The following is a 72,089-nucleotide window of genomic DNA, read 5'->3' as shown; positions in this document are numbered from 1 at the left end:
TGGACTCATATGGAATAACTTTGGGGTTTATGGAAGTGGATGCACAAGCAGCATTCCCGCTTAGTACAAGTGAAGGCTAGAAAGAGACTGGGAAGCGACCAACTAGAGAGCGACAACATTCACGAACATGCATTAAGATTAATCAACAATGAGTGCAAGCATGAGTAGGATATAAATCACCATGAACATAAATATCATGGAGGCTATGTTGATTTTGTTTCATCTACATGCGTGAACATGTGCCAAGTCAAGCCACTCGAATCGTTCAAAGGAGGATACCACCCTATCATACCACATCACAACCATCATAATTGCATGTTGGCACACAAGGTAAACCATTATAAACTCTTAGCTAATTAAGCATGGCATGAGCAACTATAATCTCTAATTGTCATTGCAAACACGTTTCATTCATAATAGGCTGAATCAGGAACGATGAACTAATCATATTTCAAAAACAAAATAGGTCAAGTTCATACCAGCTTCTCTCATCTCAATCAGTCCATCATATATCGTCATTATTACCTTTCACTTGCACGACCGAACGGTGTGGATAACAATAATAGTGCATGTGCATTGGACTAAGCTGGAATCTACAAGTATTTAATACAAGGGAGAAGACAAGGTAATATGGGCTCTTGGTTAAATCAACAATAATGCATATGAGAGCCACTCAACATTTTCATCAAGGTCTTCTCCTCTCGACCCCCAAAGGAAAAGAAAAGAAATAAAACTATTTACACGGGAAAGCTCCCAACAAGCAAAAGAAGAACGAGAAATCTTTTTGGGTTTTCTTTTAATTACTACTACTACTACATGCATGGAAAGTAAACTAGTTACAACTAATTTTTTTGGTTTATCTTAAGGTTTTTCAAACACACAAGAAGAATGCTTAGAAAAGAAAATAAACTAGCATGGATAGTACAATGCAAAAGTATGGGCACCGACAACTAGAATGAGTGTGTGAACATGAATGTAATGTCGGTGAGAAATACGTACTCCCCCAAGCTTAGGCTTTTGGCCTAAGTTGGTCTATGCCCATGGATCGAAGCTACTCCCTCCGGTGTACTGAGGAGGGTCCTCAGGGTGCCACTAGTTCGCGATCTCCTCCGGATCCCACTGATAAACAGACTGACGATAAGGGTCAAGTGGTGGCTCAGGATCAGGCTCTGGAACTTGTGTCAGCCTCTAGTACGCATAAATGGCCTCGGGTAAGATGAGGTACGTGCCTGAAAGTATGTTAAACAAAGAGGGTGCAGGCAAGGTAATAATCTCATAGTGAGTTTTATCAAATATCAAATTATACTTAAGCATCTTCTTCTTATCTTTAACAATAAAATCATGTGCTACCATACTCTTATAATCTAGAAAAATAGGGGGCAACAACTTTTCCTCTTTCTCATAATACCTAATAGGTATGCCAAAATGTTCAGCAAGGCATGAAGCAAAGATGCCTCCAAAAATGGGGCCCTTTGTATGGTTCAGATTTAATCGTGTAGCAACAATAGCGCCTAAACTGAAAGTGGTATCACAAAACAACGCATGTGTAGGATCGAAAGTATGTCTAGAGGGGGGGTGATTAGACTACTTGACCAAATAAAAACTTAACCTTTTCCCAATTTTAGTTCTTGGCAGATTTTAGCTATTGTAGGACAAGTCAAGCAATCATCACACAATTCAAGCAAGCATGCAAAGAGTATATTGGCAGCGGAAAGTAAAGAATGCAACTTGCAAGAATGTAAAGGGAAGGGTTTGGAGAATTCAAACGCAATTGGAGACACGGATGTTTTTCCCGTGGTTCGAATAGGTGGTGCTATCTTACATCCACGTTGATGGAGACTTCAACCCACAAAGGGTAACGGTTGCGCGAGTCCACGGAGGGCTCCACCCACAAAGGGTAACAGTTGCGCGAGTCCACGGAGGGCTCCACCCACGAAGGGTCCACGAAGAAGCAACCACCCACAAAGGGTCCACGAAGAAGCAACCTTGTCTATCCCACCATGGCCATCGCCCACGAAGGACTTGCCTCACTAGCGGTAGATCTTCACGAAGTAGGCGATCTCCTTGCCCTTACAAACTCCTTGGTTCAACTCCACAATCTTGTTGGAGGCTCCCAAGTGACACCTAGCCAATCTAGGAGACACCACTCTCCAAGAAGTAACAAATGGTGTGTAGGTAATGAACTCCTTGCTCTTGTGCTTCAAATGATAGTCTCCCCAACACTCAACTCTCTCTCATAGGATTTGGATTTTGTGGAAAGAAGATTTTAGTGGAAAGCAACTTGGGGAAGGCTAGAGATCAAGATTCATATGGTAGGAATGGAATATCTTGGTCTCAACACATGAGTAGGTGGTTCTCTCTCAGAACATATGAGTTGGAATTGTGTATGTGTTCTGATGGCTCTCTCCATGAATGAAGAGGAGGTGGAGGGGTATATATAGCCTCCACACAAAATCCAACCGTTACACACAGTTTTCCAATCTCGGTGGGACCGAATCAACAAACTCGGTCGGACCGAAAAGGTAAACCTAGTGACCGTTAGAGATTTTCGGTGGGACTGACATGCAACTCGGTAGGACTGATATGGTTAGGGTTTGGGCATAACGTAATCTTGGTGTGACCGATTACACAAACTCGGTGAGACCGAATTTGGTAATTAGCTAACCAGAGAGTTGGTCAGGCAAACTCGGTGGGACCGATTTGCTCTTTCGGTGAGACCGAAAAGTTACAGAAAGGAAACACTGAATTTACATTGCAATCTCGGTAGGACCGATCCGCTCTTTCGGTGAGACCGAAAAGTTACGAAAGGGAAACAAAGATTTTGCAATCCCATCTCGGTGAGACCAAGATCCCTATAGGTAGAACCGAATTGCTAGGGTTTGGCAGTGGCTTATGACAAGTGAAACTCGGTGGCGCCGGATAGGAAGAATCGGTAGGACCGAGTTTGGCTTAGGGTTTAGGTCATATGTGGAAGTGGGGAAAGTAGTTGAGGGTTTTGGAGCATATCACTAAGCACATGAAGCAAGAGGCTCATTAAGCAACACCTCATCCCTCCTTGATAGTATTGGCTTTTCCTAAAGACTCAATGTGATCTTGGATCACTAAAATATAAAATGAAGAGTCTTGAGCTTTTGAGCTTGAGCCAATCCTTTGTCCTTAGCATTTTGAGGGTTCCACTTTCACATCCATGCCATGCCAATCATTGAGCTTTCCTGAAATAATCATCTTGGAATAGCATTAGCTCAATGAGCTATATGTTGTTATGAATTACCAAAACCACCTAGGGATAGTTGCACTTTCAATATCCCCCTTTTTGGTAATTGATGACAACATATAGATCAAAGCTTCGACAAATGATAATGAGCATGAAATATATCGTCGCTTTGAGAAGTATGTGATAAGTAAGAGCTCCCCCTAAATTTGTGCATATTTAAAATTTGCTTTGGACTGCAAATGCACAAGGAGTTAGAGTCATGGGTTACTCTTCCATGTCACATACATCTTGGTGGAGCGCTTAAAATGATAAGAATGAAATACATGCACTCATCACCAAGAAAAGTGAATGATCACATAAGATAGATAAGATAATAGCATTAAGCAAGCATTAAGTGTAGCTTATGATCAAACACATGATCATCAATGTCTCACAGATAATGACATAGTATCTCAAGCACTCAAAAGCAAACAAAGTTCGAAAAACCACCAAATAAAGCAAGAGAGAAAAAAGCAACACTCTCTCTCTCTCGAAGCCTATGATCTATACATTTTCTCCCCCTTTGGCAACAAGTTACCAAAAAGTTCCTAGAAAATGCATAGTGCTAGATCGACACTCAGGCTTGATCTTCTGGTGGTGGTGGAGTCCGGAGCACTCCAAGGACGAAGCCTTCTGTAGACGTGGTCGGAGTCGAGACTGAAGTAGATGCTGGAGCTGGTGGAACTGAAGCTGTAGCTGGTGAAGAAGTGGTGGCTCTGGTGTCAGCAACTGGCACTGCAGATGACCTTGGACCTCGTGGCACTCTGGCAAAGGCATCAGTTGTAGTCCTGCCTCTCCTCTCCTGCATGTCATCCTGGAGCTGCCCCACGACAGTCTGAATCTCTGTCACCTTGACATCCAAGTCATATAACTTTTGTTCCATGATCCTCTCTAAGCATGCCTGGTTCTGAGTTAGGGTGGCTAGTCCTTTCTCAATCCGCAGGGTGGATGCAATCAGGTAACCAAGCTGCTCTTGTTTGGTTTTCAAGAAATACTCAGATGCCTCCTCTTGAGTTGGCATCTTGGCAGCTTTCTCCTTCCTTGCCTTCTCCTTCTTGGCTTGTGCTTGGGCAGATGATGGCTCATTCTCAGTCATGACAACTTGATTATCCTCAAAATCTGGACGGATGGGCAAGTGTTCCTTGTCCAACAAGTATATGCCCGTGCCCATCTTGGAGTTAATGAGCTCCTGAATTTGTGGGGCATACCCACAGCTCCTCTTCTGATCTGCTGCAGTCCTCTTGATGGTCTCTACCATGAGGCTCATCACCTTGAACTTCTGTGGCACATCAAAGATATGAAGCAAATTGATTGCATGGCCTCTGATCATCTTGTGATCACCTGACTTGGGCAAGAGAGTGTGCCTCAAAATCCAATTAATAGTTGGCAGCCCTGACAAAAGATAGTGCACTGAGCCAAATTTGAAAGTTTCAAGAGCCTCGTTTGGAATTTCCTTGTACATGTTGGACATAGAGTTGTGGTCCATCTTCTTCTTGGCATAAATGTACAAGTCATCTGCTTGCTCCTCTGGGGCATTAATCAGCTGAGCCCATTCAGCAACTGTGGACTGGTACCTCGTACCCTCTGACATCCAAATTATCCTGCCATCTGGATAAAAATGGGCTGTGGAGTAGAATTGCATGATGAGTTCCTCGTTCCACTTTGTGAGCTTCTGCCCAACAAAGTCTGCTACTCCACAAGCATTGAAGCTGTCATACACTCCAGGGTAGTATTCCTCATTTTCCTTCATGTACTCCCAATCAACCCATCTCATGTCACAAAGTATGGGCTTCTTGTCAAGCAGTACTGTCTCATAGAAATCTTGCTGTTCCTTGGTGTGAAATCTGTAATCCACAGCAGTCCTTCTCCTTGAAGCATACAAATTTGCTTATCTCCAGTTCCTCAGCCCTGAGTCTCTCCTGAGCTTCATATCCTCAGCCACAGGATGAGCATCGTTGTGGTCTGGGATCTTGGGCTTGAGTTTTCTGAGAACTTGCTCTTCATCATCTTCTTCTGCAGCTTCAGGCACTGGGGCCTTGTTCTTCTCAGCAGCTGGGATGCTTCTTGTATTCCTCTTTGGTGCAGACTTGGGCTTGGAGGCAGCTTTGGGTGCTTCTTTGGGCTTAGATGCAGCAGCCCCTGTCCTGATAGCATCACCCATAAGCTTAGGTGCCTTAGGTGCTGGTGCAGCAACCTCTTCTTCTTCCTCTTCTTCCATGATGGAAGCCTTTCCAAGCACTCTGGCTACGGTCTTCTTGACCCTTTCCTTCCTTTTCTTGCCTTCAGCAGCAACTGGCTCTATGAGAGTGGGCTTCTCAGAAATCTTGGTTGAAGCTCTGGCCTTTGGCATAGGCTGCCTGCCTGCTGGCCTTTTGATCTTTAAGCCTGGCTTTGTGCCCTGTGCTGGCTCAACTCTCTTGGAAGTTGCTTCCTCTTTTGCCACATAGTCTTCATCATCAGAATCTGAAGTTCTCTTCTTCCTCTGTCTGGTGGCAGCTTTTGGTAAATTGCTAGGAGTACTTCTGCTGCCATCATCTGAAGAGCTGGAGGGACTAGTGCCCTCACTCATCTGCACTTGCTGCTCTGACAAGTTCTGGCTGTCACTCTGATCAGACATGTTGCAAACTCTGACTGCTGACCCTGTGAATAGTTTATAGATGAGGTAGAGTAGATGAGCATCACAAAATGCAGAGATTTTTGCAAAAGAATGATCCAAAAACTTAGTTTTAGTTTCCCACTGAAATCATCTCGGATCTACCGATTTTTAAACTCGGTGATACCGAAGCAGTTTTGGAACCTAAACTAGTGAACTCGGTCAGACCGAGTCACAATTCGGTGGCACCGAGACTGCTAGGGTTTCACAAAGTTCCAAAATCGGTCACACCGATAAGTAATTCTCGGTCAGACCGAGTCTCACTTGTGCAATGGCATAAGCCAAATCGGTGGGTATTCAACTCGGTGGGTCCGAGATGGTTTCGACGGAAACCTAACCCTAAAATTTTCGAATCAAAACTAATCTACGAACGCATTGACTGGATAGGAGTGTTTCAGTCGTGGCAAGAATCATGATGATCACAATGTGCTAAGAATCAGATTGGAGAATAGCACAAAGATCGAGTCCATACCCTAGTTCAGCGGAGACTCGCTACGGCGGCAACGGCGGGGTAGAATTCCGTTGACGGCAACGGAGACCAGCGACTGGAGGCGGCTGGCGGCGAGGAGACGATCCGGAGACCAAGTTGGCAGAGCAGGCTATCGCGCGGGCGAAGGGGTTCGGAGAAATTTCCAAATTTTTGCCCGTGACTATATATAGCCCGACCCTGTCGGTGTGACCGAGTGGAACAACTCGGTGGCACCGAGATTCATAACTGCAAGTAGTTACTGAAACTCGGTGTGACCGAAAGGTTCAAATCGGTTGCACCGAGATCGAAAACCTAGATCAACTTAATGATCTCGGTAGGACCGAAAGTGGGGTATCGGTCAGACCGAGAATCATAAAGAGGTTTTGGAAGTTTAAGTCTATGACGAATCGGGGACTCCGAGCGCTCCTCACACAGAGTGGTTCGAATCTGACTTGATCAAATTTTGTGACGTAGCATGAATAAAGTTTGAGACGAGAAAATCATAGATAGCTAGAGGAGGTTCTTAGGCATTCTTGTCCATCCACTTGGCAAAAGGAAATAAAGCCAAATAATCAAAACAACAAGTGGATGTCCTCGAATGAGTAAAATATGCAAACAGCATGCTCACACAATAAGATGGCAAATGAAATATGTGACAAGGCATGCACAACCAATTCTAGCATCTATCAAGCAATTTGCGATGACTAGGTCATCTATATATGAGTATATTGACTTAGGAGTCAAGTGAGAACACTTGATCATAGGTCATACTCATCGTTTAAGCTCAAGTGGGGTTACCACTTTTACATAAAGCATTGTTGTGTTCACATCTTTAGAGTTGCTTTAGCTCAAGTCTTAGAGTAAAGCCCCCCTAGATGTGATATCCCCCCTTAGAGGGATAAACTAACCTCTGGTTTTGTCGATGATGACTTCATGTAGATGTTGAAGATGTGGATGCTCAATGTTGATGTAGATCACTTGGAGCTATCCATTTGAGTGAATTGCACTTTCAATACCTACATGGGTTAGTCCCACAAGGAACAAACAAGGATATCCATAGACATAGAGTGATGCACACACAAGATGATGTCCATGAAAACTTTTAGGTTACCTTGTCCCTTGTCTTACCAACAAGAGGGTTTGTGACTCCTTGAACTAGTGCAAGATGTGCAAATTTATTGCACTTGTTCTTGCCAAAATGATAAGAGTGAAGTATGTTGGCGGAGTCACCCTCAAGAACTCTCTAGTTCTTCTTCTTTTGGATCCACACCATCTTGATGGGAATCCTTGGAGTTGTAGTCATACTTGATGAAGTGGAACTTGAAGTAGTCTTGGGAATCCACTTGACTAAGGTCTTAGGAGCTTCTTCAAATGCGTCAATTTCCTCTTGAAGCTTGTCCTTGCCTTTTTGCGTGTAGTCTTGTGGTGGAAGATCATCTTGAGCTTGTGTCCCCTTGAAAGAAGTATCATACTTCTCTTGTTGAGGAACAAACTTTGTCTTGGGGTATTGATCTTCTTCCCACTCAACTCCATTGGCATTGAACTTTCGTTCAAAACCAACACCTTGATTCTTCCGGTGCATTCCTTGCCTGCGCACAATTTCCTCGAATTGCTTACTCCCGGCAAGGCTTTTGTACACTCCTTTCTCTATAATTCCCTTCAATAAGCTATTTTCTTGCTCAAGTGTAACTTGTCTAAGAGAATCATTAGTGGAATCAAGAGAACTACTAGAAGCAACAATATTGGATTTAGCATGATCATTGTTACTGCTGGAGGAAGAATCTTTCTTGTTCTTGTTACTAGACTTGACTTGAGGCATGTAAGTGGATAAGAGTAAACGCTTGGCAATGTAAGAAGAACTTTTCTTGCGGAGATCATCATTGATTGCTTTTAAGAACTCATGCTCTTTCTCAAGATTGAGCTTTTCAAAGCATAATTTCTCATGAGCTCTTAAAAGTTCTCGATGATCTTCGAAGATAGTTTCATGAGCTAACTTAAGAGTGTTTAGTTCTTTAGTTAGAGCCTCAATCTTCTCCTTATCATTGTCATTCGTTTTATCTTGATTAGCATGATTAATTGACGTTTCATCATAGTATTCATCACTAGAGTTGTCAACAAGCAAATCATCACCTAACAAGTTATCTTCATCACTATTGAAATCAACATACTCGGGGTGTGTTACCTTAGGACCTTTGGCCATGAAGCATCTTCCAATTCCTTCATTTGGTGAGTCAAATATGTCGTAGGAGTTGGTTGACACAAGTGCTAGACCGGCAACACCTTCATCTTGAGTATCTTCGGAGTCGGAGTGATAACTTCTCTCGGAGTGGCTGTCGGAGTCGGAGCTGGATACCCATTCACCAACATGAGCTTGATGTCTTCGTTTTGTGTAGCTCCTTGATGATTTTTCCTTCCTTTCCGAATCCTTGCTTCTCCGTGAGTATCTTCGTTCATAACGATCATCTCTACTCCTTCTCTCTCTTGGTGGTGATTCTTTGCTTCTTCTTTTTGGAGAATCTTCTCTTCTCTTGTAGGGAGCCATACACTCATTGGAATAGTGTCCGGGTCTTCCACAACTATAGCAGTTTCGCTCTCGACTAGAAGATCTTTTGTCATTGTAGGACCTTGACTTGAAGCTTCTATCTTTGCTTCTACTCTTGTAGAACTTGTTGAAGTTCTTCACCATTAAGCTCAATTCTTCATTGAAGTTTTGTTTCTCACTTGATGATGTAGGGACTTCACATGAGGCTTTGTAGGCACCACTTGATTTGTTGTGAAGTTCCTCTTTATCCTTAAGTGACATCTCATGAGCAACAATTCTTCCAATCACCTCCGTTGGCTTGAGATCTTTGTAATTGGGCATCATTTGGATCAATGTGCACACGGTATCATATTTTCCATCCAAGGCTCTTAGAATCTTCTTGATGATGAATCTATCGGTCATCTCTTCACTTCCTAAGCCGGCAATCTCATTTGTGATGAGAGCAATCCTAGAGTACATTTCAGCGACACCTTCACCATCCTTCATTTTGAACTTGTCAAGTTGACTTTGAAGCACATCCAACTTGGATTACTTGACGGAGTCGGTACCTTCGTGCATATCAATCAAAGTGTCCCAAATTTCCTTTGCATTCACAAGATGGCTGATTTTGTTGAATTCTTCGGGGCATAATCCGTTGAAGAGAATATCACAAGCTTGAGCATTGTATTGCAACATCTTCAACTCATCCGCGGTAGCTTCACGGTTTGGTTCTTTCCCATCAAAGAAGTCACCTTGCAAACCAACACACACAATAGCCCAAACGGCGGGATTATGTCCAAGAATATGCATTTTCATTTTATGCTTCCAACTAGCAAAATTTGTACCATCAAAGTAAGGACCTCTACGGTGATAATTTCCCTTGCTAGACGCCATACTCTCCTAGGTTGTGAAACCAAGGCTATGACCACCAAAAGCTATGGAGATTAAAGCAAATGGAGACCAAAGCTCTGATACCACTAGTAGGATCAAAAGTATGTCTAGAGGGGGGGTGATTAGACTACTTGACCAAATAAAAACTTAACCTTTTCCCAATTTTAGTTCTTGGCAGATTTTAGCTATTGTAGGACAAGTCAAGCAATCATCACACAATTCAAGCAAGCATGCAAAGAGTATATTGGCAGCGGAAAGTAAAGCACGCAACTTGCAAGAATGTAAAGGGAAGGGTTTGGAGAATTCAAACGCAATTGGAGACACAGATGTTTTTCCCGTGGTTCGAATAGGTGGTGCTATCCTACATCCATGTTGATGGAGACTTCAACCCACAAAGGGTAACGGTTGCGCGAGTCCACGGAGGGCTCCACCCACAAAGGGTAACGGTTGCGCGAGTCCACGAAGGGCTCCACCCACGAAGGGTCCACGAAGAAGCAACCACCCGCAAAGGGTCCACGAAGAAGCAACCACCCGCAAAGGGTCCACGAAGAAGCAACCTTGTCTATCCCACCATGGCTATCGCCCACGAAGGACTTGCCTCACTAGCGGTAGATCTTCACGAAGTAGGCGATCTCCTTGCCCTTACAAACTCCTTGGTTCAACTCCACAATCTTGTCGGAGGCTCCCAAGTGACACCTAGCCAATCTAGGAGACACCACTCTCCAAGAAGTAACAAATGGTGTGTAGGTAATGAACTCCTTGCTCTTGTGCTTCAAATGATACTCTCCCCAACACTCAACTCTCTCTCATAGGATTTGGATTTTGTGGAAAGAAGATTTTAGTGGAAAGCAACTTGGGGAAGGCTAGAGATCAAGATTCATATGGTAGGAATGGAATATCTTGGTCTCAACACATGAGTAGGTGGTTCTCTCTCAGAACATATGAGTTGGAATTGTGTATGTGTTTTGATGGCTCTCTCCACGAATGAAGAGGAGGTGGAGGGGTATATATAGCCTCCACACAAAATCCAACCGTTACATATAGTTTTCCAATCTCGGTGGGACCGAATCAACAAACTCGGTCGGACCGAAAAGGTAAACCTAGTGACCGTTAGAGATTTTCGGTGGGACTGACATGCAACTCGGTAGGACCGATATGGTTAGGGTTTGGGCATAACGTAATCTCGGTGAGACCGATTACACAAACTCGGTGAGACCGAATTTGGTAATTAGCTAACCAGAGAGTTGGTCAGGCAAACTCGGTGGGACCGATTTGCTCTTTCGGTGAGATCGAAAAGTTACAAAAAGGAAAGACTGAATTTACATTGCAATCTCAGTGGGACCGATCCGCTCTTTCGGTGAGACCGAAAAGTTACGAAAGGGAAACAGAGAGTTTGCAATCCCATCTCGGTGAGACCGAGATCCCTATAGGTAGAACCGAATTGCTAGGGTTTGGCAGTGGCTTATGACAAGTGAAACTCGGTGGCGCCGGATAGGAAGAATCGATAGGACCGAGTTTGGCTTAGGGTTTAGGTCATATGTGGAAGTGGGGAAAGTAGTTGAGGGTTTTGGAGCATATCACTAAGCACATGAAGCAAGAGGCTCATTAAGCAACACCTCATCCCTCCTTGATAGTATTGGCTTTTCCTAAAGACTCAACGTGATCTTGGATCACTAAAATATAAAATGAAGAGTCTTGAGCTTTTGAGCTTGAGCCAATCCTTTGTCCTTAGCATTTTGAGGGTTCCACTTTCACATCCATGCCATGCCAATCATTGAGCTTTCCTGAAATAATCATCTTGGAATAGCATTAGCTCAATGAGCTATATGTTGTTATGAATTACCAAAACCACCTAGGGATAGTTGCACTTTCAGCATGGCGCAAAATGACAATATGAGGAGCACTAAGATTTCCACTATTCCCGCGACCAATTAAGCATCTACTAGCAAATATCGCAAAGTAACATAGAACAGGAAAATGTATACTGGTGTCAGCGTTCTGGGAACGGGGGTCCCTAGACTTGCCTGCCTGCGGCCTGCGGCGTGGCTCAAAGGGGGCCCAGCGCGGCCCATCTTCACCAACACAAACCCAAGACCCTTGCGAGGGGCCAAGCCTCGCGGGGAGGACGACGCGGAGCTTCCTCAGGCGCGGCCTCATTAGGCTGGCTCACGAGGAGGCGGAGAGATCAAGGCGGGGTACCTCACGAGGTGCCCGTGACGCAAGCCATGACGACCGGGGGCGCCAGGCGGGTGCCAGCCGACGCAGCGTCCTCCCTTCCTCTTTGGTGCAAAGGGGGCAAGCGTAGCCACGGAGTACCGAGGCATCAGGCAAAGGTTGCCATTTAGGTGCAACGAGACCAAGACCAGGAGGACTACGAGATGGAGGTCACCGTGGAGCCCAAGACGGCGTCATCACCAGAGCTTTGTGCAGGCGAAGACTACTTTTGTCAGGATAGTTGATACTAGCTGTCCCCCTTCAAATTAGCCCGCCATTGTTGGCTCCCTTCCTGCTCGATATTTGGGAAGAGGACTAGGACCTCTATAAATAGGACCAGCCACCCACAGAGCAAGGGGACAAGACGGAGAGTAGGCAGACGCAGGGAAAGAGAGAGAGAGAGAGAAGATCAGAAAGAGAGAGAGAGAAAAAGGTGACTGAGCTCCTCCTAGTAGTTCATCACCCCAGCCAAGAACAGACCCTCGCGAGGCTGTTCTTCCTTGTATTGTTCATCATCACCAGCCCAAGAGGCAATCCACCACATACACACTAGAGTAGGGTATTACACCACAACGGTGGCCCGAACCAGTATAAACCCTGTGTCTCTTGCGTTGTTCTTTCCTTAGTTCAGATCCTAGCAAGGCGAAGGGGTGCAAGTAGGTAGGAGGCGAAATCTCCGCGCGCACCCTAGTGTTCGAACCTCAAGGGTATGCCGGAACCCGAAATCCGACATTTGGCGCGCCAGGTAGGGGTGCACCAAGATTCGTCTTCCACCACCCCGTTCTCCTCCGACCATCACGCCCATGTCTGACGCTCGTCGGGCCCGCGCCGAGCGCCAGGCCGCACTCGCTTCCCGCGTCGCCCAGACGGCCCCTGTCGGCGGGCGTCCTCGCCGTTCCCCGTTACCTGCCGTCAACACCGCCACCGGCCCAGCGGGGGGTGAGCAGCAAGCATCGTCCCATCATCCGTCTATGCGGCAAGACGGTCGCACGCAACTCCCTCGCTCACCCCAGCCGGTTCTTTGTCCCGCGCACTCCGCGCACCCACGGAGCCCCGCAACCTCTCCCCCGCCCATCGCGCTGCACCAACACCCCCGGTCGTCGCGGCCCTCTTGGGCGGCTCGCAGGCACCGCCTACAAGTCACCACGTCAAGCCGTTCATCCGCCGGGTCAGCGCCGCTTCCACGCGGCAGGGGGCTCCCGTGGACCGGGCGGCGCCCGAGACCGGCCTGACCTTCAGCTCAGAGGACCACCCCTCCAAATTGGCCTGCTCGGGTGCGTTCCCCATGCTGTGCACCCCCACCATCTGCCAGGTGGCCGTCACCAGAACCCTCATTGATGGTGGCGTGGGCCTCAGCATGCTCTCGGTCGAGGCCTTCAACCTCCTCTGCATACCCCTGGAACGGCTGCAACCCAGCCGGCCCTTCTCAGGCATTGGGGGCAAGTCGTCCAGCTCCTTAGGACAGATCCGGCTCCCCGTAACCTTCGGAACCTACGACAACTTCCGCACTGAACTGGTCGAATTTGACATCGCCCCCATCGGCCTCCCCTACAACGCCATCCTTGGCTACCCAGCGCTGGCCTAGTTCATGGCCGCGACGCACCCGGCGTACAACCTAATGAAGATGCCTGGGAGTAGAGGCGTCCTCACTGTGCACGGGGACACCGGGGACGCATTGCGGGTGCTCAAGCTCGCCTTCAAGACGGCGGCGTCGGCACAGCCCGCCAACTTGGAGACCCCCGGGCCCAAGGGGGCTGCACCCGCCAAGAAGAAACAGTTGTTCACCCAAGACAAGGCAGAAACCAAGCAGATACCCGTCGATGAGGACGGATCCACCAACGCCACTTTCACCATAGGCGCCCACCTCAAACCCGAGCAGGAGAAGGCCTTGGTCGGGTTCCTACGTGCAAACAAGAAGGTATTCGCTTGGGAGCCTGACCAGTTGGCAGGGATCCCTAGGAGTGTAATCGAGCATCACCTCAACGTGTGCCCCTACGTGCGCCCTGTGAAGCAGAAGGCCAGGCGGCAGTCCACAGAAAAGCAGGCCTTCATCGTCCAAGAGACCCGCAAATTAGAAGCCGCTGGGGTCATTCGCGAGGTCCGATACCCGGATTGGTTGGCCAACCCTGTCGTTGTGCCAAAGAAGGGAGGGAAGGAGCGCATGTGTGTCGACTTCACCAACCTCAACAAAGCATGCCCGCAAGATCCATTCCCGCTCCCCCGCATCGACCAGATCATCGATTCCACTGCGGAATGCGACTTGCTATGCTTCTTGGATGCCTTCTCTGGGTATCACCAGATCAAGATGGCGGTAGAAGACGTCGAGAAGACAGCCTTCCTAACCCCGTGTGGGGTGTACTGCTACACATGCATGCCATTCGGGCTGCGTAACGCAGGGGCGACCTTCCAGCGGCTGATGCACATCACCTTGGGCCCGCAACTCAGGAAGAATGTTGAAGCTTACGTCAATGATATTGTGGTAAAGTCTCGGGAGGCCAGGACCATGATTCAAGACTTGGAGGAAACCTTTGCGAGCCTCAACGCAGTGAACCTACGGCTCAACCCAGAGAAGTGTGTGTTTGGAGTCCCCTCGGGCAAGCTCTTGGGTTTCCTCGTGTCCCACCGAGGCATCGAGGCTAACCCAGAGAAGGTCAAGGCAGTGGAAGACATGAGCCCGCCAAAGACCCTCAGAGAAATGCAGAAGCTCACGGGGCGCGTGACTGTGCTAGGGCGCTTCATCTCCAAGTTGGGGGAATGAGCACTGCCCTTCTTCCAGCTAATGAAGAAAAATGGGCCCTTCGAGTGGACTGAAGAGGCCAACAAGGCGTTCCAGGATCTCAAGAGATACCTGACCAGCCCACCGGTCATGGTGGCTCCGCGCCCTCAAGAGCCCCTGGTGCTTTACCTCGCCGCCACTCCCTAGTCTGCCAGCGCAGCCTTAGTGGCAGTCAGAGAGGAGCGCCGAATCAAAACCACGGCAGCAGCCCGGGACAAGGCAGAACAGGGACAAGGAAGGCCTACAGAAACCGCCACCATGGCTGAGGAGGATGAGCCGCCGCAGAGGGGCGCACCAGAGGCGAAAGAGGCCCCTCTTCCAGATGGCCAGCCTCAGGAGGCCTCATTGCCTCAAGAGGCGCCACGGTCTCCAAAGGAGCCACCAGCACTGACGCACTCCACCTCGTTGAGCACCCAGTGTACTTCGTCGGCATGGTGCTGCGGGATGCAAGGGCACGGTACCCCATGCCTCAGAAACTCCTCCTCGCGCTACTGATGGCCTCGCGCAAGCTGCGGCACTATTTTCAGGGTCACCCCATCAAGGTCGTCTCGTAGTACCCCCTGGAGAGAGTACTCAGGAGCCCTAATTCAGCTGGAAGGGTCGCTGAGTGGAACATAGAACTGCAAGCGTTTCAGCTCGAATTCAGCACGACCAGAGTCATCAAGGGAGCAGCGTTGGCGGATTTTGTGGCAGAATGGACGGAGGCGCCAGGCCTCAAGGCTGACAAGGATCGGTCCCTGTCCCCAGGAAGCGAGGCGCCAGAAGGCTGGGTCATGTACTTCGATGGGGCGTTCTCCAGGCATGGCGCTGGGGCTGGGGCGGTGCTTATATCGCCCGCTCAGGACAAGCTCTATTACGCCGTGCAGCTCTGTTTCCAGCAAGGTGAAAAGGTCTCCAACAACATAGCAGAGTATGAAGGTTAAATAGCGGGCTTGAAGGCCGCGGCTGCCCTGGGGATGAAACGTCTCACCATCAAGGGTGATTCGCAGCTCCTTGTCAATTTCTCCAACAAAGTGTACGAGCCGAAGGATGAGCACATGGAAGCCTACCTAGCGGAGGTGCAAGATGGATAAGCAGTTCTGGGGGTTAGAGTTGCAGCATGTGCCCCGTGGCACCAATCAGGAGGCCGACGACATCGCCAAACGGGCGTCCAGGCGGTTACCTCAGGAGCCTGGCGTTTTTGAAGAGCGGCTCTTCAAGCCATCAGCCCTGCCGTCATAATCGAACACGGCTCAGCCCCAAGAGGAGCTCCCCCAGCCACCTGCCTCAGGGGCTCCGGCCTGTGGCCCGGCTTCAGGAGCACGTCTGCTCCTGACGATGGAACCTCAGGAGGGATGTTGGATCGCGGAGCTCCGGAGTTACCTAACGCAAGGGACCCTGCCGGAGAAGGAGGAGGAAGCGGAGCGGGTGGCACGCCAGGCCACGGCATACTGCATCAAGGATGGAGAGCTCTACCGGAAGCGGCCAAACGATGTATCCCTGTGTTGCATCTCCAGGGAGCAAGGGAAGGAACTGCTGGAAGATATACACGGCGGAGATTGTGGACATCATTCATCATCACGGACCCTCGTCGGCAAGGCGTTCCGCAGTGGGTTTTATTGGCCCACCGCGCTCAATGACGCCATCGAACTAGTGAAAGCTTGTGAGGCCTGCCAGTTCCACGCCAAGCAGATCCATCAGCTAACAGGAGGCTTGCAGACTATACCCCTTTCGTGGCCATTCGTGGTCTGGGGGCTGGATATCTTGGGCCCGTTTCCTCGGGCGCCTGGGGGCTACCGCTACCTCTACGTCGCCGTGGACAAGTTCACTAAGTGGGCTGAAGTAGAGGCTATCCACACCATTCCTGCGGGTTCCGCGGTCAAGTTCATCAAGGGCATCGTGAGCCGGTTCGGGGTGCCGAATCGCATCATCACGGACAACGATATGCTACGCTTCGGTGGCGCACCCCTGAAGCAACGGCCAGGCCGAGCGAGCCAACACGGAGGTCCTGAGGGGCCTCAAGACCAGGACGTTCAAGAAGAAGCTGGAGGCCTGCGGCAGAGGTTGGTACGACGAGCTTCAGTCCGTGTTGTGGTCCATCCGCACAACCGCGACCAAGCCGACTGGAGAGTCCCCGTTCTTCTTGGTCTACGGAGCCGAAGCGGTCCTCCCTCACGAGGTCAGACGTCGCTCCGCGCGGGTCTTGGCGTTTGACGAGGCGCAGCAGCACGCCACGCGGGGGATGGACCTCGTGCTGGGGAAGGAACATCGCCGAGAAGCCGCGCTACGAGCGGCAAGGTACCAACAAGCAGTGCGGCGATATCACTGCCGCAACATCTGCCCCAGAACTCTCAAGGTAGGAGACCTCATCCTCAGGCGGGTTCTCTCCAGGGAGGGGCTGCACAAGCTCTCTCCCATGTGGGAGGGCCCGTTCAAAGTTGTTCATGTTTCCAGGCCCGGCTCCGCGCGCTTGGAGACTCAGGAGGGGGTGCCAGTCCAGAATGCATGGAACATCCAGCACCTCCGGAGGTTCTACCCCTAAAAAGGCCTAGAGCCTGTGAAGAAGGCGAATGCCTGTGAAGCTATCGCGTTTTGGAAAAGGCCCAGAGCCTGTGAAGAAGGCGAATGCCTGTGAAGCTATCGCGTTTTGGAAAAGGCCCGGAGCCTGTGAAGAAGGCGAATGCCTGTGAAGCTATTGTGTTTTGGAAAAGGCCCGGAGCCTGTGAAGAAGGCGAATGCCTGTGAAGCTATCGCGTTTTGGAAAAGGCCCGGAGCCTATGAAGAAGGCGAATGCCTGTGAAGCTATCGCGTTTTGGAAAAGCCCGGAGCCTGTGAAGAAGGCGAATGCCTGTGAAGCTATCGCGTTTTGGAAAAGGCCCAGAGCCTGTGAAGAAGGCGAATGCCTGTGAAGCTATCGCGTTTTGCAAAAGGCCCGGAGCCTATGAAGAAGGCCAACGCCTGTGAAGCTCGCCGCCCGTGACACTCTCACGTAATAATGAGTTGGGGCTGTACACGCCCCGGAGTCTCAGGAGCGCCGGCCTCAGGCCCTGGGGCTCCCTCCCACGCCTAGTGGCAGCACTTAGCTCCGCGCTGGTGAGAAGACGTCGAAGACTAGATTAGGTGCCGGACGCGGCTTTTCATTTGCTTTCTGCAGTTGCTTGTTCCTTCTCATTCGAAGTTTTATTGAAGTTGTTGCCGTCTTTGGCTTGTGGTTCTTCGACTTTTCACTCTCTTGCCTCGATTTCTCTTGTGCAAGGCCTCGTGAGGGGGCAGCTGAGTGCCTTCGCGAGTGTTCCTATCCTATTCATTCAAGGAGCTCGCGACCTGGGCCCCTTACAGGAGCACCCCTCTAGTCCATGCCCCACGAGCACCGCGACACAAACAAAGGGCCTGGGTCAGTCGCCCCCCACGACCGGGGCCGGGAACTATCCATGCTCGGGCACGTAGCCGGAAGGAACGTAACAAAGGCAAAACGATGATTAACAGCAATAACCCAAACACGCCCCCGCGGGGCTCCATACTATTGTCTTTGTTACGTAGGGAAAAGGAAAAAGAAAGAACAAATCTGGTGCAGCTCGCCTCACACCGGCCCGCAGGGAAGGCCCGAGCTGCCTCCGGAGCTCAGGCGGACTCCCTCTCGCGCTTCACCAGGGCGCGACGGCGGGCGAACATGTTTCCACCTCCCAAGCAGATACGGCGGTGCGGAGGCTGACCGCGGCCACCGCTAGAAGAGTCGCCGCCTGAAGAAGAACCAGAGAAGCTTGGAGAACCCTGAGCGTCGCCGGTCGCGCGAGCACTGCCCTCTCCATCATCGCTGGAGCTGGGTTCCCAGCCGCGGTCGTCACCCTCGGGGCAACACCCTGCGCAGCGACCATCTTCCCCAAACACCCTCACGTAGAGGGTGGCATCGCCGTCGAACTTGAAGTATAGGGTGCACCGACGGCTTAGGTCACGCGCCCGGGCAAACGTCTGCCAACCGCGGGCCAGGAACAGGCTCCTGGCTGTGGAGACCTCCAGTGAGACCCATGAGGCCCGGCTGCAGCAGCCGTCGGCCTGAAGCCAGAGGCCGCCCGGGGCGCCGGCCGGGAGCTCGCCAAGGAGGAAGCGAGGAAGCGGAAGCCGAGTGCTGGTCGGCCCCGCCGACCACACGACGAACTCCGGCAGCACTTCAGCAGTGCGAAAGCGCAGCCTAGGGGGACGCGCAGCCGGAGCGCACCCCCCGGCCGCAGCAATCCGCCCGTTGTTGTGCTGAAGATCGCCTCCACGGCCGCGGGGAGCCACCATGGTGGCCACAGGATGTTTACGAGGGCGCCCTCGGTCGCGCTTGGGTGGGGTAGAGGCGGGCTCAACCTGGCGAGCCTTCCCCTTCTCTACGGCCGAGAACCTCCTTGATGGGGCCATGAAGAAAGGAAGAAGCAAGGAGGGATGAACTGGAGGGGCACGCGCCGGTCCGTACTTATAACTGGCGATGGCCAACCAACGGCCCCCACGATCGCAGGTAATTATGACCCGCTTTGCATGCAGGGACTTGTCCAATCCGTGCAGTTGCCGAGGCGCCATGGGTAAGTGGAGACGCCCACGTCCAATCAACCACCACGTGGCGCCTAAGGCCGCAGGCTGTTAGGGCCTGCGGCGCTTCGCCCTTGCCCTTCCGCCTCCCTGCACGGCCAAGTCCGGGCGCGCCTTGGGCCCGGGGGCTACTGTCGGCGTTCTGGGAATGGGGGTTCCCAGACTTGCCTGCCTGCCGCCTATGGCGTGGCTCAAAGGGGAGCCCAGCGCGGCCCATCTTCACCAACACAAACCCAAGACCCTCGCGAGGGGCCAAGCCTCGCGGGGCGGATGATGCGGAGCTTCCTCAGGCGCGGCCTCGTCAGGCTGGCTCACAAGGAGGCGGAGAGATCAAGGCGGGGTACCTCATGAGGTGCCCGTGACGCAAGCCATGACGACCGGGGGCGCCAGGCGGGTGCCAGCCCGTGCAGCGTCCTCCCTTCCTCTTTGGTGCAAAGGGGGCAAGCGTAGCCGCGGAGTACCGAGGCATCAGGCAAAGGTTGCCATTCGGTGCAACGAGACCAAGACCAGGAGGACTATGAGACGGAGGTCACCGTGGAGCCCAAGACGGCGTCATCACCAGAGCTTTGCGCAGGCGAAGACTACTTTTATCAGGATAGTTGATACTAGCTGTCCCCCTTCAAATTAGCCCGCCATTGTTGGCTCCCTTCCCGCTCGGTATTTGGGAAGAGGACCAGGGCCTCTATAAATAGGACCAGCCACCCACAGAGCAAGGGGACAAGACGGAGAGTAGGCAGAGGCAGGGAAAGAGAGAGAGAGAGAAGATCAGAAAGAGAGAGAGAGAGAAAGGTGACTGAGCTCCTCCCAGTAGTTCATCACCCCAGCCAAGAACAGACCCTCGCGAGGCTGTTCTTCCTTGTATTATTCATCATCATCAGCCCAAGAGGCAATCCACCACACACACACTGGAGTAGGGTATTAGACCACAACGGTGGCCCGAACCAGTATAAACCCTGTGTCTCTTGTGTTGTTCTTTCCTTAGTTCAGATCCTAGCAAGGCGGAGGGGTGCAGGTAGGTAGGAGGCGAAATCTCCGCGCGCACCCCAGTGTTCGAACCTCAAGGGTCTGCCGGAACCTGAAATCCGACAACTGGTAATTCTTGCATCGGAAACTTTCCTAGTTTCTCCTACAGCAATTCTATCAATAAACCCATCCACATCACTACGATTTGGTTCCTCGATGCTGCCCTCAAAGGGTATCTTGCAGACCCGACAAAAATCATGGAGTGACATCTCCTTAACCTCATCATATAAGTGAAACTCCACTGAAGGTGGTGATTTCTTAGCATGGAAATAAAAATTTTGCATGAAAATATTAGTGAGTAGGAGATACTGTTTGCGCTGGTCATGGAGGAAGTCGGTGAGGCCTGCATTCTCAGCCAAATAATAAAAGTCATCATGAATTCTGGCTGCTCTCAAGAACTCATCACAAGGACATTCGCACGGCCGAACCTCCGCAGTGCGAGGGAGATTGTATTTGGGTTTTTATTTCTCCTCATTCTGCTTAACCTTCGAGCTTCGGCTCAAAGAGCCCCTCAATAATTTCTTCAACATTTTCTTTCTCTGAAAAATTTCTGAATTTTTTTAGTGACTCAAAATAAAAGTGAATCAAACTCAACAAGATTGATAGCAACTACTCCTACAAGTGCCTAGAGGCTACATCATGCATTAAAACTACTTTGGACCATATAATTTTGACATGCAAGCTCAAAGAAAAGGGTCACCTTAGCAGCAAAAATTTGCAATAAATAAAGCAACAGAACAAAAACTAATTGGACCATTGGAGGAGTCACATACCGAGGAACAATCCTCCAAAGCAATTTTGTGAATGGAGCTTGGAGCAAGGAGATCGAAAATGACAGCAAGATGAGCTAGAACTCGGGTTTGAGCTATGGGAGGATTTTTTCTGGAGGAAGACGAAGAGAGTGGGTGCTGGAATAAGTGGAGGGAGTCCACATGGGGCCCACTGTGACGCTCCCGATTTGACCGTACACTAATCATACATGCAAACATGTACGCTCAAGATCAGGGACTCACGGGAAGATATCACAAACGAAACTCTACAAATAAAATAAGTCATACAAGCATCATATTACAAGCCAGGGGCCTCGAAGGCTCGAATACAAGAGCTCGATCATAGATGAGTTAGCGGAAGCAACAATATCTGAGTACAAATATAAGTTAAACAAGTTTGCCTTAAGAAGGCTAGCACAAACGGGGATACAGATCGAAGGAGGCGCATGCCTCCTGCCTGGGATCCTCCTAAACTACTCATGGTCGTCGTCAGCGGGCTGCACATAGTAGTAGGCACCTCCCGAGTAGTAGTAGTCGTCATCGACAGTGGCATCTGGCTCTTGGACTCCAACGTCTGGTCGCAGCAAACGGGTATAGGAAAGGGGAAAAAAGGGGGAGAAAAGCAACCATGAGTACTCATCCAAAGTACTCGCAAGCAAGGAGCTACACTACATATGTATGCATCGGTATCAAAAGGAATAAGGGTATCATATGTGGACTGAACTGCAGAATGCCGGAATAAGAGGGGGATAGCTAGTCCTATCGAAGACTACGCTTCTGGCCACCTCCATCTTGCAGCATGCAGAAGAGAGCAGAAGGTAAGTTCACCAAGTAACATCACATAACATAAACCTAACCGATGATCCTCCCCTCGTCGCCCTGTGAGAGAGCGATCACCGGTTGTATCTGGCACTTGTAAGGGTGTGTTTTATTAAGTATCCGGTTCTAGTTGTCATAAGGTCAAGGTACAACTCCAAGTCGTCCTGTTACCGAAGATCACGGCTATTCGAATAGATTAACTTCCCTACAGGGGTGCACCACATTTCCCAACATGCTCGATCCCATTTGGCCGGACACACTTTTCTGGGTCATGGCCAACCTCGGAAGATCAACACGTCAAAGCCCTACCTAGGCACAACAGAGAGGTCAGCACGCCGGTCTAAATCCTATGGCACAGGGGTCTGGGCCCATCGCCCTTTGCACACCTGCACGTTGCAAACGCGGCCGAAAGCAGACCTAGCCTAGCAAGCGTTCCAGTCCAATCCGGCGCACGCTGCTCAGTCGCTGACGTCACGAAGGCTTTGGCTGATACCACGACGTCGAGTGCCCATAACTGTCCCCGCGTAGATGGTTAGTGCATATAGGCCAGTGGCCAGACTCAGATCAAATACCAAGATCTCGTTAAACGTGTTAAGTATCCGCGAACGCCGACCGGGGCCAGGCCCACCTCTCTCCTAGGTGGTCTCAACCTGCCCTGTCGCTCCGCCACAAAGTAACAGTCGAGGGCCATCGGGAACCCAGGCCCACCTCTACCGGGATGGAGCCACCTGCCCCTTCAGCCCCCAACTCCGAAGAGTACCACAGGTAATGTAACAGTGTAAAGTATATAGTATATGCCAATGATCACCTCCCGAGTGATCACGGCCCGATAGTATAGCATGTCAGACGGACAAGAATGTAGAGCCACAGATGATAAACTAGCATCCTATACTAAGCATTAGGATTGCAGGTAAGGTATCAACAGTAGTAGCAAGGACAGGCTATGCATCAGGATAGGATTAACGGAAAGCAGTAACATGCTACACTACTCTAATGCAAGCAGTATAGAGAGAAGAGTAGGCAATATCTGGTGATCAAGGGGGTGGCTTGCCTGGTTGCTCTAGCAAGAAGGAGGGTCGTCAACACCGTAGTTGAACTGGGGTTCTCCGACAGTCTCGGGGTCTACCGGAAAGAGTAGAAGGGGGAACACAATAAATAACAGAGCAATCAATGTAACAAAAAGCAAGATGCGGCATTACGTTATGCTAGGGGTGACCTGACGCGGTACTAAGTGATACCGGCAAAGGGGGAAAACATCTGAGAAAGTATTCCCGGTGTTTCGCGTTTTTGGACAGATGAACCAGAGGGGGGAAGTTGCATGTTTGCTATGCCAGGGATGCGTGCCGGACGAACGGGTTGCGTAACCGGATTCGTCTCATCGTTCTGAGCAACTTTTATGTATAAAGTTTTTCCATCCGATCTACGGTTTATTTTATATTAATTTTAAAAGATTTAAAACAATTTTAGGAAATACTTTAATTTGATTTAAATAGTAAAATGCTATGCGTACACAGCAGAGGCTAGCCACAGCCTATGACATGTGGGGCCAGGGGACCCGGTTGACCCAGTCAACTGTTGACTGGTCAACAGTGTGAATAGTACATGCGGGACCCCCATGTCATTCTCTCTAGTAATTTCAACACTGATTTAACATTTATACTTAGCAGTGGACCCCATCTGTCATTTTCCAATTGATTCTAGTTATTTAGTTAATTTTAACAAATGGACCCACGTTTCATACATTCAAATTGCGTTAATTTAATTAAATGGATTAATTAGCATTGGGGTCCTTCCAATCAGCGTCTCAAGGGCTAATCAACAGAGCCATTTAGTCCAATTAGTCCCCAATAGTCAGGGACACGATAACTGGCCGGGGTTAACCGCCGGCGACCTTTTGAGCGGCAGAGACACGTCGAAGGTCCACGGGAGCGGTGGACGAGGGCAACAGAAGGCACCCCACAGTCGCACGCATCTAGGGGGCTTCGCAGCACACATTGGAGTTGCCGGAATCGTTGGGAACGATGAGTCCCGCGGTGGTGGAGCCACGGCTTGCTCCGGGGTGGTGCACGGGCGCGGCGCGGGCATGTGTGTGCGCGGCCGGTGGTGGTGAGCACGAGCTCCCGACGCGGTGGTGCGGCAAACTTCGGCGATGAAAAACGCGATGGAGAAACAGAAAGCAGGAGCAGGGGGTCGAGGGGGAGTCTCACATCGAGTGGCAGGGGAGGCTCGTGAGCTCGGCGGAGGCCGTGGCGGGTCGGAGAGGTGGCCGACAAGGCGCGGGCCGCTGGTGACGAGGCGGTCGGGCAGGGGCGACGACGGGTGGAGCAGAGGGGCAGGCGCGGACATGATGGGAAGGAGGGAGGCCGGATCCACGACGGGGCCTCCGGGATCCGCCCTTCTCTGGCGACGAGCGGCCTGGCGTGGTATGGACGCGGAGAATCAGGCGACGGCGGCCATGGCAGGAGCTCCAGCGCGGCGGTGTCGCGAGGACAGTGGGGCGGAGGCGGCGGTTAGGGCTTGCCAGCGGTGCGACCGGAGTGGCTCGAGGTGGATGCGAAAGGCAAGGAAGAGCTCGGGCGCGAGGCATGGTGGGGGCGCGAGGGAGGTCTCCCTCCTGTGTGTGGCGGCGCGCGTGGGAGACGGGGAGGCGTGGGGCGAGTGGGGCGTGGGAGGTTAGGTCACGAGGGAGATTGGGGTTAAGCTGGGGAGGTGAGGGGGCTAGCTGGGCCGGTCTGGTCAGCCTAGATGCCAGCTGGTCCGGTTAGCCCCGGGGAAGGTTTTTTTTACCTTTTGTTATTTTTGTTTTCTGTTTTTGTTCTTTTCCTTTTCTTTATTTTCTTTTCTATTTAAATTTAAGTTCCTCCTTTATTTTAGTTTTATAAACTATAAAAGTAGTCCCTACTTTAGTGTTTATAAATAGGCTACTGCCACCTGAGTTTGGGCAACTAAACAAAATAGTTCAATATTTTATTTAATGAAAAAGGAATTCAACTAAATATTTTTGCTACTGTTTAAAACATTCTAGAGTATTTTACACTTTTATAAAAGTGTGGTTTCTTCACCAAATTTACCTATGCAATATTTGGTTCACTCCGAACATTTTAGTTTTACTATTTGAAAACTTTTATTGTTTGCTTTTGTTTTAAATTTGAAGTTTGAACTAGGTTTCGAACTAACGCAAGTTTATCCACGGTAACTGAGGTGATGTGTCATCATTAGCGATGGATCACTGTAGTTTAATTATTTGGGCGTCACAATTCTCCTCCACTACAAGAGATCTCGTCCCGAGATTTAAGAGGGGGACTAATGGGGAAAAGATTTGGTTACGAAATTCTAACGAGTCTTCTCGGCCTTGATTGCTCTTCTCGAAGTGGTCGATCCATTACATTGATGTCTTCATTTTTCTGCTTCAGGTCATTAAGATGAAGTCAGCATCCTTTCTTCGGAAACTCCAACGTACTTACGAATAGGTAAGGGGCAACTCGGCTACGACAGAATGCTTAGGAGGGAAACAATCTGGGGTTAGCCCATGAATGAGCATAAGATTATATCTCGAGTTGAACATATAAAATACATCGATAGTAAGGTACGAAGGTACAATAAGAGGTTCCAATCAGATAGATAGTTGCTCGAAGTCTGAACTAGAGTGAGAAAGGGGTTCAGAGCAGCGAGAGTAAGTATTGCGTTTGATATCAGAATAGAGCACTAAGAAGGTGGCACGTGAATTACCTACGAAGCCAAGCATAAGGGATATTTTGAAGCAGGGATGTACAGGAGAGTCAGGTTTCGATCCTATGGAACTGTGGGTTATGGGCCCACCATGTGGGTTAAAAGTAGGAAGGGCGGTGACGTCTTGCACGATCATGTAAGCAAGGCATGTCAGAGGATAGCTTGTTAGTTATGTCGGCAACAACCTCGGTACCAAGGGCGAGGGACGAAGAGAACCATTTTCCTCCTCGTTGAACGAGGCAGACCATTAGGCAAAGTTCTCGTCCATCGATGGATACCAGAATGTCATCAACAATAGTAACAGGTTCTTACTGACGGAGTTGTACACCGAGGTGCTTACAAAAGCAGTGACTTATTACTGCTAGATCATATAAACCTCAAGAAGGTTAAACAAAACAATGGAAAGGAAAATGTGATTATCAGATTAAACATAACAATGGAAAGGAAAATGTGTTTAAACACATATTCAAGGGTATATCCTTTCCAAGGACAAGCAAAGCATGATATCCATGACAGGATATAGGGTAGAAAACTCTTTAGGTAGGGGAGAGAAATTTCATGACATTACCCATACAACGGTTTTAGGATAAATGATAAAGAAAATTTAGCATTGTGCTTCAAATGTTCTTATTGGAAATCAGAGTACTAAAGATATGCTTCGAGATAGCATTGACATGGTCATTGGGTGAAGACCAGACTTTGGATATACCAAGGATCCATCGGGAACAACTCATAGGATAAGTTTTACAATTTCCTCATGGATGAATGGATAACCTTGAGAAAAGGAAACTATAACACTAGGTGCTCCGCCAGGTGTGCTAGGAATGACATCACCTTACCCGGTCATGTAAAGATGTTATAACTCTTGAAAATATGTTCCAACCATCATATCTGGCCGAGACTCAGATGAGATTGGTGTCAGGATATCTCAGACTCATGATGCCCGAGAAGGAAGGGGTGCAACAAAATTAGACGAGATGGAGTTGCAAGATTCTCAGGAATTGAACTATTGAAACAAGTTCCGAATCATGAGTTCATCATTAAACCAAGGAGAGGATGAGGAGGTGGCTGATGAACTCAGCGACAATGAATTGAGATTTCCAAAAGATGGATTCCCACCAGTATTCGAACAAGGAGATAACATTTGTAAGATCAAATGATATAATAAGGTATGCTTGAGGAAAACATACACAGTTAATCATTGATTGAAAGGTACACCCAAAATATGGGATTAGGGAGCATGATTAATATTAGAATGGTGATTCGATAACCAATGGTCTAAGAATGATATATCGACCATTAACTTCAAAGCAATAGGGTTGCTAGAAGTTTTGAAGTCGCACATCATAGTTCAATTGTCGGTTTTCCGGTTAGAAACAACACGGGGACCAAGGAATGAACGGATATGGCAAGAAGTATCACCTGTATGAAGATCTCTTAAGAGGTGGTGAAATTCTCACGACTTTCTTGACATAAAAGATGGTAATACTTCCAAGGTAAGAAGAACATCTGCTGGGTAGCAAGGATCTCAAGGTATAACACAAAACACGAACAAGTTTTTGTTGAACAGAAGGCAATAAAGTGGTCGATGATAACACGAATCATCGAGGGGCAAGGATGGTATTACCCATCAAGAATTCGATATATATCTTGGAAGAGCTTAGGATGTTGATGATGATCACGACATATTTGTCGAGAGATCACCTGAAGATGTAATCGATTGGCGATGACATCAAGTCAAAGGAATGATGAAGCGAAAGGTTATTGGAACCACGGATACGACACAAACTCGAAACCAAGCTTGCGGTTCAAGGCAAAATGGTATGATGAGGAAGATCGACATAAGCTTAGCACATCGTCGAAGTGGTGCTCCAAGAATAAGGACCAGGTAGCACAGTTAAAATCACCACGACAATGATATAGCCATACAGGCTAGGAATGGCATGGCCGGGTACAAACTCATACTTAAAGAAGGTTATCAAGTGTCGCTGAACCGTAGTGCAGACTCGGTTCAGTTATCGGTGTCTTTGAGTGTTTAATAACTCAGAGCCCATGAAAAATTGTAATCAGTGAGAATGTAGTACTTGATGAAGAACTCAAAAGAAATTATACAGTTCCAAGATAATCTCGAGATACTAGGGGGTAATACTCGACGACAGATCAAAGTAGAGGTTGGGGTAGAGTATTGCTCTCCAGAAGACGAGTGCTTAAACTTGCATGAGAAATGGTATTTAAAGGAGAACATGGTCGGAACCACGATGGCAAAAGGCCGAATCCCAGATATAAGATGAACTTATAGCAAAGGAATAATTAATTTAAGAGAAGTTTTAATGATAAGATCTACATCGTGTCCATGGGCATGATCACAAATTTCAAGGTCGACTCCCACTTCCCCAATGCATAACCTTTCATTAACTTCTCACTTTCGAAGAAGTTGTAGTGTTGAAATTTTTATCTAGCAAAACACCAGAAGAGTATGACTCATGAAAATTTCGAGTTCACACATATTAAGGAAGGCATAGGTTCAACCCGTCAGGGTATCGTGGAAACATATACCACAAGCTTCAATAGTAAATAACACAAGCTCGATAGTAGAGCATGGTTAACAAAAACAAATGATACAATTTACCAAAAGCATTATGTACTAGAGGAAAGGCTCACGAGGTTATTGAATAAGGAGGACATTGTCGAATATTAATCCAATAAAGGATCTGACGGTCCATATCGGAGCTGATGTGAGCATCGGCACACAATCAGTTGAAGAAAGGATGCAAGGGCATCAGATTATAGAACACCTGAATTATTTGATGCTTAGATATCAAAGGAATTATGATTTCCAAATAGAAGGATCAGGAGCAGACGCTCTGACCAAGGGTGGATAAGTTCAATAGACCTAAGGGTACAATTGACGGCAAACAGATTGGTCGAGAACAAGGTCATGTTCAAAAATGACGTCTGAGCCAGAAAGATAATTTAAAGGATCAACTGATGATTGCGTGCATTCGCACTCATGTTGAATCAATAGGATCAAAATGACGGTGTCTAAGGATACTGAAGAATATTGCCAGACATATGGAAAGCATCCATAATGCAAGCAGACAAGTATTGCAGAGCAATAAGCTACTAAGGATTTTTGGAGGATCGAATAGTATTTTGAAGACCATTCTGAAACACATGAACAACTGGGGGATGAGCGGATACTCGATAAGTGCGAGAATTATCCATTGGGGTATTCAGGTGACAAAGAACAGCAAGGCAGTAAGCTTAAAGGATTATCGAAACAACGACGAGTATTTCGGGGTATCTTGTAATAACAAGACCAACTGAGGATGAATGTAAGAATGACAACTGAATGTAGTTATCCATAAGGGTTGACAGTGGAAGGGGAATTGCAAACGCGATGAACACAAGTTCTCCGGTTAACAGTGGAGAGTATCTTCAAGGTCTCCTGGTGCAGCAGACGATCATCGGTAAATAGGTGCTCTCCGGGTGGAAGCGATCACGAGATCCTAGAGTTAGAGTTAGTAAAATCATTTAACCCGATTAGAAGAGAGATCAGAGTCCTAGAGTATAGACGAGGAGTAAAAGATCCTAATACCACCCAAATGGCGACATGGGCCCGTAAGACACACATCCATGTTAGTAAAAAGTTTTGTAATGTCTAGACTCGACTTCGGCCAAGGAGTGTGGAAGCGGGATTCCTACAGGCAGTCGGCTCTGATACCAACTTATGACACCCCCAATTTGACCGTACACTAATCATACAAGCAAACATGTACGATCAAGATCAGGGACTCACGGGAAGATATCACAACACAACTCTACAAATAAAATAAGTCATACAAGCATCATATTACAAGCCAGGGGCCTCGAAGGCTCGAATACAAGAGCTCGATCATAGACGAGTCAGCGGAAGCAACAATATCTGAGTACAGACATAAGTTAAACAAGTTTGCCTTAAGAAGGCTAGCACAAACGGGGATACAGATCAAAAGAGGCACAAGCCTCCTTCTCGGGATCCTCCTAAACTACCCCTGGTCGTCGTCAGCGGGCTGCACGTAGTAGTAGGCACCTCCCGAGTAGTAGTAGTCATCATCGACAGTGGCGTCTGGCTCTTGGACTCCAACGTCTGGTCGCAGTAAACGGGTATAGGAAAGGGAAAAAAGGGGGAGAAAAGCATCCATGGGTACTCATCCAAAGTACTCGCAAGCAAGGAGCTACACTACATATGTATGCATCGGTATCAAAAGGAATAAGGGTATCATATGTGGACTGAACTACAGAATGCCGGAATAAGAGGGGGATAGCTAGTCCTATCGAAGACTACGCTTCTGGCCAACTCCATCTCGCAGCATGCAGAAGAGAGCAGAAGGTAAGTTCACCAAGTAACATCGCATAACATAAACCTAACCGATGATCATTCCCTCGTCGCCCTGTGAGAGAGCGATCACCGGTTGTATCTGGCACTTGGAAGGGTGTGTTTTATTAAGTATCCGGTTCTAGTTGTTGAAGATGTTGATGGAGATTGCCCTCCCCAAGATGGGAGAGTTGTTGGTGATGATGATGATGATTTCCCCCTCCGGGAGGGAAGTTCCCCCGGCGGAATCGCTCCGCCAGAGGTCAAAAGTGCTCCTGCCCAAGTTCCGCCTTGAGGCGGCAGCGCTTCATCCCGAAAGTCCTCTCCATATTTTTTCTAGGTCAAAATGACTTATATACCAAAAGATGGGCATCAGAGGTGGGCCGAGGAGGACACAACCCACCAGGGCGCGCTTGGGCTCCCTAGTGCGCCCAGGTGGGTTTGTGCCCACCTGGTGGGGCCCCTCTGGTAGTTATTTGCACCAACAATTCTTAAATAATCCATAAAAAATATCCGTGAAGTTTCAACTTGTTTGGAGTTGTGCAGAATAGGTGGCTTGACGTAGCTTTTCCAGGTCCAGATTTCCAACTGCCAGAATTCTCCCTCTTGGTGTGTACCTTGCAAATTATGAGAGAAAAGGCATTAGAATTACTCCAAAAAGCATTACCGTGGATAAAAACATTATAAGTAACATTAAGAAACCATGATGCAAATGGACGTATCAGATACCGACGATCGAATCTCGGGAAAGTAACATACCGATGACAAAGGGAACAACGTATGTTGTCATTACGGTACGACCGATAAAGATTTTCATAGAATATGTGGGAACCAATATGAGCATCCAGGTTCTGCTATTGGTTATTGACCAGAGATGAGTCTCGGTCATGTCTACATAGTTCTCGAACCCGTAGGGTCCGCACGCTTAACGTTCGATGACGATCGGTATTATGAGTTTATGTGTTTTGATGTACCAAAGGTAGTTCGGAGTCCCGGATGTGATCACGGACATGACGAGGAGTCTCAAAATGGTCGAGACATAAAGATCGATATATTGGAAGGCTATGTTTGGACATCGGAATGGTTCCAGATGAGTTCGGGCATTTACCGGAGTACCGGGGGTTACTGGAACCCCCTGGGGAGTCAATGGGTCTTATTGGGCCTTAGTGGGAGAAAGACGGAGGCGGCCAAGGTGGAGGGTATCGGTGTCAAAACAAGCAGATCTCGGGCTAGGGGTCCCGAGCTGTGGATTCTCGGATCAATGGTAACATGAACGAAGGAGACAATGTTTTACCCAGATTCGGGCCCTCTTAATGGAGGTAAAACCCTACGTCCTGCTCTTGTTCCTCTTACCATTGATCCGAGAATCCACAGCTCGGAACGTCCTACCCCGAGATCTGCCGGTTTTGACACCGACAATGATGCTTTCATTGAGAGTTCTGCCGTGTGATCGGCAAAAGACCAATATCTCACCTGCAGATCAACTACGATGTCGGCGTCTTCGTCACCGGCTCGACTGGTCACCTTGGCTTGACCAAGGAATGTGCCTTGCCTCCAATCATCATGTTCGGAAGAGGGACTTCATCAACATCAACTCCGATCTCTATCATGATCATGGAGGGATCATCCATGTAGCTCGGGGGCTCAACGTCAACATTGCCCTCGGGCGACCGTGCTGTTTTTCTGAACAGCGAACTTGCATCCGCTACCACCACCTCCTCGAGCATCGCTTTGACGATTCCTTTGGGGGAACTGTGAGGAATTTAGTCTACAACAACACTATAAAATTTCGTCATGTTCCAATGGAGCAATCTCCGCCGATCTCCGATATATCGGAGCCTTGTCGAATCTGGACGAGTTTGGAGCGTGGTGTCCAGCATCTAGCTCGGACGTCCTTTGGAAGATCCAACCGTTGATCGGATGCGGAATTCCTATATGTACCACCTCTCAAAATTTCAGCTCGACCCGACCGTCCAAACTCCGGGAACCTTCCGATTAGTGCATCACTTTTCGGATCTGTTTTCTGCACGAATATGAATCAGACCCGAGTTCATCTTTCTTCATGAACGGGATATTGGATAACCTTTTTGGAAGAATCTCTTTGTAGGGTATTGTGTTTTTTTATGAACACATGCTCACAAATTTTGCTTCTTTTCGAAGATAATCTTCGCATTCACGCCGGTGTCAAACCGGCCTTTGCTCCATGTCTGCCGACCTGCGCTAGACAGATCATCGCTTCATCAAGCCGAGCCCAACCTTATTGGATCATCAGCTCGGCAACCGAACAAGAGTTCGGCATCACGAAGGCTAAATTATCACCAACATCATCGCCCTACGGATTGCATGGGTCAGGCGCGCCGACATCACTGCTCGGTCACTTCATCAATCCGGCTTTCACCGCGTCACAAGTTATGACCAGCGTCAGCACGTCCACACTGTTGCTTCTTCAAGCTGATGTCCATCACGCTGAACTGCTTCAATACCTCGGCTGACATGACAACAACAATGTCTCCTTACCGACCCGCTCCGTTACCTCGGCTTAGACCGGGGGCTTCACCATCTCTTCATCAGCCTACTCTAGAGACTTCGGCGTCACCAGCCGACCAGCTCCGTCACGTTAGCTGGATCAGGGGCTTTGCCCTGGCGAGCCTATCTTTGTCAGCATCGTCATGCCGTCGCTTCATCGCCCGTTAGGCAATGGGTATGTGGATCTAGTCCCAGTTTTTGGAGTAATCTTTCTTCATGTTGCTACAACAGATAAACCAGGTAATCGACTTCGACTGCATCACGTGGTCACTTCGGCAAACCGACATCATCGTCCCAATCGGCGTAAATCGGCTCGCGTGATCACCTTGTTGGTCGAATTGCCATGCCGACATGTTCGGTTGCCTCAAGGACTTCGACATTGCTAAGAGAGCTCTACCTCATCAAGTGTTCGGCACACGGGCCATATTTCTTTTATTACTCACTTTGCATAAATTATTAATTATGCAAACAAATTTTTATTTTATTTTATTATTATTACTATTATCTCCGGCTTGCACTATTTTCTGTGCACAGGAAAATGATCCGGGTTGGGCAGCGCTATCACCTCGGCATACCGACATACCACGTCATCTCGACTGGGCTGGGGCTTCATCATCACATCATTAACCCACACCACGGACTTCGGCGTCACACTGCCGGCCTGCTCCGTCACCTCAGTCAGACTAGAGGTTCCACCCTGCCACATTAGCTGTGCTATGTCACCACTTCGGAATGCCGAACTCCTCGCTCGGCCATTGATGACCCACAAGTGTAGTGGATCTATCGCAGTCCTTTCGATAAGTAAGAGTGTCGAACCCAACGAGGAGCAGAAGGAAATGACAAGCAGTTTTCAGTAAGGTATTCTCTGCAATAAAAGTAAATAAGGTGCAGCAAGATGGCCCAATCCTTTTTGTAGCAAAGGACAAGCTTGGACAAACTCTTATATAAAGGAAAGCGCTCCCGAGGACACATGGAAATTATCGTCAAGCTAGTTTTCATCACGCTCATGTGATTCGCGTTCAGTACTTTGATAATTTGATATGTGGGTGGACCAGTGCTTGGGTACTGCCCTTCCTTGGACAAGCATCCCACGTATGATTAACCCCTATTGCAAGCATCCACAACTACAACAGAAGTATTAAGGTAAACCTAACCATAGCATGAAACATATGGATCCAAATCAGCCCCTTACGAAGCAACGCATAAACTAGGGTTTAAGCTTCTATCACTCTAGCAACCCATCATCTACTTATTACTTCCCAATGCCTTCCCCCTAGGCCCAAACAATGGTGAAGTGTCAAGTAGTCGATGTTCATGATACGTCTCCGTCGTATCTACTTTTCCAAACACTTTTGCCCTTGTTTTGGACTCTAACTTGCATGATTTGAATGGAACTAACCCGGACTGACGCTGTTTTCAGCAGAATTGCCATGGTGTTATTTTTGTGCAGAAATAAAAGTTCTCCGAATGACCTGAAGATCAATGGAGAATTATTTTGGAATATATAAAAAATACTGGAAGAAAGATCCACGTCAAGGAGGCCTCCTCCTGTCCACGAGGGTGGGGGGCGCGCCCTACCCCCTGGGTGCGCCCCCTGCCTCGTGCCCCCCTGATGCTCCACCGACCTCAACCTTGACTCCATATATTCACTTTCGGGGAGAAAAAACTAGAGAGAAGGATTCATTGCGTTTTACGATACGGAGCCGCCGCCAAGCCCTAAACTCTCTCGGGAGGGCTGATCTGGAGTCCGTTCGGGGCTCTAGAGAGGGGAATCTGTCGCCATGCATCGTCATCATCAACCTTCCTCCATCACCAATTTCATGATGCTCACCGCCGTGCGTGAGTAATTCCATTGTAGGATTGCTGGACGGTGATGGGTTGGATGAGATTTATCATGTAATCGAGTTAGTTTTGTTACGGTTTGATCACTAGTATCCACTATGTTCTGAGATTGATGTTGCTATGACTTTGCTATGCTTAATGCTTGTCACTAGGGCCCGAGTGCCATGATTTCAGATCTGAACATTGTGTTTTTATCAATATATGAGAGTTCTTGATCCTATCTTGCAAGTCTATAGTCACCTATTATGTGTTATGATCCGTTAACCCCGAAGTGACAATAATCGGGATACTTACTGGTGATGACCGTAGTTTGAGGAGTTCATGTATTCACTATGTGTTAATTCTTTGGTCCGGTACTCTATAAGGAGGCCTTAATATCCCTTAGTTTCCAATAGGATCCCGCTGCCACGGGAGGGTAGGACAAAAAATGTCATGCAAGTTCTTTTCCATAAGCATATATGACTATATTCGTAATACATGCCTACATTACATTGATGAACAGGAGCTAGTGTCACCCTAGGTTATGATTGTTACATGATCGATCGCATCCGGCATAATTCTCTATCACTGATCCATTACCTACGAGCTTTTCCTATATTGTTCTTCGCTTATTTACTTTTCCGCTGCTACTGTTACAATCACTAAAAAAACTCAAAAATATTACTTTTGCTACCATTATCTTTTGCTACCGTTACCACTACTATCATATTACTTTGCTACTAAACACTTTGCTGCAGATATTAAGTTTCTAGGTGTGGTTGAATTGACAACTCAGCTGCTAATATTTGAGAATATTCTTTGGCTCCGCTTGTGTCGAATCAATAAATTTGGGTTGAATACTCTACCCTTGAAAACTGCTGCGATCCCCTATACTTGTGGGTTATCAAGACTATTTTCTGGCACCGTTGCCGGGGATAATAGCTCTATTCTTTGAGTCACTTGGGATTTATATCTGCTTATCATTATGAAGAACTTGAAAGATCAAAGGACCAAGATTTTTCCCTCAACTACGAGGGGAGGTAAGGAACTGCCATCTAGCTCTGCACTTGATTCACCTTCTGTTTTGAGTAAGCTTGCGACACCTAAACCTGCTTCTGCTATTAATTCTGATATGTCGCATGTTATTGATGATGCCACTTCTGCTATGCATGATACTTGTGACGAAACAACTTCTATGCTTGATACTACTGTGCCACTTGGTGAATTTCTTGATGAACAACTTGCTAGGGCTAGAGAGAATGAAATTATTGAAACTGATAATATTGATGAAAGTGATGATGAAGATTCTCCCCCTAGATATGAATTGCATGTTGTTCGTGAGGGTTATGTTATGGATGAAGAAACTGCTAGAGACTTTCTTGCTTGCAATGATAGGAGTGATCTTAAGAAATTATTAGGCAAGCTTAAAGAAAAAACCTTGAATGCTAGAATGAAATATGATCCTGCTTATGCTACTTCACCTATTTTTCTTACTGATAAGGATTATGAATTCTCTATTGATCCTGAGTTAATTACTTTGGTTGAATCTGATCCTTTCTATGGCTATGAATCTGAAACTGTTGTGGCACATCTTACTAAATTAAATGACATAGCTACCCTGTTCACCAATGATGAGAAAACTCGATATTATTATATCCTTAAATTATTTCCGTTCTCATTAAAGGTTGATGCTAAGATATGGTTTAATTCTCTTCATCCTGATTGTGTGCGTAGTCCCCAGGATATGATTTACTACTTTTCTGCTAAGTATTTCCCCGCTCATAAGAAAAACCCTGCCTTAAGGGAAATATATAATTTTGTGCAAATTGAAGAAGAGAGTCTCCCACAAGCTTGGGGGAGGCTTCTCCAATTACTTAATGCTTTGCCTGATCATCCTCTAAAGAAAAATGAAATACTTGATATCTTTTATAATGGACTAACCGATGCTTCCAGAGATTACCTGGATAGTTGTGCTGGTTGTGTTTTCAGGGAAAGAACTGTTGATCAAGCTGAGGTTGTATTAAATAATATGTTGACTAATGAAAATAAATGGACACTTCCTGAACCAACTCCTAAGCCAACTCCGAAGAAAAGGGGTATTCTATTTCTCAGTCCTGAAGATATGCAAGAGGCAAAGAAATCTATGAAAGAAAAAGGTATTAAAGCTGAAGATGTTAAGAATTTACCTCCTATTGAAGAAATACATGGTCTTAATTTGCCGCATGTTGATGAAATACATGGTCTTGATAACCCGACACAGGTAGTAAAGGTAAATTCTCTCTATAGATATGATAAAGCTGAAATCCCTCTTGCTAAGTTTGCTAGCCAATGTTTGGATGAATTTGATAACTTTATGGTTAAGCAAGAAGATTTTAATGCTTATGTTGGTAGACAATTGAAACATAATGCTTACATGATTGAACACTTGAGTGATTATATGGCTAATGTTAAAGGTGAACTTAAACTTATTAGTAAACATGCTTCTATGGTCACCACTCAAGTAGAACAAGTACTTAAATCTCAGAATGATTTGCTCAATTAATTGAATAGTAAAAATAATGACTATGCTGTTAGAGTTGCAACTAGAGGAGGTAAAGTGACTCAGGAACCTTTGTATCCTGAGGGCCACCCTAAGAGAATTGAGCAAGATTCTCAGAGAGCTAATGTAGATGCACCTAGTCCTTCTAAAAGGAAGAAAAAGAAAAATGATAGGACTTTGCATGCTTCTAGTGAACCTTTTGATGACACACCTGAGAATCCCAATGATATTTCTATCTTTGATGCTGAAACACAATCTGGTAATGAACATGAACCTAGTGATAATGTTAATGATGATGTTCATGTTGATGCTCAACCTAGCAATAATAACGACATAGAGATTGAACCTGCTGTTGATCTTGATAACCCACAATCAAAGAATCAACGTTATGATAAGAGAGACTTTGTTGCTAGGAAGCACAGTAAAGAAAGAGAACCATGGGTTCAGAAACCCATGCCCTTTCCTCCTAAATCATCCAAGAAAAAGGATGATGAGGATTTTGAGCGCTTTGCTGAAATGATTAGACCTATCTTTTTGCATATGTGTTTAACTGATATGCTTAAAATGAATCGTTATGCTAAGTATATGAAACATATTGTTACAAATAAGAGAAAGATACCGGAAGCTGAAATATCCACCATGCTTGCTAATTATACTTTTAAGGGTGGAATACCAAAGAAACTTGGAGATCCAGGAGTACCAACTATACCATGCTCCATTAAAAGAAACTATGTTAAAACTGCTTTATGTGATCTTGGAGCCGGTGTTAGTGTTATGCCTCTCTCTTTATATCGTAGACTTGATTTGAATAAGTTGACACCTACTGAAATATCTTTGCAAATGGTTGATAAATCAACTGTTATACCTGTCGGTATTTGTGAGGATGTGCCTGTTGTGGTTGCAAACGTTACTATTTTAACAAACTTTGTTATTATTGATATTACTGAGGACGAAAGTATGTCTATTATTCTTGGAAGACCCTTTTTGAATACTACAGGGGCTGTTATTGATTGCAACAAAGGCCATGTCATTTTTCATGTTAATGGTAATGAGCATACAGTACACTTTCCAAGGAAACAACCTCAAGTTCACAGTATTAATTCTATTGGAAAAATTTCAACAATCACTATTGGAGGTTTTGAATTTCCTCTTCCTACTGTCAAGAATAAATATGATATTCTTATTGTTGGGGACATGCATATCCCCGTTGGGGTAACCTAGTGTCATTCAAAATTTCTTCAGTTTCATGCAATTCGGAATGAGTTTGTTAACAAGACTTGATCAACCTTGTTAGTGGATTCCTTTTGATGAGCATGAGATGGATGGAGTTAGAAAACACAACTCTCTGTATGCTTTTTTTACTTTCTGCTATTTATATTAAATAAAGGAAAAATAGTATTTTTCTGTCTGTTTTCTGAATTATCAATGCAATAAAAAATACCCCAAAAATAAAAGTTCTCCAAATGCCCTAAAAATTAAATATGATTTTTTTTCTAGAATATTTGAGAATATTTGGCACTGAGAACACAACTGGGGGAGTAAGCACCTGGCCATGAGGGTCCAGGGCGCGCCCACCCCCTGGGCGCGCCCCCTGCCTCGTGGGCGCACGGTGGCTCCCCTCCACTTATTCTAGCTACCACACACTCCTTATTCCTCCCACAAAAATCACCAACCAGCTCAAACCCGAGTTCAAGCTCATCTTGCTGCCATTTCCGATCTCCTAGCTCAAAGCTCCATTCACAAAACTGCTTTGGGGGATTGTTCTTTGGTATGTGACTCCTCCAATGGTCCAATTAGTTTTTGTTCTAATGCTTTATTCATTGCATATTTTTGCTTCTTAGGTGACCCTGTTCTTGAGCTTGCATGTCAAATTTATGTGGTCAAAAGTAGTTTTAATGCATGATATAGCCTCTAGGCACTTGTAGGAGTAGTTGCTATCGATTTTGTTGAGTTTGGTTCACTTTTATTTTGAAGTTACTAAAAAATTTCAGAAATTTTCAGAAAAGATGAAGAGATATTTGAGGGGCTCATCGAGCCGAAGCTCAAAGGATAAACAAAGCGAAGAGAACAAGATCCCAAGTATAATCTCCCTCGCACCAAGGAGGTTCGGCCGTGTGAATGGCCTTATGATGATTTCTTGAGAGCAGCCGGGATTTATGATGATTTCTATGAATTTGCTGAGAATGCAGGGATCAGCGCCTTCCTCCAGGACCAACATGAACAATATCTCTTACTCACCAATATCTTTGTGCAAAACTTTCATTTCCATGCTAGGAGCTCACCACCTACGATGGAATTATATATATATGATGAGCATAAGGAGATGTCACTTCGTGATTTTTGTCGGGTTTGTTTGATACCTTTTGATGGCAACGTAGAGGAACCACATCGTGACGATGTGGAAGGGTTTATTGATACAATTGCTGTAGGGGAAACGTGGAAAGTTTCCGATGCAAGAATTACTAGCATACATTTTCCTGTTTTACGTTACCTCGCAATACTTGCTAGTAGATGCTTAATTGGTCGCGGAAACTGTGGCAACCTTAGGTGCCCCTGATATTGTTATTTTGTGCCATGCCTTGTTCTGTGATGACACAATTAGTATGGGCGCTATCGTTGCAAAGCGGTTAAATCTTAACCGTACTAAGGTCCCCGTCTTTGGAGGCATCTTCGCCTCGCGCCTCGCTGCACACTTTAACATACCTATTAGGCATTATGAGAAGGAAGAGAAGTTGCCGCCTCCTGTTTTTCTAGACTATAAGAGTATGGTAGCACATGATTTTATCGTTAAGAATAAGGAAAATATGCTTAAGTACAAGATGATATTTGATAAAAATCACCCTGAGACTATTACTTTGCCCGCTCCTTCCTTGTTTGACTTATCTATAGGCAAGTACCTTGTTCCGCCGGAGGCCATTCACGCCTACCAAAACCCCACACCAGCTACAGAGCCAGAGCCGAAACCACAATTTGATCCTCACCGACAGTCTATTTATCAGTGGAATCCAGAAGAGATCGCCAACCAGTGGCACCAGGGGGATTCTTCTCAGTACAACTCCAACTATAACTTTGGATATCCGCCAGGCTAGCCGTGGCCATAGACCAACTTTGGCCAGAAGCCTAAGCTTGGGGGAGTACGTATCTCTCATCGACATTACATTCCTGTTCACACACTCATGCTAGTTGTCGGTGCTCATACCTTTTCATTGCAATATCCATGCTAGTTTATTTTCCTTTTTATGCTTTCTCCTTGTGTGTTTGATAAACCTAAGAAAAACAAAAAAAATAGTTGTAGCTTTCAGCTAGTTTACTTTTCATGCTGTAGTAGTAGTAATTAAAAAGAAAACCCCAAAAGATTTCTCGTTCTTCTTTTGCTTGTTGGGAGCTTTCCCGTGTAAATAGTTTTATTTATTTTCTTGTTCTTTGGGGGTCGAGAGGAGAAGACCATAATGAAAATGTTCAGTGGCTCTTATATGCATTATTGTTGATCTAACAAAGAGCCCATATTACCTTGTCTTCTCTCTTGAATTGAATGCTTGCAGATTCCAGCTTAGTCCAATTCACATGCACTAATATTATTTTCCACACTATTCGGTCGTGCAAGTGAAAGGCAATAATGATGATTATATTATGAACTTATTAAGATGAGAAAAGCTGGTATGAACTCGACCTCTCTTGTTTTTGTAAATATGATTAGTTCATCGTTCCTGATTCAGCCTATTATGAAAGAAACATATTTGCAATGACAATTAGAGATTGTAGTTTCTTATGCCATGCTTAATTAGCTAGGAGCTTATAATGGTTTACCTTGCATGCCAACATGCTATTAAAATGGTTGTGATGTGGAATGATAGGGTGGTATCCTCTTTTGAACGATTCGAATGGCTTGACTTGGCACATGTTCACGCATGTAGTTGAAACAAAATCAACATAGCCTCTACGATATTTATGTTCATGGTGCATTATAGCATTATATCCTACTCATGCTTGCATTCGGTGTTGATTAATTTTAATGCATGTTCATGACTGTTGTCGCTCTCTAGCTGGTCGCTTTCTAGTCTTTTTCTAGCCTTCACTTGTACTAAGCGGGAATACTGCTTGTGCATCCAATTCCATAAACCCGAAAGTTGTTCCATATGAGTCCACCATACCTACCTATACACGGTATCTATCCGCCGTTCCAAGTAAATTTGTATGTGCCAAACTCTAAACCTTCAAATAAACATTATGTTTTGTATGCTCGAATAGCTCATGTATCAACTAGGGCTATCTGTATCTTCCATGTTAGGTGGGTTATTCTCAAGAGGAGTGGACTCCGCTCCTCACTCACGAGAAAATGCCTGGTCACCGGGATGCCCAGTCCCATGCTTTATGCAAATCAAATCAAAATAACTACAAACAAAACTCCCCCGGGACTCTTGTTAGTTGGAGGCACTTGTTGTTTCGAGAAAGCCATGGATTGATGCTTGTTGGTGGAGGGGGGTATAAACTTTACCATTCTGTTTGGGAACCACCTATAATGTGTGTAGCATGGAAGATATCGAGATCTCTCGGTTGTTATGTTGACAATGAAAGTATACCGCTCAAAATATTATTCATATCTATTTCAAAACCAAGCTCTGGCACCTCTACAAATCCCTGCTTCCCTCTGCGAAGGGCCTATCTATTTACTTTTATGTTGAATCATCATCCTCTTATTAAAAAGCACCAGTTGGAGAGCACCGTTGTCATTTGCATCCCTTACTGTTAGTTTACATTGAGTATGACTTGACTGGATCTATTTTACCATGAATTACAATGTCTAGCCAGTCCTTGATCTTTAAAGGTGCTCTACATTTATGTTTTGCGGTCTCAGAAAGGGCTAGAGAGATACCATCTTGTCATATCATATCATGATTATTTTGAGAAAGTGCTGTCATCCGAGATTTATTATTATTGCTTGCTAGTTGATTATGTCATTGATATGAGTAAACATGAGACCTAAATGTTATTGTGAATATGGTTAGTTCATAATCTATGCTGAAAACTTGAATGCTGGCTTTACATATTTACAACAACAAGAGAAAACAGAGTTTGTAAAAGTGTTTCTTTATCACTTTCAGTTTATCAACTGAATTGCTTGAGGTCAAGCAAAGGTTTAAGCTTGGGGGAGTTGATACATCTCCATAGTATCTACTTTTCCAAACACTTTTGCCCTTGTTTTGGGCTCTAACTTGCGTGATTTGAATGGAACTAACCCAGACTAACACTGTATTCAGCAGAATTGCCATGGTGTTATATTTGTGCAGAAATAAAAGTTCTCGGAATGACCTGAAAATCAACGGAGAATTATTTTGGAATATATAAATAATACTGGAAGAAAGATCCACGTCAGGGGGGCCTCCACCTGTCCATGAGGGTGGGGGGCGCGCCCTACCCCCTGGGCGCGCCCCCTGCCTCGTGGGCCCCCTGACGCTCCACCGACCTCAACCTTGACTCCATATATTCACTTTCAGGGAAAAAACCAAAGAGAAGGATTCATCATGTTTTACGATACGGAGCCGCCGCCAAGCCCTAAACTCTCTCGGGAGGGCTGATCTGGAATCCGTTTGGGGCTCCGGAGAGGGGAATCCGTTGCCATGCATCGTCATCATCAACCTTCCTCCATCACCAATTTCATGATGCTCACCGCCGTGCGTGAGTAATTCCATCATAGGCTTGCTGGACGGTGATGGATTGGATGAGATTTATCATGTAATCGAGTTAGTTTTGTTAGGGTTTGATCCCTAGTATCCACTATCTTCTGATATTGATGTTTCTATGACTTTGCTATGCTTAATGCTTGTCACTAGGGCCCGAGTGCCATGATTTCAGATCTGAACCTATTTTATTTTCATCAATATATGAGAGTTCTTGATCCTATCTTGCAAGTCTATAGTCACCTATTATGTGTTATGATCCGTTAACCCCGAAGTGACAATAATCAAGATACTTACCGGTGATGACCATAGTTTGAGGAGTTCATGTATTCACTATGTATTAATGCTTTAGTCTGGTACTCTATAAAAAGGAGGCCTTAATATCCCTTAGTTTCCAATAGGACCCCGCTGCCACGGGAGGGTAGGACAAAAGATGTCATGCAAGTTCTTTTCCATAAGCACGTATGACTATATTCGGAATACATGCCTACTTTACATTGATGAACTGGAGCTAGTTTTGTGTCATCCTAGGTTATGACTGTTACATGATCGATGGCATCCGGCATAATTCTCTATCACCGATCCATTGCCTACGAGCTTTTCCTATATTGTTCTTCGGTTATTTACTGTTTCGCTGCTACTGTTACAATCACTACAAAAACCCCAAAATATTACTTTTGCTACCATTATCTTTTGCTACCATTACCACTACTATCATATTACTTTGCTACTAAACACTTTGCTGCAGATATTAAGTTTCCAGGTGTGGTTGAATTGACAACTCAGCTGCTAATACTTGAGAATATTCTTTGGCTCCCCTTGTGTCGAATCAATAAATTTGGGTTGAATACTCTACCCTCAAAAACTGTTGCGATCCCCTATACTTGTGGGTTATCAGTTCACATGACACCACTAGAGGAGAGACAACATACATCTCATCAAAATATCGAACGAATACCAAATTCACATGATTACTTATAACAAGACTTCTCCCATGTTCGCAGGAACAAACGTAACTACTCACAAATCATATTCATGTTCATAATCAGAGGGGTATTAATATGCATAAATGATCTGAACATAGGATCTTCCACCGAATAAACCAACTAGCATCAAGTACAAGGAGTAATCAACACTACTAGCAACCCACAGGTACCAATCTGAGGTTTTGGGACAAAGATTGGATACAAGAGATGAACTAGGGTTTGAGATGAGATGGTGCTGGTGAAGATGTTGATGGAGATTGACCCCCTCCCGATGAGAGGATCGTTGGTGATGACGATGGTGATGATTTCCCCCTCTCGGAGGGAAGTTTCCCTGGTAGAACAGCTCTGCCGGAGCCCTAGATTGGTTCCGCCAAGGTTCCGCCTCGTGGTGGCGGAGTTTCGTCCCGTGAGCTAGCTTATGATTTTTTCCTCCACAAAAGACCTCATATAGCAGAAGATGGGCATCAGAGGGCTGCCAGGGGGGCCACAAGGTAGGGTTGCGCGCCCATGGGGTTAGGGCGCGCCCCCACCCTCGTGGATGGTGGTGGCCCCTCTCTGGTACTTCTTTCGCCCAATATTTTTTATATATTCTGAAACTTGCTCCCGTGAAGTTTCAGGACTTTTGCAGTTGTGCAGAATAAGTCTAATATTTGCTCCTTTTCCAGCCCAGAATTCCAGCTACCGGCATTCTCCCTCTTCATGTAAACCTTGTAAAATAAGAGAAAATAGGCATAAGTATTGTGAAATAATGTTTAATAACAGCCCATAATGCAATAAATATCGATATAAAAGCATGATGCAAAATGGACGTATCAACTTCCCCAAGCTTAGACCTCGCTTGTCCTCAAGCGGAAGCCGAAATCGAAAAAATATGTCCATATGTTTAGAGATAGAGGTGTCGATAAAAATGAAATACAGACATGAGAGCATCATGCTCATTCTTAGAACAACAATATATATATATATATATATATATATATATATATATATATATATATACATATATATTGTCATATGATCTCTTATGCCAAAGTAATAATTCAATCACAATTTCAAGTATGAATCAGAAACTTCATTGAGAACCAACAAACTATAATCTCAGTCATTGAGGCAAATGCAATTTATCATAACATAGGAAAGAGTCAATAAGAGCTTTTCAGCAAGTCCACATACTCAACCATCATTTAGTCTTTCGCAATTGCTAATGCTCACGCAATATTTATGGGTATGAAGTTTTAATCGGACACGGAGAAAGATAGGGGCTTATAGTATTGCCTCCCAACCTTTTACCTCAAGGGTAATGTCAACAATAATAGTTCATGAAAACTCACATCTAATTAGCTATATATATCTGGATCTTTCCAACATATTGTGCTTGGCAATGGATAAAATGTAAAAAGGAAAGGTGAAGATCACCGTGACTCTTTGCATGAAGTATAAGACAAGAATAAAAGATAGGCCCTTCGCAGAGGGAAGCAGAGGTTGTCATGTGCTTTTATGGTTGGATGCACGAAGTCTTAATGCAAAAGAACATCACTTTATATTGCCACTTGTGATATGGACCTTTATTATGCAGTCCATTGCTTTTATTTTTTCCACATCACAAGATCGTATAAAGCTTATTTTCTCCACACTAATAAATCATACATATTTAGAGAGAATTTTTTATCCCTTGCAATGATGACAACTTACTTGAGGGATCTTACTCAATCCATAGGTAGATATGGTGGACTCTCACGGCAAAACTGGTTTTAAAGGTATTTGGAAGCACAAGTAGTATCTCTACTTGGTGCAAAGAATTTGGCTAGCATGAGAGGGAAAGGCAAGCTCAACATGTTGGATGATCCATGCCAATATAATTTATTTTAGATGTAAGAAAACATAACCCATTACGTTGTCTTCCTTCTCCAACATCAACTATTTAGCATGTCATATTTTATTGAGTGCTCACAATCATAAAAGATGTCCAAGATAGTATATTTATATGTGCAAACCTCTCTTTCTTTATTACTTCCTATTAATTGCAACGATGACCAAAACTATGCTTGTAAACTCTCAACAACTTTTATTCATCATACTCTTTATATGTGAAGTCATTACTCTCCATAAGATCCATATGATCTCTTTATTTTTTTTATTCTTTCTCTTTTATTTCATTCCCTCAAGATCATAGCAAGATAATCAAGCCCTTGACTCAACACTAACCTTTATTATATATAGCTCACGGACTCGATTACATAGAAGGATCATAAAGAAAAACTCAAAACTAGATCATACTAAAACTTTATTCTACTAGATCAAGATATAAACAAAAGGATCAAACTAAGAAAAATGGTAAAGATAAAAGTGTGAAGATGATACGATACCGGGGCACTCCCCCAAGCTTGGCAGTTGCCAAGGGGAGTTCCCATACCCATATGCTCGGTTCTTCTTTGTTGGTGAAGAAGGTGTTGGTGATGATGGATAGTCGCACATCGAGCGTCGGAGATCCTCCAATTTGTGGATAATGCCCTTGAGTGCGATGATATGCTCCTTCAACAAAATATTTTCACTTGTGAGATACTTGTTTTGAATGCGAGCTAACTCAATCATCTTGAAAGCTTCAATCTCCGTTGGGGTAAAGAGATTGTGATGATGTTGAAGGATGTCTTCTTCTACTACTGCGGGAACTTGATCCCCCATGGCCTTCCTGATCCCATCATCCTTGTTGATCTCTCCAGGCTCTTCTCTTTTCATCTCTATCTTCATTAGCCAAGCATCGTTACCCTCATTGTTGGAGGAGGAGGGAGACGTCTCCCGCTTGGCCTTGACAACTGAGGGAGTCCTGGATTAGGGGGTATCCGGACAGCCGGATTATATCCTTTGGCCGGACTGTTGGACTATGAAGACACAAGATTGAAGACTTCGTCTCGTGTCCGGATGGGACTCTACTTGGCGTGGAAGGCAAGCTAGGCAATACGGATATGTATATCTCCTCCTTTGTAACCGACCTAGTGTAACCCTAGCCCCCTCCGGTGTCTATATAAACCGGAGGGTTTTAGTCCGTAGGACAACATACAATCATACCATAGGCTAGCTTCTAGGGTTTAGCCTCTTCGATCTCGTGGTAGATCAACTCTTGTAATACCCATATCATCAAGAATAAATCAAGAAGGACGTAGGGTTTTACCTCCATCAAGAGGGCCTGAACCTGTGTAAAACATCATGTCCCCTGCCTCCTGTTACCATCCGCCTTAGATGCACAGTTCGGGACCCCCTACCCGAGATCCGTCGGTTTGGACACCGACATTGGTGCTTTCATTGAGAGTTCCTCTGTGCCTCCGCTAGAAGGAAGGATGTCTCGTCTCGTCTTTAAAGACGATACTACTGTTGGTGGAGCTTTGGCTGTCGGCCAAACTCTCCGGCTAGGCAGTTTCATCATGACCGCCTGTTCGGCCGCCGCGCTGACGATGACTTCTCGGGTCATCGAAAATAGCCTCCACGTCAAATTGGCACTCGCCGAATAGATGGATCCAATGGAGCTCCCCTCCTTAAACGAGCTCTTGGATCGCATCGCCGCCTTGGGAGTCGCTACGGACTATGATCGGACTGGGCTTAAACCCGATCAAAGGGAGATTAACTCTCCACCGGTCACCCATCATATTGCAGTGGTGGAGGAACAATGCGGCGACCTTTCCTCTATCTTGAGGACCAACTATGTCCGGATTCCCGAGCTCTCCGAGCCGGACACCCATTCGCGGGAGGACAACATCCAATCCCTGAACTTAGAGTCAGGCAGCGGGCCAGGATTATCGGGTAACACCCCGGTACCGGAACTTCCAAAATTGGAAACTCCTCGGCCCCTGGATCCCAGATCAGGTAAGGGTTCGGATTCAATTCCACCCACCCATCCAAACATAAGCGATCTTTCCCACAACAGGCAAGAGCCCCAGGAAACAGTACATCACTATTGGGCCAGATTCCTCCTTGCGATGAACAAGGTTAAGGACTGTCGCGAGGAAGACGCAATCCTATTTTTCTGCAATAATTGCACAGACAAGGGAATGCTTAACGCCATAAATCTCCATGAGATAAAACGCTTCGCTGACTTGGCGTCCATAGTACGAAAGTACAGTGCGATGGAAAGTGCCTGGAAAACCGAAACAAACTTTTGGGATAATCCGGCCCTGAATACAAACCTAGTCCAAAATAAAAGGGTGCATTATCACAACATACCCAGGTCAACTACCAAAAAGCAAAAACCCTCTACAGGGCATGGAACCGTACTGGAGGGATGGCTCAACGGACCCTGCAAAATTCATAGTACAACGGATACAATACCAACACACAGCTTTAGAGCATGTTGGATACTCCGGCAGGTGGCCAAAAGTGGTGAGGATCTTCTTATCCCAAATACCACAGAGCACCATCCCGTGGATAACAATACGGCGTTAACAGTCTTTGAGACCTTCACGTCAAATAATAGGCGCAAGCAAACACTCCGCAGCATGGCCGAAATCTGCCATATAGCAGCAATAAATCCATGGAGTGACACGGCTATTACCTTCAATGCTAGTGACAAACCTAAATTCCGAACAGCCCGAGCACCAACCGCACTGGTCCTCAGTCCAATCGTGGACGGCTTTCGACTCACCAAAGTACTCATGGACGGCGGCAGCGGATTAAACCTCATCTATGAGGAAACTCTTCAAAAGATGGAAATAGACTGGAACCGCATCGAGCAAAGTAGCACAATCTTTAGAGGAATCATCCCCAGTCGGGAAGCATGTTGTGCTGGGAAAATCACACTAGATGTGGTATTCGGCACGCCGGATAATTACAGGTCCGAAGAAATTACATTCCATGTGGCCCCGTTCAGCAGTGGTTATCACGCTCTTTTAGGACGGGAGGCGTTCACAATCTTCCAAGCTGTACCCCATTATGGGTACATGAAGCTCAAAATGCCCGGGCCCAACGGAATCATCACTGTCGCCAGTGATCCGGACACGGTACTCCGCAACGAAAACAAAACAGCCGCACTGGCCCTCGAGGCATTATCCGAAGCCCTCTCGGCCGAGGAATTAACCACGCTACGCTCCACAATGGACAGGGACGACGTGATACTCGACAAGAGATCCAAGTCCACCTCTTTTAAACCAGCGGATGAAATAGTCAAATTCCAAGTCCACCCAACGGACCCTACAAAAACAGCCTCCATCGGGGCACAGTTAAACCCTGCTGTGGACGCCGCACTACGAGAATTCCTGCACGAGAACTGGGACATATTCGCCTGGCATCCCTTAGACATGCCAGGAATCCCACGCAGGCTGGCCGAGCATAGCCACAATATCCTAAAGGGATTCAAGCCGGTCAAGCAAGCTCTTCGGCGTTTCTCCGAACCTAAGAGACATGCCATGGGAGAGGAACTAGCCAAGCTATTGGAGGTCGGATTCATCAGAGAAATAAAACACCCGGACTGGCTAGCAAACCTGGTGATGGTACCAAAGAAGGACAAATCCTGGCGCCTTTGTGTTGATTTCAAAGACCTCAATAAAGCTTGCCCAAAGGATCCCTTCCCCCTCCCATGCATCGATCAAATCATTGATGCTACCGCAGGACACGAGTCATTGGGTTTCCTCGACGCATACTCCGGTTACCACCAAATCAAGATGGCGGAGTCCGACCAAGACGCAACGGCATTCATCACACCATACGGTCCCTTATGTTTTAACACAATGTCTTTTGGGCTCAAAAACGCCGGCGCAACATATCAGCGCATGATTCAGACATGTCTGGAGAAACAAATCGGCAAAACAGTAGAGGCATACATAGACGATGTGGTTGTCAAAACCAAACACGTCGACTCTTTGATAGACGACTTGAGTCTCACATTCGACAACCTCTAAACATACGACATCAAGCTCAATCCGGAAAAATGCGTTTTCGGCGTACTAGCCGGAAAGCTCCTGTGTTTCATTATCTCCAGTAGAGGTATTGAAGCTAATCTGGCCAAAATCCGAGCTTTGTCACAGTTGGCTACCCCAACAGATCTCAAACAAATCCGGAAGTTAACTGGATGTGTGGCGGCTCTAAGCCGCTTTATCTCCCGCTTAGGAGAAAAGGCTTTACCCCTTTATCGCCTCCTTCGGTGCACCAAACACTTTGAGTGGACGGACGCGGCCACAGCCGGATTGGAAGAAATAATGGCCATCTTGGCAACCAACCCAATCCTGGCCGCGCCCTACATCGGCGAACCAATGCTGTTCTACATTGCGGCAACTCATCAAGTTGTAAGCGCGGTGCTCGTTGTCGAACGGGAAGCGGACGGACATAAATTCCCTCTTCAAAAGCCGGTATACTATGTATCCACTATCCTCACTCCATGCAAATCACGGTACCCGCACTACCAAAAGATAGCATATGCGGTATTCATGGCATCGCGGAAGCTGCAACACTAGTTTCAAGAGTGTTTGATTACAATAGCCTCGGAAGTGCCACTTAATGATATTATAAACAACCGTGACGCTACGGGCCGGATTGCCAAATGGGCCATTGAGCTCCTCCCGTTCGACATAACATACAAACCTCGACAAGCCATCAAGTCGCAGGTATTGGCCGACTTCGTCGCCGAATGGACGGAGGCCGAACTCCCTAAAGAGTACGGTGCATACCCCAATTGGATCATGCACTTCGACGGTTCTAAAATGCTGGCTGGTCTAGGGGCTAGCGTCATCCTGACGTCCCCAACCGGAGATACTGTTCAGTACGTATTGCAAATATTGTATACAAACTCCAACAATGCAGCCGAATACGAAGCTCTGTTGCATGGTCTTTGGATGGCAGTCTCCATGGTCATTCAACGCCTGGAGGTGCGTGGGGATTCAAACCTCGCAATATCCCAAATAAATAGAGACTTTGACGCCAAGGATCCAAAAATGGCGGCCTATCGAAACACCGTCCTAAAAATGTCAGCTCGGTTCGAGGGGCTCGAATTTCACCATGTGGCTCGGGAAAACAATCAGGCGGTGGATATCCTCGCCCGCATCGGTGCAAAATGTGATGCGGTCCCCCAACATATTTTTGGAAAGGCTGTTCAAGCCATCCATAGTATGGGAAGGGGACACCAGTAACAACAGTCCGGACCCGGCCAAAATATCCGATACCGAGTTCTCTGACACAATCGGAGGCTCCGCCACCGAAATAAAACCTTCAGCCCACGAAATAATGGCCATTATTGCCCCATGGACAGAACCATTCCTGGCCTACCTAACTAGACAGGAACTTCCGGAGGACCAAAATGAGGCACGCTGCATAGTGCGCGATCCAAGGCCTACAGGGTCCATGAGGGAAAATTGCACAAAAAAAAGCACTACCAGAGTCCTTCAAAGGTGCATCTCGAAGAGGAAGGGCGGAATCTTTTGGCAGAAATTCATGCCGGACTCGACGGTCATCACGCCGCAACCCGGGATCTTGTAAGCAAGGCCTTCCGTACAAGATTCTATTGGCCAACGGCCCGGGCAGATGCACATGACTTGGTCCAACGCTACGCCGCTTGCCAGCTCTTTGCAAATCAAAGTCACATGCCACCTACCGCCCTCCAAACAATCCCCATTACATGGCCCTTTGCGGTCTGGGGGCTTGACGTGGTTGGACCCCTTAAAGGGGGAACCCACAAGAAAAAATACTTATTGGTCATGGTGAGTAAATTCACCAAATGGATAGAGGCCAAACCTGTTAAAACAGCCGAATCCGGACCGATGATAGACTTCATATCCGGGGTTGTACACCGTTATGGCATCCCGCACAGCATCATCACTGATAATGGCACGAACTTCACGGCCGACGAGGTAAAACTCTGGTGCAGCAAAATGGGCATCAAGCTCGATTATGCTTCAGTCTATCACCCACAAACCAACGGTCAAGTCGAGTGAGCAAACGGTCTTATAATGAGCGGCATTAAACCCAGATTAGTGCGCTCCTTAACGAAGTCTAACACGCACTGGGTAGAGGAGCTCGACTCCGTACTCTGGGGGCTCGGACCACGCCGAATCGTAGTACCGGATATACACCCTTCTTTATGGTGTACGGTGCAGAGGCAGTCTCGCCCTGTGACATAATTCATGACTCACCTCGAGTGCGCATGTACGAAGAAAGAGAAGCCGAGCTCGATCGGCAGGACAGTTTGGACACCCTGGAGGAGGAGCGCGATGTAGCCAAAGCCCGTTCCGCATTTTATCAGCAACAGGCTCGTAGATACCAAAGCAGAGAAGTACGGGCCAAAACTTATAACGTTGGCGAACTAGTTCTACGCCTGCCGCATAAGAAAAAGAACAAGCTCGAGCCCAAATGGGAAGGTCCCTTCATTATTGACCAAGTTCTGACCGGTGGAGCATACCGACTGCGAGGTGCATCGACTAGTCGACTCGAGCCGAACCCATGGAACGCGGCCAGACTCCGAAGATTCTACGCCTAGCACCGGACTCTATGTTAGTCCCCTCCCTTTGTCCATTTTCTGCATATACATTATCTGTCTTGTTTCTCTTTCTTTCTTTCTTTTATTATTTCTCTAGGCCTTCAAGGGTCACCTTGTGCCTCGCTTGCACATTACAGATGCGCTAGCCGCACTCTTCATACTTGGGGGCTTCTTTCACAGAAGCTTAAATTATTTATCTGGGCCTCATGCCCCACACATGTATTATACTTCCGCATGTACCTTTTTTCACCATTATATGCATCGATATGACTTAAGTTTTAGCCAAGCTGGGTTGCCTAGATCTTGTATTTATGCCCTACGTCCCCGTTAATTCGGTTAGGGCATAAGGGGAGCACCTCTGCGATTGTTACTGCCGGGTCAGCCGGATGTGTACCTTAGACTGGGTGAAGCCGAAAGCTAGCGTTCTTAAGGGAATATTCGGTCGGTGTACGAAAGATGATTTTTATTTATTGTCCATATCTGCCCCCATTTGTTTTTCCTGCGTTTCCTAACGCAGTCCGGACATGCACTTTAGGGCATGCTTACCCAGGGAAAGGAACCCTTAACGGAACTATTCTCCCTAGAAGATGTTTCTTACTACCCATGTAATATAACATAACTAGTTGGGCACTTGTCTGATAAAGCACTAATGACCCCTATGCCTGGTCTCCATGCATACCCCGGTTCTTATATAACTGAGCGGGTATTCGGATACACTCCGGACTATTGGGCCCGGAGGTTGAAGCGAAAAGGTCCGCAACGACAAATGATCTACAATCCGGCTAGAAGGCATTATACGCGTCACTTTAATTACATACTCATGTAGATTGACTAAATTCCTCTTCTATACAATCCAACAGGAGGTCTAGCTTACAATCCTATTGAGAATACTTTGCGGCTAATTCTACTTGCCCATAAACTAAGCTAACGGGGATCTCTTTTCCGTCGGGCCCCACAGGTCTGACCTCGGCCATGTGATTTGGGTCTGCCTTGGTATACCGTGTCTTCACCATGGCCCAGGCTTCTCTAGCACCCTGTCGGCAGGCTGATATATTCCATAATCGGAAGCGCCGCCGTGCTCCCTTGAGATTCTCCGCAAGCTCGGCAACGCCCTCTAGCAGGGAGACGGACGGCCACAAGGCCTGGGCAACACCCTGCATCACCTGCCGAACTTGTTCGTGCATATGTGACAGCTCGGACAGAAGATCACCCGCAGACCCGAGAATTTCCTCCGCGGGACGACCCGTCAGCATACCTACAGACATAACGCCATTAGTTGGCTTCTTCGCCGAACTCCTTTAAAACGATTCGTTCAAGCACTTACTGAAAATGCCGCGCTGAAGCCGCTTATTCTCCTTCTCGGAGTCTGCAAGCTGGCCCCGAACGTCTTTTAGTTCCACGCTCAGCTTAATATTGGCGTCTTGGAGATTGTTTTTCTCCCGCCTAACCTCAGTCAGCACGCGTTTGCCAGCCTCTAGCTGCTGCATAACATGCTGGTCCTCCGGATTTTCTCCGGATTCATCTACAACATCTGTTGTTAGATCTGCAGCCATGCCGCACATTATACGGTAACCATCATTCTTTAAAGTAAATGTTACCAGCAGGTGACTTTTTCGGTTCCTGCAATGCAGCCATAGCAGCCCGCAGTTGGGTCTTGCATTCCTCTAGCTCCTGTGACAGCCAAGTATTCTTCTCTGTAAGAACCTGCACAATAAAGATGATCCTTAAACCAGTTCTGCTAACTGTTTCAAGTCTCAGGGGCTACTGATACATATAAATCGTCAGATTTACTTACCCGCACATCCTTTACATACTGATCCGTGGCTCTGGCTAGACCATCTTGAGCAGCTCGGAGGTACGCCTCTCCAGAATTGAAGGCATCAAATGCCTCTGGTGAGAAACAGGCGTCACAGAGTACGGGCCGGCGGCGCCTATGATTCATGGCGCTTTCCACCTCTGAGTTTGTAGCGGATACTCTATCTGCATCCTCTGTAGGGGGATTATCCGGTGCCCGCCCCATATCGGCTTCCGCCTCTATGTCCGGTCCTGGCACCCGGCTGGTGGAAGCATGATTAGTAACATCGCCGGACATATTCCGGCGAGCATTTTTTCTGTTAAAGAAACACGAGCGTCATTATATTTCGAGAAAGACGACAACCACGGAGCGGGGTTTGTTATACCTTTGCGCCGGCATCTCCGTCCTGACCGCCTTCCTTTTTGGCCTACCCAGCCTCGGTGCCTCCTGTTGGCGCGTTGTTGCGGGTTCGGCAGGGCGTCCCGAATGCCTTCCCTGTAAAATGCCATGTGTATATGGTGGGTGAAGTGTCTAAAAGGGGATCCTAGTTTTGGAGCTGGGATTTTTGGTTTTTCTTACGTGCGATGCAGGGAGCAGTCCGGGATAGTCGGCCGTAATGGCCACCATGGCATCGTCGCAACTTAACTGATAGAACTGCCGGTCTATCAGCTCCACGGATATAACCGAATCTTCTTTGAGTCCGGAGTCAAGGGCCCGGTCAGGCTCCTCTGGTTGTGGAGAGGGGCTGCTAACCTCCTTTATGTCTTTTCGCAGTTCCTGCCGCAAAGTGGCAAGGTGAATACTTACGACAAAGAATGCAGGAAAAATGGGAGCAGGGAGGTATAACTTACCCAGCTTGGAGGATTGTACATGGAGAACCCATCCCGTGGCTTGATGCGGGTGAACTCCTCTTCGTCACCCTTGAACAATTCGGACAGAATTTTCGCTAAAGCGTCGGCATTGTCCGGACCCTTACGCCCGCAGCGGGTGGTGTCATCCGCCTCGTTATAACACTAAAAGGGGTGCCCACGATATTGAAGTGGATGCACTCCCCGCATTATGCAAATTGACATAACTTCGATTATTGTCAATCCTGATTGAGCCAGAGCTTTTATCCGGTTCATCAGATAGAGGACTTCTCTGTTGTCTTCCACCTGGGGGCTTCGTGGGCGCCAACTTTGGCGTTTCTTCAGAGGGGCATTGTTGAACTCAGGAAGACCCCGCCGAACAGGGTCTGGAAGGGGAACGTCCTCCATATAAAACCATTCTGAAGGCCAGTCTTTGGGTGACTTCTTCGAAGTACGGGACAGGTATCCGGTATCGGCGATGCGCCATATTTCGGCTCCGCCCACTTGATAAAGTGACCCCCTCTGTGTGCGAGGGACGAGGCAAAATAGCCTTTTCCATAGCTCGAAGTGAGCCTCGTAGCACAGGAACAACTCGCAGAGAGCCACATAGCCGGCAATATGTAGGATGGAGGCGGGGGTAAAATTGTGTAATTAGAGGCCATAGAACTCCAGGAGCCCGCGGAGGAACGGATGAATTGGAAATCCGAGTCCCCTTAATAGATAGGGAACAAGGCAGACCCGTTCCCCCATAGAGCTACAGGGAAAGCTCTCTGCTTGCTCCCCGCCATTATAGGTGGCGAGCCCAGCTCGAACGGGCACAATGTACGCCGGAGGGAGAAATCCCTTAGTCTGCAGTTCGACTAAACGACTGTGCGGGACTGAACACCTCTCCCAATCACCGGGCTTAGAGCTTCCGGGGCGGGAGGAGGAGTTGCGGAGATCGGCCATGCTGGAATGGATCTTTCCGGAACGCGCTCTGATGGACTCTCGCTGGGCGAGGATGGTATGGATCTGATCTAAGGATCCCCATCCCTTTAATAGGGAATTTATTTATCTGGCTAGGGGGCGAATGTAAAAATGCCCTGGCGCCTCGCATTCATTCGACGCGTGGGAGAAAGCCCTTATTGGGCACAGAAGCCAAGAGGTCCAAACATTTATGGGACCAGACACTGCTTTACAGACATTCGAAAGATGGAGAAGAACCCGCCTTGCAATGCCGAAGACAATACTGCGCGCCGGACTCATCGTCATTGAAGCCTGGTTCGGGGTCTACTGAGGGAGTCCTGGATTGGGGGGTATCCAGACAGCTGGATTATATCGTTTGGCCGGACTATTGGACTATGAAGATACAAGATTGAAGACTTCGAATCGTGTCCGGATGGGACTCTACTTGGCGTGGAAGGCAAGCTAGGCAATATGGATATGTATATCTCCTCCTTTGTAACCGACCTTGTGTAACCCTAGCCCCCTCCGATGTCTATATAAACCGGAGGGTTTTAGTCCGTAGGACAACATACAATCATACCATAGGCTAGCTTCTAGGGTTTAGCCTCTTCGATCTCGTGGTAGATCAACTCTTGTAATACCCATATCATCAACAATAAATCAAGCAGGACGTAGGGTTTTACCTCCATCAAGAGGGCCCGAACCTGGGTAAAACATCGTGTCCCCTGCCTCCTATTACCATCCGCCTTAGACGCACAGTTCGGGACCCCCTACCCGAGATCCGCCGGTTTTGACACCGACAACAACCCTAGCAGAAAACAGCTCGAAACAAAAGCAGGAGATATTTGCGTGGTATTGTGGTCAAAACCTTCGGGAGATTATATAATGAATTTTTGCTGACTGAAAGAAGTATCATGCAAGAAAACAGAGTCCGGAGAGCACATGAGGTGCCCACGAGGTAGGGGGCGTGCCCAAGCGGTAGGGCATGCCCTCCACCCTCGTGGACGCCTCGTGTCCTTCCCGGGCTACTTCTTATTTTCCTATTTTCTTAAATATTCCAAAACGGAGAAAAATTGCTTTTAGAACTGTTTTGGAGTCGGTTTACTTACCGTACCTCATGCTTATTCCTTTTGGGAGTCTGAAACATTTTGGAAAGTGTCCCTTATGTATTCCTCTGGGGTTACGGTTTCAATAACATTAGTTTCAACATTTATAGGATTACCTGAGATATAATGTTTGATTCTTTGACCGTTCACCACCCTCGGATTTGTGCCTTCGAAGTTGTTGATTTTTATGGCACCGAAATGATAGACCTCCTCGATAATGTAAGGACCTTCCCATTTAGAGAGGAGTTTTCCTGCAAAAAAACTTAAACGAGAGTTGTATAACAATACATAATCACCTACATTAAACTCACGTTTTTGTATCCTTTTGACATGCCATCTTTTACTTTTTCTTTAAACAGTTTGTCATTTTCATAGGCATGTTTTCTCCATTCATCAAGTGAGCTAATGTCAAATAACCTCTTCTCACCGGCAAGTTTGAAATCATAATTGAGCTCTTTAATGGCCCAATATGCCTTATGTTCTAGTTCGAGAGGTAAGTGAAATGCTTTTCCATAAACCATTTTATACGGAGACATACCCATAGGATTTTTATATGCAGTTCTATAAGCCCATAATGCATCATCAAGATTCTTAGACCAATACTTTCTAGATCTATTAACAGTCTTTTGCAAAATTAACTTAAGCTCTCTATTACTCAGTTCTACTTCACCTCTAGACTGTGGATGATAAGGAGATGCAATTCTATGATTAACATCATACTTAGCAAGCATTTTATGAAAGACACCATGAATAAAATGTGAACCACCATCAGTCATTAAATATCTAGGGACTCCAAACCTCGAAAAAATAACTTCTTTAAGCATCTTAATATAGGTGTTATGATCAACACTACTAGTTGGAATAGCTTCCACCCACTTAGTAACGTAATCAACAAGAACTAAAATATGTGTATACCCATTAGAGGAAGGAAAAGGTCCCATATAATCAAAACCCCAAACATCAAATGGTTCAATAACAAGTGAATAATTCATAGGCATTTCTTAACATCTACTAATATTACCAATTCTTTGACATTCATCACAAGACAAAACAAACTTACGAGCATCCTTGAAGAGAGTAGGCTAGTAAAAACCGGATTGCAATACCTTATGTGCAGTTCTATCTCCAGCATGGTGTCCTCCATAAGCCTCAGAGTGACACTTGCATAGGATCTGTTCCTGTTCATGCTTAGGTACACAACGTCTAATGACACTGTGGGAGTCCTGGATTAGGGGGTCTCCGGACAGCTGGACTATCTCCATTGGCCGGACTGTTAGACTATGAAGATACAAGATTGAAGACTTCGTCTCGTGTCCGGATGGGACTCTACTTGGCATGGAAGGCAAGCTAGGCAATACGTATATGGATATCTCCTCCTTTGTAACCGACCTTGTGTAACCCTAACCCTCTTCGGTGTCTATATAAACCGATGGGTTTTAGTCCGTAGTACAACAATCAGAACATACAATCATACCATAGGCTAGCTTCTAGGGTTTAGCCTCTCTGATCTCGTGGTCGATCTACTCTTGTAACACCCATATCATCAATATTAATCAAGCAGGACGTAGGGTTTTACCTCCATCAAGAGGGCCCGAACCTGGGTAAAACTTTGTGTCCCTTACCTCCTGTTACCATCCGGCCTAGATGCACAGTTCGGGAACCCCTACCCGAGATCCGCCGGTTTTGACACCGACATTGGTGCTTTCATTGAGAGTTCCTCTATGTCATCGCCGTTAGGCTTGATGGCTCCTTCTATCATCGATGGCGATGGGTCCAGGGTGAGACTTTTCTCCCCGGACAGATCTTCGCATTCGGCGGCTTTGCACTGCGGGCTAATTCGCTTGGCCATCTGGAGCAGATTGAAAGCTACGCCCCTGGCCATCAGGTCAGATTTGGAAGTTTGAATTACACGGCCAACATCCGTGGGGACTTGATCTTCGATGGATTCGAGCCATAGCCGGGCGCGCCGCACTGTCACCGGACGGTACCCCAGAGGTCGTGCCCGCATCAGCTCCGACCCTTAGCTCGGAGCCAACTATGCCAATCAAGGACGGGTGGCTAGACACCGCCTCAGGGGCTGCAGTCTCGATGGCGACCGAGCCAAACACCAGCATAATCCTCTGCATAGCCCGTGACTCCAAGGTGCCGGACTCTCTTCCGGACCCCGAACCACCCGCGCCCCTGCCAATCGAATCCGATTGGGCGCCAATCATGGAATTCACCGCCGTGGATATCTTTCAGCACTCGCCCTTCGGCGACATTCTGAATTCACTAAGGTCTCTCTCTTTGTCAGGAGAGCCTTGGCCGGATTATGGCCAACAGGATTGAGATGCGGACGACGAAGAAATTCGACGCCCACCCACCACCCACTTAATAGCCACTGTCGATGACTCAACCGACATGCTCAACTTCAACTCTGCAGACATCGACGGTATGGAAAACGATGCGGGAGGCAAAGAGGAACCACCGCCCACAGGGCGCGGGACATCCACTTCATCATATGACGTATACATGGTGGACACACCAAAAGAAGATGACGACGAGGAATGGAAGGATGCACCGAAGGCTTGTTCCCTCGAGAAGTAGTCAAAGCGGCGGCGCAAGCGCTGCCCCAAATCCCGCCTCGCCAGAAATAACGATCACACAGACCCAGCGTTGGAGCAGGGCAAACCACTGCCGGACCACGGTAATACGGAGAATCAAACCGAACAAACCAATTCTGTCAAAGATAATAGTCCGGACGACACAACGCCGGACAAGCACCCGAAGCAGCAGAATGCCCATCAAAAGCTTGTTGCCACTGTGAGGAGTCTGAAAAAGCAGAAGCAAAGGCTCAAAGCTGCGCAGGACACACTCCAAATCAGATGGAGTAAAGTACTCAACACAGCAGCGAAGTACGGCGACAATCGCCCCACCAAGAGCTACCCAAAGCGGAAGTTGCTACCTGAATTCGATGAGGAGGCCTCGGACCCCTCACAACCAAAAATCAAAACAGCCACCTGGCCGGATAGACGACCTCACGGCCAACATAGAGCGGCAAACAATGCCACTCACAAGACAATACGCGATCCACGCGAGGGCTTGCACCAAAAGGATAGTGCAACCAGATCCATCTATGGACCACGCAAGCGCGCCCCAGCATACGATATAACACAACAAACATCCGAACAACGCGGTACACCCAGATACAGGGGTGCCGCACACCCCCTATGTTTCACCGATGAAATGCTGGATCATGAATTTCCAGAGGGATTCAAACCTATAAACATAGAGGCATACGACGGAACAATAGACCCTGGGGTTTGGATCGAGGACTATATCCTCCATATCCATATGGCTCGAGGAGATGATCTCCACGCCATCAAGTACTTACCACTCAAACTCAAAGGGCCAGCCCGTCACTGGCTTAAAGGCCTCCCCGAAAACTCCATTGGAAGCTGGGCAGAGCTCGAAGATGCTTTTCGGGCAAACTTTCAAGGGACTTATGTCCGACCTCCGGACGCGGATGATTTGAGTCATATAGCTCAACAGCCCAGAGAGTCAGCCCGAAAACTTTGGAACATGTTTCTTACTAAAAAGAACCAAATTGTCGACTATCCGGACGCCGAAGCCTTGGCAACTTTTAAGCACAACGTCTGTGACGAATGGTTTGCCCGACACCTCGGCCAAGAAAAACCGAGAACAATGGCAGCATTAACAAGCCTCATGACCCGCTTTTGCGCGGGTGAGGACAGCTGGCTAGCCTGATGCAGCACCAGCGACCCCAGTACATCTGAAGTTAGAGATGAAAACGGAAAATCACGGCGCAACAATAACAAACGCCGGAATAAAGGAGACAACATGAAGAGCACGGAAGTAAACGACGGATTCAAAAGCTCTCGGCCAGGTCAGCAAAAGCCGCCCTCTAAAGGCGCCAGAGACGAACTGTCCAGCCTAAACAAAATTCTGGACCAAATATGTCAGGTCCATAGCACCCCTGGCAAACCAGCCAATCATACCCACAGAGAATGTTGGGTCTTCAAGCAATCTGGCAAGCTCAACGCCGTACACAAGGGGGAGGATACACCAAGCGAAGATGAGGATGAGCCTGTCCAGGAAGACACTGGGGAACAAAAGAAATTTCCACCAGAAGTCAAAACAATAAACGTGTTACACATGATCAATGGAAGAAACAAAACAGCACTCCCAGGAAAATACGCCCGAAGGCCTATCACCGTGGAGTCCTGCCACTGGTCGTCTCAACCAATCACTTTCGACCATCGTGATTACTCAGCAAGTATCCGGCGTGCAGGATGGGCTGCCCTGGTATTAGACCCAATAATTGACGGATACCACTTCACACGAGTCTTGATGGACGGTGGCAGCAGTCTAAACCTGATATACCAGGATACAATCCGCGAAATGGGGATAGACCCAACAAAAATTTGCCACAGCAATATTACCTTTAAAGGAGTAACGCCAGGCCCAGGGGCTCATTGCACGGGCTCCCTGCTACTAAAAGTTATATTCGGCTTCCCCGATAACTTCCTCAGTGAACACTTAACCTTCCACATCGGTCCGTTCCAAAGTAGCTATCAAGCACTACTCGGACACGAAGCTTTCACTCGCTTTAATGCAATACCACACTACGCTTCCCTCACACTCAAGATGCCCGGTCCACGTGGCATCATTACAGTGAACGGAAGTATTAAGTGATCTTTCCGCGCCGAAGAGCGTGTGGCTGCCCTGGCAGCCGCACACTAAAAACGGCCTCACCAACTAAAGCACTTATCATGTCTTCACGACCTCGGACACGGTTGGACGAGTTCGGTGCAGCTATATGAAATTTATATCGGATCAATGATCACACCCCTCTTACAAATACAAGGGGCTCAACATGCGCAGACAAGTGGCAATTCTTACTCACCTTGAATTATACATGGTTTCTTTTAAAAAACTATCTTTTTGCACGACAACTTTTTCACCTAAGCTCCTCTCTTTTACAGATAATCATCGTGCTACACCGGTCCAGGATACGGCACAACGGAGACACAGGCGCAGACGTGCAGCAGGGACCCGCTCCAAGGATTCTTTTTAGATTAAGACCCTGCGTAAACCTTTTTTACTGTCTCCCGTTGATACACATCCACCGAATTCTCAGCACAGTTGAGAAGGATGCTGATGTCTTGGCATGTGGCCACGTCAGAATAATGCATGTACCTGGACACAAGGGGCTTCTTACAAGCGGCACTATTTCGGCCTGGTTTATACCATAAAGACCGAATACCTTAGGGAGTGTTCGGCGTCGCGAGTTTGGCCTTATATGCATCAGCTCCGAATCATTGTCTTTGGTCAAATGTTGGGTTTGCCCGGCTCCTGTGTTTTGGTGCCTTACGTTCCGCTTTACCGGCTAAGGTAGCACCAGGAGAACTACTGCGATTGTGCCCTGGTTCATCCGGACGAGCACCTCAGTAGAGAAAGCCGAAAACTGACTATCATGATATAGCGTGAGACTGGTCAACCACTCGATGACCTATCGAAATGTTAGAATTCCTCTGCCTTAACAAAGGGTCGTTTTCCGGCCAGGCATGTACGCACCCTGCGATCGGGAGAAGTGTGGAGCCACCAGGGGCTATCTAGTAGCCCCACTGTCAAACTCCTATGGCTTAGTGAAAGTGTTAAAACATTATAGTCTGGTTGCCTCGCTCGCTGCGCTATCACCTCCTTATTAGGACCAAGACGTTGGGTTAAGTGTGAACACGCGTTTTTTGCGAGCACCTCCGCATTATATGCGCGGGGGTTGAAGCTGACGGCTGCAATCTTTCAGGTTATACACATGCATACATAAACGGCCGCACAAGAGGTGTCATACTACTTTCAGGCAAAAGTATAAGCATAGCCTTATAAAAACTTCATAAAAGCATTGTGTTTACAATGAGAATACATATCACTCAAACATAACATTCTTTGAGCACTGGGCCTCTATCAAACGAGCACCCTCGAGAACCTCCTCGAAATAATGCTCGGCTGCCACTCTGCCTATGGCCGAACCCTGCGCCGCGACTACGGAAGCGTCCATCTCCGCCCAGTTTGTTTTAACACGGGCAAGGGCCATCCGCGAGCCTTCTATGCACGCCGACCTCTTCATCGCATTAATGCGCGGCACCGCACCAAGGAACTACTGCACTAAGCTGAAATAGCTGTCCGGCTTTTGCTTCTCTGGCCACAGCTGATCCACAACAGCCCTCATGGCGAGTCCGGACAACCGATTCAGTTCGGCCCATTCGGCTAGCTGGTCAGTCAATGAAAGCGGATGCTCTGGAACATTGAATTGCGGCCAGAATAGCTTGTCCACTTCACGATCTGTTTGACCTTGGAAGTACTTGGCAGCATCGGCAGCACTCACCGCCAAATTCATATACGCATCTATCGAACTCCACAGCCGATCCAGAGGGGCATACCATGGATCTCCAAACTTCCTCCGTAACATGAAGGGTTTCCCAGCCGCAATATCCCTGGCTTCCCGCAGCTCCTCCTTCTTCGCTCTCATAGCAGAACGGGTGTCCTTCTCCGCCGTCGTGGCCTTCTCAAGGTCCGCTGCCTTTGCTCGGTTTTCCTTTTCAAGGACCCGGCAACGGTCGGCAGTGTCTTTTAATTCCACGGCCATCTTGACCATCTTATCTTGGCTCTCGCAATATGCGACCTTCTCGGCCTTCAACTCTTCGGCCGCCTTCAAAGCAGCGACATTACTAATCCTCGCTTGTTCCTTGGCTCGGGCAAGTTCTGCCCGCAAGGCTTCCACGGAGGCAGCTCTATCTGTAGTCACAACATATTAAAGATACTGGCATTATGCTGCTCTTACTATATGGCGTTCACCAGATAATAACACTTACCCCGTGCCTCGTCAAGCCTCTTGTTAACAAGCTCGAGGTCGGCGTCTGCCGCATTCAGTTGCCGTTTTAATTTGGCAAACTCACTAGTCCGGCTAGCCACTGGAGCCTCCACCACCTGCACATAAGGGCAGTCTGGTTATTGCCTGAGAATTTGATCCTCTGTTCACCGCCGTTCTCGATGGCAACCACAGTCTCAGGGGATACTATCTACACAGGGCACACCTAACACGTGCAGTACTATCACATATTATCTTACGTACCTCAAAGCCTGTCAGTAGACTCATAAAGGCTTCATGTAATCTGCTTTCGGCGGACGACATTCTCTCCATCACCGTACCCATCAGCACATGGTGTTCTTCTGAGATGGTTGCTCGCCCCACCAACTCCCTTAGAACATCCGACCGCACACCGGACGATGTCGGACTCTTTAGTCTGCTCTCCTCAGGAGCCGGACGCTGGGGACTTCGGGGGTCTATGGGATTATCTTCTGGCCTCATCGGATTCGGAGAGGCCCTCCGTGACGACACTTCGGGGTCGCCCGCTTCTGGAGCGGAGGAGTCCGGGGGAGGCGTTTCGCTCTCCGTCATCTCTGCAAGAAGATCCCCCGAAGACGAGCTCATCTGAGAGGGGCCAAGGCCCGAACTGCAAGATATATGCAGTGGTTATTTTCTCAGAAGAAAGATAGCATACCTTAAAGTATTTTGGGATCACTTACGACTCGTTGGAGGGCAGATCCCCTCGAGGACTGTGTGCGGCAGGAGCACCCCCCCAAGGCGGGACCTTCTGTGGGAGATCTCTTCTCCCGTTTGGAGGCTTCGGCTTCCGAATCCTCGGAAGCAGTCCTTTTCCTCCCCCGGTTGTCCTCCTTCATGGAGATGCTCATTCCCTCGGTTGGAACGAGCAGCGACGGAGGCCCGCGTCCGCTCGTATTATCCCCCCCCCCCGGTATCTTCCTTCGAGGGCTCCGGGCAAGGTGCGACCTCGAGCATCTTTTCCAATACTGGATTTTCCAAACCCTCAGGGAGGGGGGCCAAACACTGAATCATCTTCGCCTTCGTTAGCCAGTCCTGGTCAAAAAGCGAAACTCTCAGAAACAACTTCGAATAAAAGACAGTGTGTTCGGCCAGAGGATTTCTTACTTGTTCGGCGGCGCGGTTACTGCTCAGGCCCACGTCCTTGGTAATATCCGGACACTCCACTTGAGATCCGAAGAATGACTTGTACATCTCCTCGTGCGTCAGGCCGAGGAAACTTTGAATGGCATGCGGTCCTGCTGGGTTGAACTCCCATAAGCGAAGGGGCCGGCGTCTGCAAGGCGGGACTTGACGAACCAGCATAACTTGTATTACCACAGCCAAATTAAAATCTCCCTCGAAGAGATCTCGAATGCGGCTTTGCAATATAGGCACGTCCTTGGCTGGGCCCCAGCTCAGGCCTCTGCTAACCCATGACATCAGTTGTGGTGGGGGGCCCGAGCGGAAAGCGGGGGCAGCCACCCACTTGGCACTTCGGGGAGCCGTGACATAGAACCACTCCCGTTGCCATAATTCGTACACCTCTGAAAAGGAACCTTCCAGCCATGGAGCTCCTGCCATCTTGCCTATTGATGCACCTCCGCACGCTGCCTGTTGCCCCTCGATCATCTTCGGCTTTACTTCAAAGGTCTTGAGCCACAGGCCGAAGTGAGGGGTAACACGGAGGAAGGCCTCACACACGACAATAAATGTCGAGATGTGGAGAAAGGAGTCCGGAGCTAGATCGTGAAAATCTAGCCCGTAATAGAACATCAAACCCCTGACGAAAGGATCCAGAGTGAGGCCTAGACCTCGGAGGAAGTGGGAGACGAACACAACATTCTCGTTGGGTTCGGGAGTAGGGGCGACCTGCCCTCGAGCAGGCAGCCGATGCGAAACCTCGGCAGTCAGGTATCTAGCCTCCCTCAACTTCTTAATGTCCTCTTTCGTAACGGAGGAGGGCATCCATCGGCTGTAGCGACCCGACCTCAGACGGTCAAGCCTCTGTGTATCTGTGCCATCCCTGGATCGGTATGCTGGCACACACAGTACATCAATGCATATATCAAAGTGCAATCACATGTATAAATAACGTAAAATAGATATATACCTCATAAGTCTCAGCAGAAACAAACAATCAGGTGTGGAGTCCCATCAACGCCATCGGCAGGTTGAGTGTAGACCGTAACCCTGTACCGTACTCTTACTCGTCAGAAGGAACATATCTGCAACATGAGACATTGCAGCCGTGTAGGTCAGTACATTGAATGTACCGGCAAGATCACAATATGAGGAAAGCAGATGATAAAACTATTCTATATGCAATATGGCTTTGTGGCTCTGTGTCTGATGTTTTTGCGTAAAACCTGGTTTTATTTTCCCTACAACAAAGGAATATCAGGAGTCTGTACTATGGAGTTTTCTGTCAGGACATGGTTCCGCCAACCGATGTCTCATAGCCCAAATCATCATAAGTTGCCCACAATTAAGTTATCAGTCTGGTGTTGAGAGTTCCGAGATAGATCCAAGTCTAGAGGCTCAAATTGTCCATAACCGGGGACACGGCTAATCGATTAGGTTTTAACCCTCTGCAGAGGTTTGTACACTTTACCCGCAAGATTTGATCCCTCTTTTGTGTTCTCGCACTTCAGGGTGTTTGAGAACAAGATGACCGAAACATGGTCTTCCGAAGAGTTCCTCTGACCACTGTCCGGTGCTCATCCAATCCTACCGTAGTTCTACATCTGCTAGCACCGTCCCAGCCAGAGTCACCACTAAGGTCAACCAAGCCAGAGCCCATAGTGACTTGCGGTTGCACAGGTAAGCTTCCGGGCATGAAGTATTCTTCCGTCTTTTTGAGCCTGGGTGAAGATTTCCGCAAGATGTCATGGCGCTTCTCCATGCATTCCGCCCAACCACTGGTTTCTCCAGGGTGCCCGTCACCCGTCCTTCACCCAGTAGTGTGTATTGAATTCTTGTCTCGAGTCTCAAAAATCTTGAGGAGTCCTGAAGATGCAGTCCTTGCCTGTGCCATCATGAAGTTGTCACCATTGACGTAGAGTCCTCCTTCTTCACACCACTCTCATGCACCCATACCAAAACCCGTCTACTATAGCGTAGCATTAAAAATATATAACGTCCCGGGTTTGGTAACAGGGAGATGGTTCCTACCTCATGCATTCTACTCAACTACAAGATTCAATAACACTACTGGAGAGACTGTTAAAAGGGTGATACTACATGCAAATAAACATAGGTATGGAAAACATGGTCAAAGTGAACTTGCCTGGCCAGTTGGTGAAGATATTATCGCTCTTAAAAACTTGATAAACTAGTCGTCACTCTCCGAGGAAATCTATACAAGCAAGCATAGTATTCACATAAGTAATCATTCTAGCACTCAATCATAACAATCAAAATAACAACGAAATCGAAATAGGTTCGAAGGTAAAAACCAAAGAAAACTCCAAATCACTCAAATAAACTTATAGGGCTAATCTACACCACAACAACTCTACCTAACAACAAGTAAAAATCCTAAAACAAAAAATACTTACCACAAGGTAAAAATAATTATTCGCTATGTAACATAAAGTATTTTTTCCTATAATAAAATTCTAACAGTACCTAGAACCTCTAACACTATTCCTATTGCTAGCAACTAGTCATACAACAAACAACACCTAGAACCTCAAGAATACTAAGTCTAATAAATCCTTGAAATTACCTACTGTTAACCAATAGAATATATGACACACTGGGGAAAACTAGCAAAAGAAACTAATTAAAACTAATTAATAATAATTAAACTACAAACAGTACTAAAAACAGAGTAAACAATACTGTTTACAATAAAAAGCTAATCTAACTAACTCACTAACATGCAAACTAAACACTACTGCATAGCTAGTCTAATAAGTAACCAGTAGCAAAAAGAATCGGTCAAAAATAATATTCCTAACTCAAAATAGCTCAAATCTAGTGATTTGAGAAAATTCATAGAAACACAAATTTAAACTGCTCAAATGTGAAATAAAATTGAACTAACAGAAATTTCATAAATTTTTTGATCCAAGGCAGTTGGAATCACTCAAAAATACCTCGTAGATAATTAACTATGGATTTTACAAGATTGAAACTATTCTGTTTTAAAAACAGAACGAAAAAAATAGTAGGTCGGGATTTACAGTAGCAGTTCCGGTGATGGGGTCCTGGTGGAGCTCCGGCGACGTCCTCCGGTGGCCCTCTGGCGTCGGGGAAGGGACGGTCGGGGGTGGAAGAGCGGGGCGGAGCAGCTGGTGGCGGCGGTGGGTGGCGGGGAGGGCCGGCGGTGGGTGGGGCGGAGCAAATGGCGGCGGCGGCTCCGGCGAACTCCGGCGGGGTGGCTCAGCAACGTGGGGCGAGGAGAGGAGGGACTAGGTGGGGTAATAGATGCGCAATGTGGCTATTTATAGGGGGAGGAGGTCGTCTTGGAGGAGGGGGCGAGGGATTTCGCGAATCCCGCGATTCCGACGATGCTCCGGCGGTGGTTGTAGATCGTGAGTATCTTGTCTGGAGGAAGGAGATGATTCGGTTCGGATCGGGCCGGATTTGGCCCAAAACAATACCTTCCCCTTTTTTTGAATAACCCGCGAAGAAAAATCATTTTAGAAAATAAAATGAAAACAAAATATAGGAGTATTATATATCAAAATGATCAGAAAAATAAGCCCAATTTAACGGGATATTTCCCAGAGGAAAATAAAATACTTTTTGAAAAGTCATTTTTTTAAATTCAAACAAAAATCAAAATGACTTTCAAAACTCTATGGAAAATTTATTCCAACATTTTTGGGGTGTCATGTTACTCCCTATCAACACTTTTGTTAAAGTGTTCTTTGTCAGAAAAGTTTTTGAATAAAACTCAAATGCCACTTTGAGTTAAAATAAATAAATTAAATGACAACTTCAAAATGAATTTTTTCTTTACTTCCCACTCTCTTTCATTGAAGAAATCATGAGGATCATTGAGTGGCATGAAGTTTGAAATATTTCCAAATTCAAATATTTTCAAACAAATTTTTTTGGAAAGTCCTTTTTATTTCCTCTCAACAAAACTTCAAAAGTTTAAAATTCTAATAAATTTCACTCAATCAATCACTCAACAATCAATCAACAATCATATATTTTAATTATTATAACATTCCAAAATTTATAATTTTGGGATGTTACATCGGCCTTGAAGGCTGGATCCGGACATGATTGAAGATCCGGAGCACCTAACCTGGGCTTTGGGTGTTAGAACTCGAGGCGGAGGAAGGGTTCGATTGAGCACGAGAGAGAAAAAGAAAAAACCTCGTCCCTTTATAAAGAGGGTGAATATCAAGCGTCCTCTCCGTAGAAGTTTAGGACTTACCTATAATCTAGGAGTCCTAGACACGGTTGGGTTACCCACGACCGCATTAATGAGAATCCCGTAATTAGGGGAACACGATCTCCGCTTCGGCAAGACGTGTCACGAAACCGCCTTGCGTTATGTGTGGATCTGGTTAAAAGAAACGGTTCGAATAATCACCGGGCCGTGACGTAATGTCATGCTGCCAAAACAAGCCAGCAAATTAGATCTACGAAAATGCTATTCTTTCTGCGGTGGGATGTGGAACTTATTTTGCAGGGTCGGACACTATCCTCGTATTCAACTTCTTTTGGCATGTATTCAGAGAAGGAACCCGCCTTGCAATGCCGAAGACAATACTGTGTGCCGGACTCGTCGTCATTGAAGCCTGGTTCAGGAGCTACTGTGGGAGTCCTGGATTAGGGGGTCTCCGGACAGCCGGACTATCTCCATTGGCCGGACTGTTAGACTATGAAGATACAAGATTGAAGACTTCGTCTCGTGTCCGGATGGGACTCTACTTGGCGTGGAAGGCAAGCTAGGCAATACGTATATGGATATCTCCTCCTTTGTAACCGACCTTGTGTAACCCTAACCCTCTCCGGTGTCTATATAAACCGAAGGGTTTTAGTCCGTAGGACAACAATCACAACATACAATTATACCATAGGCTAGCTTCTAGGGTTTAGCCTCTCTGATCCTGTGGTAGATCTACTCTTGTAACACCCATATCATCAATATTAATCAAGCAGGACGTAGGGTTTTACCTCCATCAAGAGGGCCCGAACCTGGGTAAAACTTCGTGTCCCTTGCCTCCTATTACCATCCGCCTTAGATGCACAGTTCGGGACCCCCTACCCGAGATCTGCCGGTTTTGACACCGACAGACACCATCTACTCCTTCTTTATAAAGGTGTGGGTCATCCGAAAAGTAATGTCTTAAATGATGGAAGAACTTTTTCTTTTGCTGGTATGTGAAACTAGGTGGTATAAACTTAGCAACAATATAATTAGCATAATCAGCATACCATGGAGTAGTACGAGAGGCATTTATGACAACTAATTGTTCATCAGGAAAGCTATCATCAATAGGTAGTGGGTCATCAAGAACATTCTCTAACCTAGACAAGTTGTCTGCAACGGGGTTCTCAGCTCCCCTTCTATCAATAATATGCAAATAAAATTCTTGTAGCAAGAGAACCCATCTAATAAGTCTACGCTTAGCATCTTTCTTTTCCATAAGATATTTAATAGCAGCATGATCAGTGTGAACAGTTACTTTAGAATCAACTATATAAGGTCTGAATTTATCACATGCAAATACAACTGCTAAAAATTCTTTTTCAGTAGTAGCATAATTTCTCTGAGCACTGTCTAGAGTTTTACTAGCATATTGGATAACATTTAATTTCTTATCAACTCTTTGTACTAGAACAACCCCTACAACATAATCACTAGCATCACACATAATTTCAAGTGGTAAATTTCAATCAGGAGGCTGAACAATAGGTGCAGAAATCAAAGCTTTCTTAAGTATTTCAAATGCTTCTACACAATCATCATCAAAGATAAATGGAACATCTTTTTGTAAGAGATTAGTCAGAGCCTAGAAATTCTAGAGAAGTCCTTAATGAACCTCCTATAAAAACCGGCATGACCAAGGAAACTTCTTATACCTTTAATGTCCTTAGGACATGGCATCTTTTCAATAGCATCAACCTTAGCTTTATCAACTTCAATACCTCTTTCAGAAATTTTATGCCCCAAGGCAATACCTTCATTAACCATAAAGTGGCACTTCTCCCAATTCAAGACAAGATTAGTATCTACACATCTCTGCAAAACTTGATCAAGGTTGCTTAAGCAATCATCAAAAGAAGTTACATATATGGAGAAATCATCCATAAAAACCTCAACAATCTTTTCACAAAAGTCAGAGAATATAGCAGTCATACATCTTTGAAAGGTAGCAGGTGCATTGCATAAACCAAAAGGCATACGTCTATAAGCAAAGGTACCAAAATGGCAAGTAAAAGTTGTCTTTTCTTGATCCTCTTTTGACACATGTATTTGAGAGAAACCAGAATAACCATCTAGAAAGAAAAAATGTGTATATTTGGATAATCTTTCTAGCATTTGATCAATAAAAGGTAACGGGTAATGATCCTTTTTAGTAGATTTATTTAATTTGCGTAAATCAATTGCCATTCTATAACCTGTAACAATTCTTTGTGGGATCAATTCATCTTTATCATTAGGAACAACAGTAATACATCCCTTCTTACGGACACAATGGACAGGACTTACCCATTGACTATCAGCAACGGGATAAAGTGTACCTGCCTCCAGAAGCTTTAGTATTTCTTTTCTTACCACTTCTTTCATCTTAGGCTTTAACCGTCGTTGGTGATCAACAACCGGTTTCGCGTATTTCTCCAATTTTATTTTGTGCTGGCATAGAGTGGGACTAATGCCCTTAAGATTATCAAGAGTATATCCAATAGCAGCACAATGCTTCTTCAGAGTTTTCAATAATTTCTTTTCTTCATGCTCTTAAAGGTTAGCACTAATAATAATAGGATATATCTCTTTCTCATCAAGATAAGCATATTTAAGAGTATCAGGTAGGTTTACGCTCAAACACAGGATCACCCTTCGGTGGAGGAGGATCCCCTAGAATTTCAATAGGCAAGTTGTGTTTCAAAATAGGTCCCTGTTTAAAGAATACTTCATCTATTTCCCTTCTTTCATTCATAAACATATCATTCTCATGGTCTAGCAAATACTGTTCTAAAGGATTATTAGGAGGCACGACAATAGAAGTAAGACCAATAATTTCATCCTTACTAGGCAATTCTTTATCATGGGGTTGTCTACGAAACTTAGCAAAATTAAACTCATGAGACATATCCCCCAAACCAATAGTAACAACATCCTTGTTGCAATCTATCTTAGCATTAACAGTATTCAAGAAGGGTCTACCAAATATAATGGGACAAAAGTCATCTTATAGGGAGCCAAGAACAAGAAAATCAGCAGGATATTTAACTTTCCCACACAAGACTTCAACATCCCTAACAATCCCAATTGGTGAAATAGTGTCTCTATTG

Source organism: Triticum aestivum, chromosome 3A (assembly GCF_018294505.1).
Source record: "Triticum aestivum cultivar Chinese Spring chromosome 3A, IWGSC CS RefSeq v2.1, whole genome shotgun sequence".
NCBI lineage: Eukaryota > Viridiplantae > Streptophyta > Magnoliopsida > Poales > Poaceae > Triticum > Triticum aestivum.
Note: the sequence above shows the minus strand (reverse complement) of the source record.